At 57.6% G+C, this 67,178-nt stretch overlaps 5 protein-coding genes across 9 annotated transcripts in view; 3 read left to right on the top strand and 2 right to left on the bottom strand.

The window, feature by feature from the left end:
* The window catches only part of CTSD (cathepsin D), a 5,681-nt gene extending 4,022 nt beyond the window's left edge, over window positions 1–1,659 (bottom strand). Inside the window, exon 1 of the mRNA XM_051967270.1 lies at window positions 1,456–1,659. Within this exon, the coding sequence (XP_051823230.1) occupies window positions 1,456–1,541 (86 nt within the window). The 5' untranslated portion in view covers window positions 1,542–1,659. The remainder of the gene's footprint in view (window positions 1–1,455) is intronic.
* Window positions 1,660–33,542: 31,883 nt separating this feature from the next.
* Window positions 33,543–38,887, bottom strand: LOC127541933 (cytosolic 5'-nucleotidase 1A-like). Of its 5 annotated transcripts, none has more exons than XM_051967278.1 (7): window positions 38,789–38,887; window positions 37,820–37,945; window positions 36,986–37,153; window positions 36,565–36,694; window positions 35,837–35,959; window positions 34,222–34,400; window positions 33,543–34,119 (listed from the first exon to the last, which is right to left on the bottom strand). In XM_051967278.1, exons 2-7 carry the CDS (start codon window positions 37,862–37,864, stop codon window positions 33,817–33,819), a joined length of 948 nt encoding a protein of 315 aa, XP_051823238.1. In that variant the 5' UTR covers window positions 37,865–37,945; window positions 38,789–38,887; the 3' UTR covers window positions 33,543–33,816. The 5 variants fall into 5 exon arrangements, with proteins under 5 accessions (XP_051823238.1, XP_051823240.1, XP_051823239.1 ...); XM_051967280.1 differs by lacking the exon at window positions 38,789–38,887 and adding an exon at window positions 38,404–38,556 and having other exon boundaries at window positions 37,820–37,935; XM_051967279.1 differs by lacking the exon at window positions 38,789–38,887 and adding an exon at window positions 38,265–38,281.
* Window positions 38,090–46,086, top strand: SYT8 (synaptotagmin 8). Its single transcript, XM_051966949.1, has 9 exons — window positions 38,090–38,271; window positions 38,792–39,216; window positions 43,052–43,218; window positions 44,139–44,234; window positions 44,389–44,556; window positions 44,671–44,838; window positions 45,434–45,539; window positions 45,610–45,743; window positions 45,820–46,086. The coding sequence occupies exons 1-9, from the start codon at window positions 38,090–38,092 to the stop codon at window positions 46,030–46,032; spliced, it is 1,659 nt and encodes a 552-aa protein (XP_051822909.1). The 3' UTR covers window positions 46,033–46,086.
* Window positions 46,087–52,544: 6,458 nt separating this feature from the next.
* Window positions 52,545–54,859, top strand: TNNI2 (troponin I2, fast skeletal type). Its single transcript, XM_051967312.1, has 5 exons — window positions 52,545–52,661; window positions 53,096–53,224; window positions 53,382–53,471; window positions 53,640–53,816; window positions 54,443–54,859. The coding sequence occupies exons 2-5, from the start codon at window positions 53,102–53,104 to the stop codon at window positions 54,536–54,538; spliced, it is 486 nt and encodes a 161-aa protein (XP_051823272.1). The 5' UTR covers window positions 52,545–52,661; window positions 53,096–53,101; the 3' UTR covers window positions 54,539–54,859.
* Window positions 54,860–63,130: 8,271 nt separating this feature from the next.
* The window catches only part of LSP1 (lymphocyte specific protein 1), a 35,416-nt gene continuing 31,368 nt past the window's right edge, over window positions 63,131–67,178 (top strand). Inside the window, exon 1 of the mRNA XM_051967276.1 lies at window positions 63,131–63,284. Within this exon, the coding sequence (XP_051823236.1) occupies window positions 63,208–63,284 (77 nt within the window). The 5' untranslated portion in view covers window positions 63,131–63,207. The remainder of the gene's footprint in view (window positions 63,285–67,178) is intronic.

Genomic DNA, 67,178 nt, shown 5'->3' with positions numbered 1-67,178 from the left:
GGGAGAGAAGAGAGGGAAGGCCTGCTCAGTCCTGGGGGTCCCCACTCCTCCCCTCCCCCCATCCTGTACCTCCTAGAGGCCTGACCCGGCCTTCAAGGCCCCGTTTGGGCCCAACCATGATCCCTGCCCCCCCCCCCCCCATGAACCTCAGCCCCGTGACCTTGGCAGCTCCTGGGGCTCGGAGAGGAACTGATTGGAGGGGAGGGGCTGCGGCCCCGGAGGGCCCATTCAGGCTGCCAGGGGCGCCTGCTCAAGGTCACCCGGTCTGGGAGGAAGGCCAAGGAAGGCTCTGGCCTCCACCCCAGCCTTTCCAGAAGTCGGCTCAGGAGGAAGCTCATAGGGGCAGAGCAGCCTCCCTCTCCTGCCCCCCCCCCCCAGGGACAGAGCAGCCTCCCCCCCCCCCCCCCCCACAGAGCAGCCTCCCTCCCTCCCTCCCCCCCCCCCCCAGGCCCAGGGACAGAGCAGCCTCCCTCCCTCTCCCCCCCCCAGGGACAGAGCAGCCTCCCTCCCTCCCCCCCCCCAGGGGCAGAGCAGCCTCCCTCCCTCTCCTGCCTCAGCTGCTGCAGGGGCCTCAGGACAAGGAGGCTGGGTCCAGCCCCACCTGCCCCAGGACCTGGGCTCCCTCCCGGGGGTGAACCCCTCTTCCAACCTGGGGGGGGCATTGCAGCCTCCCCCCTTCCTCCGGGCTCAGTTTCCCCAGGCCCCGCCCAGCCTGGAGCAGCCTTTCCAGGGCACCGTGGGCAGTGCCAGCCGAGAGCGGCCCGGGACACGGGCAGGGCGCCGGCTCCCCGTTTTCCAGGGGAAGAGGAGGAGGTTCTGCAGGGCAGCGGGAGCCCGGGGGCACCCGGAGGATCAGCGCGGGGCGGCCCGCCCCCTTTCCCAGGAGACATGGCCAAGGCGGGGCCCGACCTGGAGAAGCCAGAGGGGACCCGCACTCGTTAGGCGCCCCCAGGGCGGGCACTAGGCTAGGAGGGCCCTCGGGGGCGCCCAGCCGGCTGCGGAGGGAGTGAAGACGGGGCGTCCTGCCGCCGGGCGGTGCCCAAGGCGTGGATGAGGACCCGCCGGGCAGAGGCCCAGGCCCACGGGAAGGGGGGATTCTGGGAATGGCGGGGGGCCTTCGGGGTCATGGGGGGCAAATGGCGCAGGGCGCGGCTGCGAGTGGGGGCGCAGCCGCCTCCCCTGGGCTCCGGGCCCGGGCCCGAGTTCGAGGGAAGGAGCAGAACCGCGCGGGTCCGAGGGCAGAGCCGAGGGGGCGAACACAGCCGCCCCTCCCTCCGTCTCCAAGCCCAGATCCCAGGGTGTGCGCAGAGCGGCCCCGCCGCCCCTCCCCGTCTCCAAGGCCGGGTCCGAGGGGGCACAACCGCCCCTTCCCCGAATCCAAGCGCGGGCCCGAGGGTGCGCGCACACCCGCCCTCCGCCGGCTGCAAGGCTGAGTCTGGGCCCGAGGGGGCTCACCTGAGGAGGGCGCTGGCGGGCGCCAGAAGGGCGGCGGCCCAGCAGAGCAGGAAGGCGCGCCAAAGGCACAGCCTGGAGGGCTGCATGGCGGCGGCGGCGGGGCTGGGGGCGCTGGAGCTGCGACTGGGCCCGGAGCTGGCCGGCAATGACGGAGCAGTCCGGGTCTGGCGGCTGGGTCAGCTGACGCTCGGGTAAGTTTCGGCGGTCACGTGCCCGCCGAGCCTGCCTTAATCCTAGCGCGCAGGGCGGGGGGAGCGGAGAGGCGGGGCCGGAGGCGGGGCCGGAGAGAGCCAAACACGCGCACGCGCGCCCGGCACACGCAGACTCATTGGCCGGGCACACACAGGTGCACACGCAGGTGCGCGTACACACACACACACACACGCGTGCACACTCGGACGCCGCTCGCCCACCCACACTCTCGGGAACGACGCCCCCGTAGGGCCCCGCCCAGGTTCCCCCAAGACCCCCAGCCGGGCACTTGGCCCAAGTCTGCGGGGCCGAGCCTTTTCGGGTCCCTGGAGCCCCCACCCAGGGCAGGAGGCGCCCCTCATCTGGGCGCTCCGGGGGGCGTCTCCAGGAGGAAGCTCTGAGCCGGGGCCGGGGGGGGGGGGGAGGCCGCAGCCTCTCCTTTGTGGGGGGTGGGCTGTCACCCTGGGGGCCAGAGCCCGCTTCCTGGTCAGCTGCACCCCAACCTCGGGCACCCCCACTCCCTCCCCCGAGGCAAGGAGCCGCAGCGGGGGCGGCAGGGAGGGGGCGGGCCGGGAGCCACATTCCGGGGCCGCTGAGTCAGCGCCCTCGCGGAACTGAGGAGGGACAACAATGACGTCTGGGCCGGAGGAGGCGCAGGGGGGAAACCGAGGCTCGGGAAGCCCGGAAGCCGGGATCCGCCCCGTCCGAGGCGGACAGAGCATCAGCAGGCGCGAGCCCGGCCCCCCGTGGGCGCCCCGTAAATGTCGGCTCTCCTCGTTCCCCAGCCTCTCTGGAGAGTCTGCGCCGCGTGGGGATGCAGCGTGTGCGGAGAGCGGGAGAGAGCCCAGAGAGGGGCCTCCCCGAGTCCCTGTGCTTTTTCAAATAGAAACTAAGGGCCCCCAAAGTGAGAACCGGCCCGGGGCAGTGGCCGAGGCTCGGGGCTCGGTCCTCGGCCTTCCCGCTCTCAAGGACATTATTCATTGTCCGGAAGCTCCGAGACTCTTGCTTCGCGGCTTCTCTCGGCCTAGCGCCCATGTTGGCCCTGGAAACTGACGCATTTTCAAAATATTGTTCTTTTAAAAATAATAATAATAAATGACTGCATTTCAAAACATTTATGTATCGATTCTTTTTGTTTATTATAACTTTTTATTTACAAAACACGCCTGGGTCATTTTTCAGCATTGACAGTTGCAAAACTTTTTGTTCCAACTTCTCCCCTCCTTCCCCCACCCCCTCCCCTAGATGGCAGGGTGACCGATACACGTTAAATATGTTCAATACAACATATGTGTATTGATTCTTTAAAAAAATCCTAATAACATCTAAAATATTTATTCTTTGAAAGATAATAATATTGGATACATTTTGAAGATATTTTTTAAAATAATAAGGAACTGATACATTGAAAAGTATTTCAAAATAACAAATGGATACAGTTAAAGCTATTTATCTTTTGAAAATAATAAGGAATTGATACATTTTCCATTATTCATTTCAAAGTAATAAGCAGAAAGATCTAAAATAATCATCTTTTTGAAATTATAAAATGGGTACATTTTTAAAGATATTTGTTAATTTTTTAAAATATACTATAAGGAACTCATACATTTTAAAATATCCATTTCAAAATAATGACAATAAGCTGATATATTTTAAGGATGTTTATTCAGTCTTTTAAATAGCAATTAATACATTTAAATATTTCTTATTAATAATTATAATTCATTTTTAAAAGTTCTTTAAAAACAATAATAAGCCGATGTCATGCTAACATGCGAGCATCATTTTATGAAAAATAAGCCCAAAGCACCGTGAAAAGGGGGCCAAGTTTCTCTCTCTTATCAGTCACTTTGGGGCTGTGCTCAGTAGGAGACAGTTGGATGCTCCCATCTGCTCTGCAGTCAGTCTAATCTATCGGGACAGGTCATTCTGGATGGAATCTAGTGTAATGATTGATCTTGTGCAGATGGAAGGTGGGAAAAGGGAGGAACATCTTCAGCACATATAGGGTCATGGGATTCTTACTTTTTTTTTTTTTATGTGAAGTCTGGAGTTCCAGATTCTATCCCTTCCTTCCTTCCCTTCACTCTCCCCCTTGAGACGGTAAGCGATCGGACTTCGATCATACACGGGCAATTACGTCCACCATTTCCACATGGGTCATTTTGGACAAGAAGGCTGGACTGTAAGAAAAAGAAATGAAGTAAAAAAGCAGCATGCGTCAGGCTTTCCCCGGGAGCAGAGAGCGGGCGCGCTTTATCCTTAGTCCTTTGGAAATGTCTTGGATCACTGCATTGCTGAGAAAAAGAGTCAAGCCATTCACAGTGTTCCTCGGGCAATGCTACCCTTCCTGTGTATCTGCAATTTTCTCCTGGTTCTATTTACCTTACTTTGCATCAGTTCATGAAAGTCCATCGAGATTTTTCTGAAATCGTCCTGATTATAATCACAACTTGTTTAACCATTTCCCCATTGATGAGCATCTCTTCAATTTTCAGTTGTGAGCCATCATCAAAATACTTTTGTATAAATAATTCTCTGTCTCTCTTTCTCTCTCTCTGTCTCTCTGTCTCTGTCTCTCTTTTTCTTGGGTATAGACCTAGTAGTAGTACTGCGGTATTGCTGGATCAAAAGCTAGATGCCCTTTGGCATCCCCTTCAACATCCAACGTTTTCCTTTAATGTCATGTGAGCCCATCTGCTAGGTATGAGGGGGTAAGATCATGGTATGATTATAAAACGTTTGAGCTCAAAGAGCCCTAGAAAGTGTCCCGGGGATCATGCTCGGCGAGCCTCTGGCCCAGACAGTCTTCAGGGTTCTGTTCAGCTCTGGGGCTGTGACCACCAACCCACCCCAGTGCCCGCCGCTGTGCCAGGATAGGAGACACCAGGAGGCTTCTGCCCTCCTAGACTTTACAATCGGCTGGGCCCGGGGACGACTTCCTTTGAACATATATGTGCCAGCCTAATCAGTGGCTGCCTTCTGAGCAGCCCTAGGAGGAGCTGGGAGGGCCACTGGACAGATAAGAAAAGCGGCATTGAAGAGCCCTGCCCGGGGTCAGGCAGCCAGCGGGTGAGGGTGGAGCCGCCGCCTCGCTCTCCAGGATGGGGGACGATGGCCGAAGGATTTCCAGGGGGTCCGGCTGTACAGATGCCCCGCCCCAGCCACTGAGGACCCACAGACTCGGAAGAGCAGCTTTGGAGAAAGTTCCGCTGATGCTGAGTGAAATGAGCAGGACCAGGAGATCATTACCTACTTCAGCAACAATATTATATGATGATCAGTTCTGACATGGCTCTCTTCACAATGAGATGAACCAAATCAGCTCCAATGGAGCAGGAATGAACTGAAGCAGCGACGCCCAGGGAAAGAACTCTGGGAGATGACTAGGAACCTACATAGAATTCCCAATCCCTCTATGTTTGCCCGCCTGCGTTTTGGATTTCCTTCACAGGCTAATTGGACACTATTTCAGAGTCCGATTCTTTCTGTACAGCAAAATAACTGTATGGACATGTATACGTATGTTGTATTTAATTTATACTTTTACATTTAACATGTATCGGTCAACCTGCCAATCGGGGGGGAGGGAATGGGGGGAAGGAGGGGAAAAAGTGGAACAAAAGATTTGGCAATTGTCCATGCTGTAAAATTACCCAGGCATATAACTAGTAAATAAATTAAATAAAAAAGAAAGAAAGTTCCGGGAAGCCGCTCCTGGCCGGGGAGAACCAGGGCAAAGCGGATGAGCCTGGCTCGGGCATCCAGGAAAAGGGGAGAAGGGGAGAGGCCCCGGATCACCCAGCACCAAGGTCTGCAGTCCTCTGCGGGCTTCCCGAAGAGGCTCAGGGAAAGAAGAAGCCTGCCAGGAAGAGATGGCAGGAGCTAGAGCCCGAGCCAAGCTCTCCTTCACAGGCCTGGCTCCCTGCCCGGCCCACCCGGTGCCCGCCGGCGCTGTGGGACACAATGAAGCGGCCCCAGGCTTGCCTGGACGGGCTGGGAGGTCCAAAGGTCCTGCTGGGCAGGAGTCCCAGGGGCTCCCTGGCTGCCCAAACTGGAAGAGACAGCCCCCAGCCTCTCTCGTACCTCTAGCAGAGCTACAGCTAGGCCACTGTGGGCTCTCTGAGGGCAAGACCAGGCCCCAGTTTAAACCAGGTGCCCCCTTCCCACAATTAGCACTCGTAGCTTCCAGAGGCTTAGCACTTGCTGGGTGAATCCAGCTGGAAAACGCTGACCTTGCACACACCAGAGGTGGGGCTCGCTTTGGCTCTCTCAGCCTGGGGGAGGGGTGGTGAGCAGTCACTGTAAACTGAGGCAGATGCTCTCTAGGGAATGCAGATCTCTCCCCCAAAGGGGAAGATGCCCAGAGAACACAAAGGCCGGCTCTTAAGCTTTAAATCCCCTTCCCCAAAGCAGAGGAAACCAGAAAATGATACCTGTGGAATTAAAGGTTTTATTAAGCAGGAAAATACAAAATATAAAAAGCAAAACCATCGGCACTGCAGCCTGCGCAGCGCAGAGCAGAGCACCGACGACGGATGGGGAGAGTTTATATGCCTTTTAAACAAAGGAAGATGAGGAGGGTTTGTGGGGGGAGGAGGGGTGGAAGGTAGACCTAGAAGGAAAGGGGTCCGTGAGTCCCATTCCCGAGGGATGGGAAGAATAAGGAATTGCAGGTGTCTGAACTATGACCCTTTGATCTCCAAATCAGGAGGCACTCTGGGTGATAAGCAGTCCGGGCTCCAGGGCCTGAGCACAGACAATTAGATAACGAGATGCGTCCAAAAACGAGACTTTGGAAGGGCCTCTAAGACAAAGTTAGGGGAGTCTCTGAGATAAAGTTGTCCCCAAACCCATCAAACAGGATGTGTCCAAAAGCTTCCTAAATCTGTCAGGAAAGTCGTTGACATTAAGGATGTCTCTTGAAAGGCTTAAGTCACCAAGTGGCTCAGCTTCAGACCTGTCTGACTTTTCAGCTGGGTCTATTCTGGTCATTGCAAAGGATTGTTGGTATGACAAGACACTCTGGGTCTTAGTTAATAGTCGGTTCTCACACGGCTCTTCTCGGTCACCTGCATAATTGGCGAGCTCAAGCAAGTCAGAGTGGTTCGTAAGCTCATTTACAGACACACTCATCCCCAGCCGGTGATCCCTGCCGGCTCCTGACCCGCTGACCCTCAGGCCACTGGCCCCATGAGGAAGCTGGCTGAAATGGCTTTGGCCAAGTCCATTTCCCTCTTTGGACGTTAATTTGCTCATCTATAAGACGAGAAGACAAGTAGCAAAGTGATTAATGCTAGGCCTGGGTCAGTAAGATCGGAGCTCAAACGTGGGTGGTCTCAGACACTTCCTAGCTGTATGACCCTGGGCAAGTCTGCCTCAGTTTCCTCATCTGTAAAAGGAGCTGGAGAAGGACAAAGCCAACATTCCAGCACCTTTGCCAAGAAAACCCCAGATGGGGCCATGAAGAGTCAGCCAGGACTGAAAAGCAAATGAACAACAAGATGGGTGCAGGGGGCACCCGTGTGTCATACATAGGAATGAAAAAGCATTACATGCACACTGGTGGATCTGGGTAACACAGGAGAAGCAATTTGGAACTGGGCTCCAAAAGCCATTAACCACATAAGCCTGAACCCAGCCACCCCAACACTGGCCACTGTCCCCCCAAAGATCAGGGAAGTGTTGAGAGCCTCTTGGTCTTGAGAGTGCCCAGCACTGAGGCCGTTACAGCACAAGGAGGCGGCTGGGCCATAAAAGGTGAGTCAGAGAAGCCCGGGACACCTGCCCAGCCGCAATGCCCCGGGGACAGTCCTGCACACAACAGTGAAGAGAACTGGAGGCTGCCGCCTGACCCGATCAAGAGTCCCAGGGAGCACGGCAGGAGCCCTCGGGCCCCTCCTTCCGGAGCTACTGGGCTCCGAGGCTTGAAGGTGGATGAGGGCAGGAATTGATTGGGCTTGATGTAAATTTATAACAAGGATTTCTTTTTCCATTTTCAATGGGCAGGGAGAGATTGGAGAAAAGAGAAAATCCATGTTTGTTCATTGAAAAAAGTACAAGTAAGGAAAAACATTGAGGAGGCACTCTATGCCCTCAACCAGGCTAAGTACCAGCTTTACAAACACCAAAGCAAGGTTCTTGCCCTTAGTCTAGCTGAAGAAGGCCTAGGGCCCGTGGGGGCCCACAGGGACGCTGGGTTCAGGAGGAGTGGCTGGGGGCAATCTGCGAGCAAAAGGCCCCTCTCTTCTGGAAACAACGGCCGAGCGTCTGGGATCCTGGCTAGAAGAACGAGCCTCGTTTGGGAGAAGAGGCTGGAGAGCACTTACGCCAGGAGCACTCGGCTCCTTGCTCCATCTAGGCTCTAGCCAGCCCGGAAAACCTGCACCCGGCCCATTTGGTAAGAGTACAGAGTGCAGGCCAGGTGAGAGTCTCCGGCTCCCTCAGCGGAAAGCTCAGGACGCCCCGGTACTCATTGAGGAGGAGAGCGATGGTGACATGGTCACTATTCTCCCAGGACGGCTGCAAGGAGAGGCTTTGGGGAACCACCCGACGAGCGTTACAAAGAGTCGGCCTGAGCAGCCATCAAAACCACTGGGGACGGGCTAAGAAACCAGCGGTCGATCCGGGGAATGGGTTAAGATCACAGGACAAAATAGTCACTGACTAGAGCGATCTAGTGTTTGACGAACCCCGAGACCCCAGCTTTGGGGATAAAAACTCACTATTTGGCAAAAACTGCTGGGAAAATTGGACACTAGTATGGCAGAAACTAGGCACTGACCCACACCTCCCACCCTGTACCAAGATAAGGTCAAAGTGGGTTCATGATCTAGACAACAAGAGTGAGATTACAAGCAAATTAGAAGAACATAGGACAGGTTACCTCTCAGATCTATGGAGGAGGAAGGAATCTGTGACCAAAGAAGAACTGGAGATTATTACTGATCACAAAAGAGAGAGTTTTCATTATATTAAGTTGAAGAGCTTTTGTACAAACAAAACTAATGCAGACAAGATTAGAAGGGAAGCAATAAACTGGGAAAACACTTTTACCTTCAAAGGTTCTGATAAAGGCCCCATTTCCAAAATATAGAGAGAATTGACTCCAATTTATAAGAATTCAAGCCATTCTCCAGTTGATAAATGGTCACATCAATAGGAATGGACAATTTTCAGATGAAGACATTGAAAGCATTTCTAGTCCTATGAAAAGGTGCTCCAAGTCACTATTGATCAGAGAAATGCAAATTAAGACAACTCTGAGGTATCCTACATACCCCTCAGATGGACTAAGATGACAGGAAATGATAATGACAAATGTTGGAGAGATGTGGGAAAACTGGGACACTGGTACATTGTTAGTGGAACTGTGAACAGATCCAGTCATTCTGGAGAACGATTTGGAACTATGTTCAAAGGGCTATCACACTGCGTATCCCCTTTGATCCAGTAGTGTTTCTTCTGGGCCTGTATCCCAAAGAGATCATGGACCCACATGTGCACAACGGTTTGTGGCAGCCCTTTTTGTGGAGTCCAGAAACTGGAAACTGAGTAGATGCCCATCAGCTGGAGAACGGCTGAATAAATTATGGGATATAAATGTTACGGAATATTATTGTTCTGTAAGAAACGACCAGCGGGAGGATTTCAGAAAGGCCTGGAGAGATTTACATGAACTGATGCTGAGTGAAATGAGCAGGACCAGGAGATCATCGGCCACGGCCACAACTAGATGATGTGATGATTAATTCTGACAGACGTGGCTCTCTTCAACAATGAGATGATTGAGGCCAGTTCCAATGATCTTGTGAAGGAGAGAGCCATCTGCAGCCAGAGAGAGGATTGTGGGAACTGAGTGTGATTCACAAATAACATTCTCACTCTCTTTGTTGTTTGCTCGCATTTTATTTTCTTTCTCTCATTTTTTCCGTTTGATTTGATTTTTCTTGTGCGGCGAGAGAATGTATGAATGTTTATGTCTGTATTGGATTTAGGATCTATTTTTACCATGTTTACCACAAATTGGATTACATGCCAATGTAATCTAGGGGAGGAGGTGGAGGGAAGGGGAGCAGAAATTGGAGCACCAAGTTTTGCAAGGGTCAGTGTTGAAAAATTATCCTTGGATATGTGTTGAAAAAAATATTTAGTAAAATCAAACAAACAAACAAACAAAAGCAAAGAGTCTGGCTGGTGCCAGGTCCTCTGCTGGGCCTGTGGGTTTACTTCTAGGTGGGTGGGTCAGGAACCATTAATAAAAATAGACTGGAGAGATCTCTAGAAGCAAAAGAAAGTTTATCATGCGTTCTCCAAGAATCAGCGTCCCCCACCCATCAAGCAGACAATGGAAGGGAGGAAGCACCGTAGGGGGCAGGATCAACGCTTTTAATCCCTAAGCAAATTCCCCCTCCCACCACTGACCCTCATCCTTTTTGGCTGAGAATCTTACATTCTAAACTTGCGAACTACCCAAGAAATTGAACTTGACCAATAAGTACATAGTTGCCCATATTTGGTTGAAATAGGGAGGATAACAAGGGGGCTTAAGTATGCCCTTAGGGGGATAACAGGGAGGGGGCTTTAAGTATGTCCTTAGGAGGATGGCAGGGAGGAGACACTTTAAGTATGCCCTTGACTTAATGCTTTAAAGTCCTTCAGGCCTACTCAAACTTTGAAATAGATGAAGCCTTACTCGATTTTCACAACTGTCTTGAAAGATCTCATCTTATCTCGTTCATAGGGATCATAGCATAAGGCTTCCTAGGTGAGAACAATGTGGACATGGTGCAGTGGGAAGAGCACCGGCTCTGGAGACAGGAAGATGGGAGTTCAAATCCAGCCTCAGACACTTAGCATTTGTTATCTGGGTGACCCTGGAGAAGTCACTTAGCTCCAACTGCCTTGCAAAAAAAAAATTTTTAAATGATGTGAACTCTGAAACTAGCCCATCCATCAGCCATAATCGAGTCCCAGACCGGCCTGTTTGGACAGCCACGGTTTAGAGCTCTAGACGTCCTAGACCGACTCGCTAGCATCTTTAAACAACTTTTGAGCTCTTGGTTAGTATATCTTCAGGTTGGTCCGAGACCTGGTCTGCGCGATGGAGACCCCATCCCTCCTTCCTGGTTCTTCCCCTCCTTCCCTAGACCCTGCCCTCCACCTGATCCATGTCTCTGAGCACTAATAGACTGTTTCCCAAACCTGCTGCTCATTCAGTATTGAAGAGGGTGTGGAATTGAGTCCCCTTTTGTTCTGTCACTCAGAAACCGGCTTCCCGACTGATCTTGGAGTCTCAGGCCCTCCTGGGAAGCACATCTCCCGGACGAGCTGAGTGTCGTTACTCAGTTAGAAATCTCGGTCCGAAAGCGCCCGCTGATCTCGTGGGGATGCCAGAGCCTTTCCGGGAATTCCAACTGGCCTCGGGGCCGGATACCCATAAGCATCTAGGCCGGGACTTGGGCTTTCTTTTCAACCTGAAACCTGAGCCTCAAGGTTCCTTTTGAAAGGGCAATTTCTGAACTCCCTCTTTGCAGAATGTCCGAAGTAGGAGCTTGCCCGCCGGGAAGGCACTCCCTTCTCCATTTCCCTCGCAGAGGCCGGGGCAGCTTGCTGGGGCCCTGCCCGCCGGGTTCCCTTCTCGGGCCAGCCTCCCTTTCCCTAACAGGACTTTGCCACTGCAGAAGTCAGTCTCTTAGCAGACCTGGCTTCCTCTCCCACAATAAACCTTCACTTTGGCCGATTACCATTCCGGGATTGGGAATTCTTTCACAAGAGCCTGCGCCTCCGACCCAAAGGGGATTTCCAGGACTCCCTGCCCCCACTAAGCCCCTCAGTGGGACTGCCTCGCTCGTGCCCTGAGGCAGCACAAAGGAACAGACCTTGGGCCGGGCTTCCGAGACTGCTGCTTTTTGCCGGAGGCCGAAAGTTCCCATTAGTTTGGCAGCCGCTGTTCTCCCAGAGGGAAATCCTCTGACCCCCTCAGGGTCCGTTTGACCCCTGCAGAGGATTATCTGGAAGAAGCTGAGCCTGGCAGTGTTGAGGTCTAGATTTGGGCTACCTAAATGAAATTAGGGTTTCGGCGCAAGGATACGGCGGTAAATGGGATCTAGTAGCAGTGCGAGTTCCCAATAAAAGCATTTATTGGCCCGAGAGCTAAATTGATAAAAGAAGTTTATTATTAGGTAAGCAAAGTTAAAATATAGGCGAAGGGAGAGATAAGGAGGGCGGCGGACAGAGGGGCCAGTGGGCAGAGGGTCCTCACATGGTAGCCATGTTTGGAATCTCTGCCAAGAGGGGTTCTCAGCGTGGCCTTTTTATGATAGGAGATTTGGCTCGAGGGGCTTTGGGTGTCGCCCCAAAGTTGGCTCAGATCGGGGTGGGGCCGGGACACTTCCGGATCTTCTATTGGAATTCAAAGGGACCAGGATTTGTGAGTTAAAGGGCCATTTACATTATTAACTAGGAGAGGCTGGGAATCTAGAAAGGAATCTTTCCCAGTCAGCAGGGGCCGGGACCTGGGGGCTAGGGCCCTGCTGCTGGAGGCAAGGGCCTGGGTGTCTGCCTGCGGGACCGCCCGCCGAAGCTGGGATCAAGAAGGGTTAAGAAGGACTTTCTGTACAAGGTGAAAATTTAGTTGAGACTGAAGGAAGTCATGGAACTTCCCTGGCTTCAGTTCCCTCCCGGTATCACCGGGACAGAACTGGAACTAGAAGGAAGAGCTCACAAACCCTCCACCTAATCCTGCTCTCGTATGAATCTGTAAAATGGGCTAGATGTGGGGAAGATTCCTTTCTTTGTGATTTCCCAACCCCCTCCAGTTCATGTAATTACCCTTTGACTCACAAATCCTGGTCCCTTTGAATTCCAATAGAAGATCCGGAAGTGTCCCGGCCCCACCCCAGCTGAGCCAACTTTGGGGCAACACCCAAAAGCCCCTCGAGCTAAATCTCCTATCATAAAAGGGACTCGCGGGAACCCCCTCTTGGCAGAGATCCCAAACATGCCAGCCACGTGAGGACCCTCTGTCCCCGGACCCTCTGTCCCCCCCGGACCCTCTGTCCTATGCCCTCCTTATCTCTTCCTTCCCCTAGCTCCTTACTTCCAAACCCAATAATAAACCTCTTTTATCAATCTAGCTCTCGGCCGAGAAATGTCTTTATTGGGGACTCACTAGCCCTCGTTTCCCGCCGTATCCTTGCGCCGTATCCAAGGCGGGTGCGGGGAGCTCTGTTTGACTCCCTGGACCCGAACCTGCCACTAGACCTTAACTAAACCCTAATCTCATTGAGGTCTCCCCAGTCCAGACCTCTGCAGGCTGAGCGAGCCTTACGTGGATTAAGGGAAGGGAGGGAGTGGGAAACTGGGGCAGAAATTCAATCCAACAGCATTTGTGAAGATTGTTTTGCAGGAAAGGCGCACTAGCCTGCCCCTCCCCCCTTCGGCTAAGGAAATAGCCCCCAGGCACCCAGAGGGTGTGAAAACGGAGTCTGGGGAACAAGTGAGCGCTGGCCCTCGGAGGAGTGAGGGAGAGCGGAGGGGTGAGGGAGAGCTTCCTGCACCAGCTTCAGGAGGGAGGTCAGGGCTGTGGAAGCAAAGGAAGGAGGGAGCGAGGGAGGAGGGAGGGAAGGAAAACTAAGGGAGGGGGAGGGAAGGAAGGAAAGAAGGAGAGAGGGAGAGGGAGGGAGGGAGGAAAAAGACAGGAAGGAAAGAAGGAAGAGGAGGAAGGAAAGAGGGAGGGAGGGAGGAAAAAGACAGGAAGGAAAGAAGGAAGAGGAGGAAGGAATGAGGGAGGGAGGGAGGAAGAGCATGAAGGAGGAAGAAAGCCAGCACTTATTAAACACTTGCTCTGTGCCAGGTCCTATGCTAGAGGCTACACAAAACCAAGCTAAAATAAGGACAATCCCTCTCCGCAAGGGGCGTCTATTCTGAAGTCCGGAAACACTGCCCAGGGGCCTGGGGGGGGGGTGGCCACCTGGGGGGGTCTGTCCACAAAAGGGTCGCGGGCTGGGCTCCCTGGCAGAGGGAAGGTCTTGGCTGAGGCAGCGACAAGAGGAGGCCCCAGAGGGAGGGAGGAGTAGAAGCCAGGGCTGGAGGTCCCAGAGGGAGGGAGGAGTAGAGGCCAGGGCTGGAGGTCCCAGAGGGAGGGAGGAGTAGAGGCCTGAGCTGGAGGTCCCAGAGGGAGGGAGTAATCAGTCATTCCCGGGGGGAAGCGGCTCCTCAGAGCATCTGCGTTTTCTCTGGAGCTGGCAGAGACCGAGGCAGCCGGGAGCCAGCGAGGCAGGCCCTCCTTCATCCCTCTTGGGTGACAGCTGAGGAAACCGAGGTCCAGGGGCTCCCTGGCGGCCTCAGGCCACGGCTCTCTGCAGACCCTGAGCCAGACCCCTTTGTGCTCGGAATCGGCTCGGCCTGGGAAAGTGCTGACTGCCAGTGGGGCCCGGCGAGAGGCTGACCTTCCCGGGCCCGCGTGCTTCCTGGCACGGGGATGCTGAGTCACAGGCGGCCTCGTGCCAGTCTCCTGCCTTTCTCTGCTGACTCATGCTGGCTAAGTGGCCGGGACAAAAGTCAGCGGGGCAGGCCCTCTCGGAAGGGTGGGGTCCTCTCCCGAGAGCTGCTCATTCTGCTTCCCGGCGTTGGAGGAGAATTCCCAGGCTAGGAAATCCTGGAGCGGCCGTGCTAGTCCCGAGGGCTCTGTCACCGGTCCCCAGGGTCTCTGTCACGGCCTCTAAGGCTTCCCGGGAGGTCCTCAGAACTGTCAGGGAGCTTGTGGGGAGAGGGGGAAGGGATAAGCCTGGTCTCGTGGGAATTATTGTTCCCCTCTTACAGATGTGGAAACTGAGGCTCAGAATAGCTTCCTGGTCTCTCAGCTAATGGATATAATGATTCCGAGGCCATCGGCTTCCTCCTCTCAGGGGAAGGTGGATGGGAGAGATGGGAGTTACGGGACTAGATGCCAGACGCTCACCTCCAGCTGTGTGAGCCTGGGCAAGTCACTTCACACCGTTGCCTCATCTGTGTCCCCTCCCCCCAACACGTACCCGCCACATGGTGGGCTATTTCCTGTGGATTGCTGGGAGCCAAAGCCTGAACGGGGAAACGGAGGCTCAGAAAGTGGGGGCGCTTCCCTCCTTCCCCCTCATTTCCTCTTTGTTTTAGGGCAGCTGCCACACCCACACCCCACAGAGTTGGGCAATCCTGAGGGCAGCCAGGGGTGAAAAGGAGAGTGGAGGAGGGGTGAGGGGCCCTAATACTGAGCCCCAGCCACGGACACGAGAGGGAGGGGGCGTCCCTGCGGCCCCAGCCTGCCGAGGGCTTCCTCCAGGTCTTTGGGTCTCTTTCAGATGAGATCGGCCGCCTCATAACAGAAGGGGCAGCTGAGGTGCACAGGGGAAGGGGCTTGTCCTAGAGCAGCCGGGGAGTGCGCTGATGTCCCAGGTTCGGGGAGCTGGCGGGGGAGGGCGGGGGCGCTCGGGCAGGACGGAGCTGGGCACAGAACCCGGGTGCTTTCCGGGAGGGGTAGCAGCAAGTGCCAAGGAAGGGGGAGGGGAGAAGGGCCCTTTTGGCCCTTCTCTGCCAGGATCTCGGAACTGGATGGGAGCAAGTCCTGGGGTGAGTGGGTGGAGGTGGGAGGGAGTGGTTAGGCAAGCTCCAGATTCCCCTCTCTCCACCCAGCCTGTCCCAGTCCCTCAGGGTCCGAGGGGGAGGGGAGCGTTCCCATGGGGCCTTCTCCGCCCCCCTTCCCATGGGGTCCGGGCTCGAGTTCACCCCGGAGGGCTCAGGCTGCCACAGGAACAAAGTGCCATTCACCCCGGCGGCCCAGGCCCTCAGACGGATCCCATCCCTGCAGCTGGCGAGCCGGCAGACATGGGGGGCTCCTCGCCCAAGTGTGGGCCCCAAGACCCAGCCCATGTTCTAGGCTTGCCTTGGCCCTCACCAGGATTAGGCCCATGTTCTAGGCTTGCCTTGGCCCTCGCCAGGATTAGGCCCATGTTCTAGGCTTGCCTTGGCCCTCGCCAGGATTAGGCCCATGTTCTAGGCTTGCCTTGACCCTCGCCAGACTTAGGAACATCCCACTCCCCTCCCCCGGCCCCACTCCTGCACTCTGGGGCCAGTCTGTGCACTGGAGATAAAAGGATGGCAGGGCCCCAGAGAATCCGGGCAAGTGGGTGGCAAGCGCCTGGCAGCACCTGCCCCTCGAGGTGCCAGCTCTGAGGAAATCGCAGCCCCTCCCCAGGAGGAGGAAAACCGAAGGCAGCGCTCCCCACTTTTGGGGCGGGGTGACTCAGCAGAGCCGGGTGGGGCCCGGGGGTGAGGGGCAGGGAGGGGTTGGGCAGGTGGCCCCAACAGCCCCTCGCAGGGGCTGGAAACAATGGTCCTTTGACGCCAGGAGACCAGCCCAAGTGGGGGTGGTGAGGGAGCCGGACTCTCAGGTCCATCCGGTGGGGTATGTGGTGGGAAGAGCCGGGGGCACCTCCCCTGGGGGGGGCGGAGGGGCTGCGGGTCTGGGCGAGCAACCCCAAAGAGAGCCGGGGCAGAGCTGCGGTAGGGGGAGCCTCCCCGCGACCCTTATCACCCCGCCCGGGGCGTGTCACCGTCCTGGGAGACTGCTTTCCCAGAGCTGGGACCCAGCAAGCCCACAGCGAGCCTTTGCGCTCCGATGATCTCACCCCTGGCAAAACCACGTGCTCCCCCAGGGACCGAGGGCTTTCAGATGCTCCCTAACTGTTCCCATTTGTCGGAGCTCCCCCCATTCTCAGGGACCTGCCACAGCCTCAAGTCACCCCTCCCCTCCCCCCCCAGGCCTGGCCGTGTGTAACTGAACCGGGTTCCACTCTCCTGTTCCTGCCCCGCTAACTCTGGCCCTGCTGGAAGACGAGCAACTGACTGTTGCTGCAGGGCCCGGAGAGCCTGCTTTGTCCCGGCTGAGCCCACCCTGGGGCTGTTGCTGCAGGGCCCAGGAGAGCCTGCTTTGCCCCCACCCTGGGGCTGTTGCTGCAGGGCCCAGGAGAGCCTGCTTTGCCCCCACCCTGGGGCTGTTGCTGCAGGCCTGAGTGAGGGTGTCCGGCAGGCCAGCAGCCCGGGCCCTGAGCCGGACGCAACAAGAGTCCTTAGAGCTCCCGATCTGGGCCACGGCCAAGTCCCAGCGTCAGCTCCGGGGCCGAGCGCCCGCTGAGTCCCTGCTGCGGTCGGACGCCGGGCGGGGCTCGGCTCCGTCACATTGTTGCAACATCCCTCCCGGACTGCTCGCCCGCCATAGGTGGAGCCCGCCCTGGCCCCTCCCACCGGGGGCGGGGCTCTGGCCCCGTTTCTTTGCTCGCCGGCCTTTCTCCTCCCTTTGAAACTGAGCATCCCACTAAGTGAAATGAGCAGAACCAGGAGATCATTATACACTTCGACAACGATATTGTATGAGGACATATTTTGATGGAAGTGGATTTCTTTGACAAAGAGACCTAACTGAGTTTCAATGGATAAATGACGGACAAAAGCAGCTAAACCAAAAGAAGGAACACTGGGAAACGAATGTGAACTATCTGCATTTTGGTTTTCCTTCCCGGGTTATTTTTACCTTCTGAATCCAATTCTCCCTATGCAACAAGAGAACTGTTCGGTTCTGCAAACATAGATTGTATCTAGGATATACTGCAACATATCCAACATATAAAGGACTGCTTGCCATCTAGGGGAGGGGGTGGAGGGAGGGAGGGGAAAAAAATTGGAACAGAAACGAGTGCAAAGGATAATGTTGTAAAAAAAAAAAAATTACCCTGGCATGGATTCTGTCAATATAAAGTAATTATTAAATAAAATAAAATAAAAAAGAAAGAAAAAGAAAAGAAACTGAGCATCCCAGCAGCTTGATCCAGGCTAGACCCCTAGAGGTCGTGGACCCTTAGCCCTTAGGCTTCCTCCCCAGGGAGGAAAGCTGGCTTCTGGGCCCTGAGTGGAGGGCCTGAGGTGCAGTTCTCGGGCTCCCAGGGCAGGATGTTGGGACTGGCTCTGTAATTCCGGCGAAGATTGCGCTCGGCTACCCGGGCGTCCCGGCCCCTTCCCCGTGACCCCGCCCTCTCCCGTTTGCATTCATTTCTTCGGGCTGGCCCTGAGGCGTCTTCACCCCGGCACCCACTTCATTCAGAGGACTCCCTCCACACCCTCCTCACTCCTGGATGGGTCTCTGAGCTGCCCCTTCAACTGGTCACTAACAAGCAGTTATTAGGCTCCAACTGTATACCAGGTGCCAGAGACCCCAAACGAAGAAACCCGTTGGCATTCTTCAGAAGCTCCACGTGCAATGTTGGCAAGAACTCATGGCTTTGGCTTTCACACACCCTGATTTTCAAACATCCCCACGCTCTCCCACCCTTGGAACAAAGAATTCAAAAACAAATTCAAAGAAAGAGCCCACAGGCCCTTCAAGAGGGATGCTCTGGGCCATGCCCCATACCCACAATCCCCAGCTCTCCACAGGAGGGGGCAAGGCATTTTGGTATCAAGGAGATCCAGGTTACTGGAGGAGGAGCCGGCACTGGTCCCTGGGGGAGGGGATCAGGAAGTGGAAAGGGGCCCTGGGGAAACTGAGGCTCCCGGAGAGGGTGGGGATGAAGAGGGCATGGAGCCCAGAAATGAAGGAGAGTTCTGACAAGGTACAAGGATGGTGTGCCAGTGTCGCCTCCTCCTGGTCAACTCTCAGCTCCCTGAGGACCAGCTCGGGGTCCAGGTCAGGGTCTCCAAGGCTTAGAACAGAATACACACTTCCTTCCATTCTTCCAGCGAATCTCTCTCTCTGCGACCCCTTTGGGGCTTTTCTGGAGACAGGTGCTGGAGTGTCTTGCCATTTCCTTCTCCAGTTCATTTTACAGATGAGGAAACTGAGGCAAACAGGGTGAAAAGACCTCCCAGATGGTGTCTGAGGTGACATCTGAAGCCATGATGAGGAGTCTTCCTGATTCCAAGCCAGGTCTCTGTGGATACACCTCTTAGCTGCCTTATGTTTCAATTCGACAAGCATTTGTTAAGCACCTACTGAATTCTAAGTCTGGGGAATATAAAGGCAAGAAAGAAAGTCCAACCCTCAAGACACAATCTCTTTTTTTCTATATAATAGCTTTTTATTTTTCAAAATACTTGCGAAGCCTTATGTTCCAAATTTGTCTCCCTCCCCTAGACATGGGCTCTTTGTCTTTGCAAAGTTGTTGGGACTTCGAGCCAGGGTGGTCCTCCCTCCCTCTGCGGAAGCTTGGGCTCCCTGCTTCTCTGGAGCCCCCTCTTCCCTCACTTCTCAGCTCGCGCCAGGACTCATCAGCGCTGGGGCTACCACCCAGCCTACGGTCAGCAGCAGTTGCCGGGTCTGCCTCTTATCGGGAAGAACCCGTCAGGAGTTTTTGCACCTGTGGCTCTTTCTCCTCCCTTGGAACTCTCAGGGGCGGGAGGTAGCGGGAGCCGGAAAAAGGCCCGGAGCGCTTGGGGACTGGGGAGGTGGAAGGTCCTTTCCGGGGTCAGGCCCACAGCCAACCCACCCATGGAGGAGCCGGGCTCTGTGGGGCCCCCAGGACTGGCCAGCTTGGATCACCTGAGGAGTTTGGGGGCTCAGTGAGAACGTTTGGAAGGGTTGGGGACCCGGCATTTGAACAGGGAAAGTGGAAAGGTCCGCCCTGAATTCCATGGAGGTGTCCGGCACAAGTTAGCAGAGAACTACCAGGAACCTCCTGGGACACACTGAGGAGCCCCGCCCCCCGGAATCACCTTCCAATCAGCAGCTGGGCAGCAGCAGCATCTCCGCCCCCTCCCTGAGTGTCCTACCCAGCTCCCCAGCTCCACTGCCAGCCCCTCCTGGGGACCAGGGGGAGGGGAAAGAGCCGGGAGTCCCCCCCAGCCACCAGGGCAGCCACCAGGGCTCAGGGGACCCTCAAGGTCATTCCATCCATGCTCCTGCCTCCAAGTTCAAAAGTGATCTTTGGGGCCATAAAGAGCTGCCAGCTTTCATCCGCGGCCCCTCCCCAGGGGGAAGCAGCAGGGGGAGACCAAGATGGGGGGCGGGCAGGCCAGAGGCAGAAACGGGAAACAGGCTGGGGGAGAGACCGAGGCAGAGACAGAGAGACATGAGAGGGAGGGGGAGACACCGAGTCAGAGACAAAGGCAAAGAGAGAGACAGAGACAAAGGCAAAAAGACAGAGATAGAGACAGACAAAGAGACAGAGACAAAGACAGAGAGACAGAGAGAAGCAGAGGCAGAGGCAGACCGGGTCGGAGCTGGGCAGCTGGAGAGAGACAGAAACAATGAGCTGGGGGACATGGCTCGGCTACCCCCGCAATGCTGCCCCCCCAGCCGGGCAGGACCAGCCCCACTTCCCAGCCTGCCTCCATCCCGGGTCCCTGCCAAGAGTGGTTCTTTAATGCGGGAGAGTTGGGGGAGGGGGAGGGGAGAGATCCTGGCGCTCAGCTCTCTCTGCAGGGTATGGGGGCCCCCCTCCCTTTGTGGCCAGACCAGAGTGTCCGGAGGCCTGGTCCCGTGACAGTCTCCTGACCCCAAGAAGTCCCATGTGACTTCCTCCACCCCATCCCCCTTCTCTCCCCTCCCGTGGGTGAAGCAAGCTCTCGCTCCTTCCTCTTTCTCAGTCCAAGAGAAAGGGGGTTTGGGTGGGGAGTCAGTTTCCTTCCTGCCCCCCCACCCAGTCCCAGAATCCTCGAGGGGAGCCCATATTATCATGCCCACTTTTTCAGATGGGGTAACAGTCTCGGGTGGTCAAATGCCCAGAGCCCCGCGCCGCTCTCCGCCCACAGTCACTGGGGGCTGTGGAGTCGCCGGAGGCCCCCCTAGGGCAGCAGCTCAGAGTTCCAGGAGGAGCTGAGGGGCTCCGGGGCCAGACTCCCAAGGACCCTCCCCCTGACCCGGCAGCCATTCCTCCGGCCTTTGAGCACCTCCGGGGAGGAGGCCTCCTCCTGCGACTTCCCACCCCTGCACAAGCCCCCCAGCCCTTCAGAGCCTTGAAGGAGCCCGAGCTCCCAAATCTGCTTCTCCAGGACAGGCGTCCTCAGCCCGGCCCAGTCTTCCAGCTACTGATGAGCAAGACTTCTGTACAGGTTCACAATCAAACAAAAGCAATTATTAAGCGCTTACTGTGTGCCAGCCCTAGGGCAGCTAGGTGGCGCCATAGTGCAGAAAGCCCAGGCTGAGTATGGAGGAGTGGATTCAAATGTGTCCCCAGACACCTGAGCTACAGGATGCTGGCCAAGTCTCTGGTCTGCCTGCCTCTGTTTCCTCATCTGCCAAGTGAGGAGAAAAGGCAACGCCCCCCAGTGTCTGTGCCAGGAAAGCCCCGAGGGGGTCTGGAAGAGTGGGGCCCCTGAAAGTGTCCGAGCCTGCAGGGGGGTGAGCCCCACCCCCACAGGCTTCCGATGGGGGGGAAGGAGATCACAGGACATGTATAAAAAGAGATTGTGGAGCCTGAGACAGAAAGTGGGCCTGTGCAAGACAGCTGGGGAGGAGGGCTTGAGCACTATGGAGTGCCAAGTGAGAGCCAGACACTGGGCTGAGCGCTTCCTAGATATCATCTCCCTGGGCGGCAGAAGCTATGATCACCCCCATTTTACAGCCAAAGAAACTGAGGTCCATAATGTTCAGGGATTCATGAAGGGCTCTGCAGTGAGTGAGTCCAGACTCGGATCCTCCTGATTCCCGCAAGAGCCCCTCTGCCCACCAGCCGAGGGCACTGGCAAAGTGGGAGGGACCATTTAGGCTGGGGTGGGGCTCAGGGTGATAGTTAAGTCTGAGCAAACCTTCAGGGCTCGTGCCCGAAGAGCTCCCTGCCTCCCGCTGGTCCCAGAGGACTCCCCAGGCAGCGCTATCTCAGGACAACCTCCCCTGGAGTGCCAGCCATGCTGATCCCCGTGCCCTTTCACCCAGCAACCTCCCCCCAGCACCCCAGCCAGTGACCTATAAACATTTATTAAGCACCTGCTGTATGCAGGCCCGTTCTTCCCCTGAAGGGGTAGCTTTCCTTCTAGTTCATTGCCTGCCCCCCCCCCCCATAGCTGACATGGCCACAAAAAGCCTGGGAAGGAGCCCCAAGCATGACTCCTGGGGGGAGGGGGAGAGGGAACCCAAGGAGCACGGAGAGGCGGCTCGTCCCCACGCGGCCATTGGAGGCTCTGCTGGCCTCTAACTGGACCCTTCCAGAGTGGAAGTCTTCGGTCTGCCGGGAACAGTGGAAGTCCCAGAAATAGGAAAGGCAAAAGCTGCCCCCAGCCCCAGAGCAGCCGGGCCTTTGGTGGGGCAAGCAGTGGAGGGGGGTGAGGGGAGGGGCAAAGCCCAAGAAATCAGGAGAAATAGGAAAGCCTGGAGAAAGGAGCCAAAGTAGGAGGGCTGGCCGCCAGATGGCGCTGTGGGGGACAAAGCACCCAGGCAGCAGTCGGGAAGACCCCAGACACTTAGCAGCTGGGTGACCCTGGACAAGTCACTTAGCCAAGTGCTCCTTCTCTTCCCCCAAAGAAGCACTGACATATCAGGTCATGGAGCCAACATCCATGTAGCACGCATGACCTGCATGTGTCCTCCCAGTCTGCCTGCATGGTGTGCATGGGTCCCATTGTCCTCCCTGCCAAGCCAAATCCTCTTGCACACGTCCCCAGGGCAGCACCCGCTCTAACCTCTGACTCATGGGCAGCTCATCCCCTTCCCACGCCCCGGGAGCCAACGGGGCAGAATCTCGGCCTCCGCACCCACCCCCCAAGGTCAGCTTCCACTCCCTCAGTCTCTGGCCTCAGACTCCCCCCAGCCACCAGGGGCACCTTCCTGAGCTGCTGGCCCCTTGTCACAAGCCAGCAAGGGCTCCCCATTCTCCAGAGGGGTATCTGCCCAGCCCCTCCCCCTCCCTTGGCACCCATTGGGCGTCGGTCTCTCGGCGCTGCCCCTCCTGGGGCCACATGAACGGGGCCATCCCTGTGGCCTCGAAGGTCGCCCTGCAAGTCCTGCCTCCTCCAGGAAGCCTTCCCTTTGTACCAATCGCCGGCAGGGCGCCCCCCCCCACCTTTCCCCAGTGCCCAGAGTGAATCGGAGAACGGCAGCTCCTCCAGAACCGGCTCTTCGTTCGTGTTTGGGCTCCAAGGCCTGGGCCCCAGGATGCAAAGCTGTGGCTGAGCTGTAGCCAGTCCCCTCCCGGCTGGGCAGAAGCTCCAGAGCCTCCAAGCCTCGGCCCAGAACTGGGGCTCCTACCCTTACTCCTCCTGGGGTCAGAGGCTCCAAACGGAAGCTGCCCTTGCGGTTTTCTGGGCTGTCTGATGGATGGAATTAGTAGGAAGGGTCCCACTCTGACAGAGATGGAGGCCCTGGTCCTCTCAGGCTCCTAGTTCGCCTCCTGCCAAAATGGGGTCCCAGAGGCTGCTCTTTGGGGGGACCCTCCCAGGTCCAGGCCCTTTGCTGGGATAGCTCCACGGTCCTGCTGGAACCTCCTTCCCCTCCCAGCTCCTTGTGGGTCTCCCAGGCTGATCGTCCCCCCACTTCCTGCTCCTGAACCCTCCCATGGGGGGTGGAGACCCATGGCTCCTTTTGAGAAGATGGAAGTGGGGCTCTCCAGCACCCCCGGTCTCCCCTACCTTCCCCCCCCACCATGAACCCAGCTTGGCTGGCCCCTTGGAGCAGGGAATGGCCTACAGCTCACCCCCAACGTCCTGGGGGAGGACTGCCTCCTAGCCAAAGACTGCCTCCTCCCAGCTCTCCTTTTGCTTCAGCTCTCATCTTCTTTAGAGGAAGAGGAGTTGGTGTCTACTGATCTAGCAGTGTCCACATTAAATGATCGAAAGGCCTGGAATATGATATTCCGAAAGGCTAAGGAACTCGGTATGCAACCAAAAATAACTTACCCAGCTAGAATGAGCATCTTTTTCCAAGGAAGAAGATGGACATTCAACAAAATAAGCAAATTTCATCTATTTTTGATGAAAAAAACAGAACTTAGCAAAAAGTTTGATCTATAAATATAGAACTCAAGAGAAACCTAAAAAGGCAAAAAGAAATCTTGGGAAGTATATTTCTATATTTAAAGAATACATGTATACCTTGTTCTAGAAACCAAAGGTGGAAAGGAAATTGTACCAGAAAAAGGGTAAAGTGGGGGTACCACATCTCATGAAGAGGCAAAGGAAACCTATTATATCTGAGAGAAAGAATGGAGGGGGATGAATATAGTGGGTATTTTACTGCCATCAGAATTGGCTTAAAGAGAAAAATTTTAGACAAATTCAATTTATGGTAAACTTTCTCCCTCACTGAAAAGTGGGAAGGAAAAAGTGAAAAGGGAAGGGAATACAGAAACTTTGAGGAAAAGGAGTAAGACAGGAGGAGGAACTCTAAGGGGGAGGGGAGGAGGAGGGATACTAAAAAGGGAGGGCTGTGACTAGCAAGTGGTGCTCACAAGTTTAATACTGGGGAGGGGGATAAGGGGTAAGGAAGAGAGAAAAGCATAAACAGGGGTTAACAAGATGGCAAGTAATATAGAATTGGTAATTTTAACAATAAATGTTAATTTATTGACATGGGGGTAAACTCCCCCATAAAGAGGAAGCGGTTAGCAGAATGGATTAAAAGCCAGAATCCTACAATATATTGTTTACAGGAAACATACCTGAATCAGGGAACTACATACAGAGTAAAGATAAAAGATTGGAACAGAATCTACTATGCTTCAGGTGAAGTCAAAAAACCAGGGGTAGCCATCTTGATCTCAGATCAAGCAAAAGCAAAAATTGATCTAATTAAAAGAGATAAGGAAGGGCACTATATCTTGCTAAAGGGAAGCATAGATAATGAAGCAATATCAATATTAAACACATATGTACCAAGTGATGTAGCATCTAAATTCTTAAAAGAGAAATTAAGAGAGCTGCAAGAAGAAATAGACAGCAAAACTATAATAGTGGGAGATCTCAACCTTGCACTCTCAGATTTAGATAAATCAAATCACAAAATAAATAAGAAAGAAGTCAAAAAGGTAAATAGAATACTAGAAAAGTTAGATATGGTAGATCTCTGGAGAAAACTAAATGGAGACAGAAAGGAGTACACTTTCTTCTAGGCAGTTCATAGAATCTATACAAAAATTGACCATATATTAGGATGTAAAAACCTCAAATTCAAATGCAGTAAGGCAGAAATAGTAAATGCATCCTTTTCAGACCACGATGCAATGAAAATTACATTTAACAATAAGCCAGGGGAAAATAGACCAAAAAATAATTGGAAACTAAATAATCTCATACTAAAGAATGATTGGGTGAAACAGCAAATCATCGACATAATTAATAACTTCACCCAAGAAAATGAAAATAATGAGATGTCATACCATAATGTGTGGGATGCAGCCAAAGTAGTAGTAAGAGGAAATTTCATATCTCTAGAGGCCTACTTGCATAAAATAGAGGAAGAGAAGGTCAGTGAATTGGACTTGCAACTAAAAATGCTAGAAAAGGAACAAATTAAAACCCCCCAGTCAAACACTAAACTTGAAATTCTAAAAATAAAAGGAGAGATCAATAAAATTGAAAGTAAAAAACTATTGAATTAATTAATAAAACTAAGAGTTGAAATCTGATTTGAAAGAGGAAAATCAAATTGTTAGTCTTAAAAACGAAAAGGGAGAACTTGCCACTAATGAAGAGGAAATTAGAGCAATAATTAGGAGTTACTTTGCCCAACTTTATGCCAATAAATTCGACAACTTATATGAAATGGAAGAATACCTTCAAAAATATAGCTTGCCCAGATTAACAGAGGAAGAAGTAAATAGACTAAACAGTCCCATTTTAGAAAAAGAAATAGAACAAGCTATTAACCAACTCCCTAAGAAAAAATCCCCAGGACAAAATGGATTTACATGTGAATTCTACCAAACATTTAAAAAACAATTAACTCCAATGCTATATAAACTATTTGAAAAAATAGGGAATGAAGGAGTCGTAGTAAATTCCTTTTATGACACAGACATGGTACTGATACCTAGACTAGGTAGGCTGAAAACAGAGAAAGAAAATTATAGACCAATCTCCCTAATGAATATTGATGCTAAAATCTTAAATAAAACATTAGCAAAAAGATTACAGAAAATCATCCCCAGGATAATACACTATGACCAAGTAGGATTTATACCAGGAATGCAGGGCTGGTTCAATATTAGGAAAACTATTAGCATAATTGACTATATCAATAACCACACTAACAAAAGCCATATGATCATCTCAATAGATGCAGAAAAAACATCTGATAAAATCCAACATCCGTTCCTAATAAAAACCCTTGAGAGTATAGGAATAAATGGACTTTTCCTTAAAATAGTCATGAGCATATGTTTGAAACCGTCAATAAGCATCATATTCAATGGGGAAAAACAGGAACCTTTCCCAGTAAGATCTGGAGTGAAGCAAGGTTGCCCACTATCACCTTATTATTCAATATTGTATTAGAAACGCTAGCCTTGCAATAAGCAGAGAGATTAAAGGAATTAGAATAGGCAATGAGGAAACCAAACTATCACTCTTTGCAGATGATATGATGATATACTTAGAGAACCCCAGAGATTCTATTAAAAAGCTATTAGAAATAGTTCATAACTTTAGCAAAGTTGCAGGATACAAAATAAATCCCCATAAATCCTCAGCATTTTTATACATCACCAACAAAATCCAACAGCAAGAGATACAAAGAGAAATTCCATTCAAAATTACTGTCGATAGCATAAAATATTTGGGGATCTATCTACCAAAGGAAAGTTAGGCATTATATGAGCAAAATTACAAAAAACTTTGCACACAAATAAAGTCAGATTTAAATAATTGGAAAATATAAAATGCTCTTGGATAGGCTGAGTGAATATAATAAAGATGACAATACTCCCTAAACTAATCTATTTATTTAGTGCTATACCAATCAGACTTCCAAGAAAATATTTTAATGATCTAGAAAAAATAACAACAAAATTCATATGGAAGAACAAAAGGTTGAGAATCTCAAGGGAATTAATGAAAAAAAATCAAATGAAGGCGGCCTAGCTGTGCCTGATCTAAAACTATATTATAAAGCAGCAGTCACCAAAACCATGTGGTATTGGCTAAGAAATAGATTAATTGATCAGTGGAATAGGTTAGGTTCACAAGTCAACTATAACAATCTAGTGTCTGACAAACCCAAAGTTCCTAACTATTGGGATAAGAATTCATTATTTGACAAAAACTGCTGGGATAACTGGAAATTTGTATGGCAGAAATTAGGCATTGACTCACACTTAACACCATATACCAAGATAAGATCAAAATGGATCCATGATTTAAGCATAAAGAACGAGATTAAAAATAAATTAGAGGAACATAGGATAGTTTATCTCTCAGACTTGTGGAGGGGAAAGAAATTTGTGACCAAAGATGAACTAGAGACCATTACTGATCACAAAATAGAAAATTTTGATTACATCAAATTAAAAAGCCTTTGTACAAACAAAACTAATGCAAACAAGATTTGAAGGGAAGCCACAAACTGGGAAAACATCTTCACAGTTAAAGGTTCTGATAAAGGCCTCATTTCCAAAATATATAGAGAATTGACTCTAATTTTTAAGAAATCAAGCCATTCTCCAATTGATAAATGGTCAAAGGATATGAACAATTTTCAGATGATGAGATTGAAATTATTTCCACTCATATGAAAGAGTGTTCCAAATCACTATTGATCAGAGAAATGCAAATTAAGACAACTCTGAGATACCACTACACACCTGTCAGATTGGCTAAGATGACAGGAAAAAATAATGATGAATGTTGGAGGGGATGTGGGAAAACTGGGACGCTGGTGCATTGTTGGTTAAGTTGTGAACGAATCCAACCATTCTGGAGAACAATCTGGAATTATGCCCCAAAAGTTATCAAACTGTGCATACCCTTTGATCCAGCACTGTTTCTATTGGGCTTATATCCCAAAGAGATACTAAAGAAGGGAAAGGGACCTGTATGTGCCAAAATGTTTGTGGCAGCCCTGTTTGTAGTGGCTAGAAGCTGGAAAATGAATGGATGCCCATCAATTGGAGAATGGTTGAGTAAATTGTGGTATATGAATGTTATGGAATATTATTGTTCTGTAAGGAACGACCAGCAGGAGGAATCCAGAGAGGCTGGAGAGACTGACAGGAACTGATGCTGAGGGAAGGGAGCAGAACCGGGAGATCGTTATATATCTCACCAACGATACTGTTTGAGGACGTATTCTGATGGAAGTGGATCTCTTCGGTAAAGAGAGCCTTAATTGATCAAAGATGGACAGAAGCAGCTACACCCAGAGAAAGAACACTGGGAGATGAATATAAACTGCTTGCATTTTTGTTTTTCTTCCAGGTTATTTATACCTTTTGAATCCAATTCTCCCTGTGCAACAAGAGAACTGTTCGGTTCTGCACACATAGATTGTATCTAGGATATACTGTAACCTATTCAACATGTAAAGGACTGCTTGCCATCTGGGGGAGGGGGTGGAGGGGAAAAATCGGAACAGAAACGAGTGCAATGGATAATGCTGTAAAAATTACCCTAGTATGGGTTCTGTCAACAAAAAGTTATAATTATAAAAAAGAAAGAAAGAAAGAAAGAAAGAAAGAAAGAAAGAAAGAAAGAAAAGCATTCACTAAGTTACAGATAGGGAAACTGAGGTTAGCGGGAAGAAGTGACTTGCCCAGTGCCACACAGGTAAGAAGTGTCTGAGGCTGGATTCGTACTCAGGACCACGAGTCTTTCTGATCCCAAGCACAAACGTGCCTCGTGGCGCCCCCTAGCGCCTAGATTACAACACAAGGGTACTCTATTAGGAGATTACGTTGGTCTCAAGTCCCTGGTTCCTCCCAGAGAGAGACTTCAGGACTACTCAGTCAGACTTCCCCAAACCAGTGCCTGCGCCCATTACTAAAGGTCTGCCCTCCGTCCTTGAGGAAGCGGGGTGTTGGGGTCCCGGCAGTCCCCGGGGAGCCGGGGTGCGCCGCCGGGCGGGGTCCCCGGGCCCCTATGTCCCGAAGCTTTAAGCAGCTTAGCCCGATGATCCCTGAGGCGGGAAGCCGGCTCGTCACTCAGCAGCAGCTCCTCCCGGTGGCGGGGAGCGGTCCCTGCGGCGGAGGGGAGGGGGAGGGGGTTCCGACAGGGCTGACTCGGGAGGGTCTGGGGCGTCTCCCCTCTTCCTGCTGCTCCAGTTTGATCTTATCTGGGGGAGGCGGCGGCGGAGAGGGCGGAGGGGGCAGGCAGGTGTGAGTGGGCGGAGAGGGCGTGAGTGGGAGATTTCCAGAACCCCGAGCTGGGCCTTTTGTCTCCCTAAGCCCCGGGCCTTTGCCTGGCCTTGAACGAGGCTCTTAAATGAACCAGACTGGCAGCCTCACACTGGGAACCAATCAGATGGCAAGTTGGAAAAGGCCTTTTGCAAACCTCCCTCGGGGACCCCAGGTTACCCCGCCCCCTACACACACCTCCTGGAGGTCTGGGCGCTCCCGCAGGCCCACGAGGGGGAAAGCTTTTTAAAAATCTGTGTCCCGGCACTGGGCGAGGCCCCCGAGGTGAGGAGTGCCGAGTCAAGGTTCTGACGGCCCTCATCCGTCCATTATCAGGATGGCGCAAGCCGGCCTCCCGGGACCCGCCTTTGAGCGATGACAGATTGGAGGCTGAAGACCGGTTGGAGGGGGTTGCAATAGTGGGGAGGTGCCTTTGGGAGTGGAGGCCCCGGAGGATGAACCGACTTTGCCCGATGGGTGGGAGGGAAGTGAAGAATGGGACGGCCGGGCCTTCTGGCTCTGAGAGGGGCAGGAGCATCCCCTCAAGGACCGGCCCGGTCCGGAGGCCGGCAGGAGGCAGAGGACGGGCCTAAGGCTGAGCCCCGACGAGGGCCCCGTGGGGCAGGGAAGGAGGTCACCAAGGAGGAGTGTGCGAAGGAGGGGGCTGGGGAGCCCTGGTGGCCAGGGGTGGCTGGCAAGATGGAGGTGCTCCCGAGCTGGAGGCTCCACGAGAGGCCACGGGCAATGAGGATGAGCGTGGCCGGGAGCCACAGAGGTGACCGGAGCGGGTCACAGGATGGAGGGGAGAGCAGGAGCGGCTGAGTGGGGGCATTTGGAGAGGGGGGCAGCCGGCAGAGACGATTTCCTGACGCCTTTCTCCCATCCTCTTGCCGCTCCGCTGACCTGCGAATGCAAATCCCCCCCCCCCCAGTCTTCCCCAGCCAGCCCTCCCTCCGTGACCTCCTCTCTCCTGTCTGGCCCCGCTCGGTACAGATTTGTTTGCACGCTGGCACTCCCCCTTCCCCCTCCCCCGGTCGTAAATTCTCCCAGGGCAGGGACCTCCTTTCCGTCTCCAGATCCTGGCACACAGCAGGAACTCAACAAATTTGATCTGGGGAGGGAGGAATTCTAGGTCTGGCCGCCAGGTGGCGCCACAGTTCACAGAGATCCGGTTCTGGAGTCCAGAAGACGCCCACACAATCTCGGAAAGTGGCCTGTGTGATCCTGGGCCAGTCACTTCACCCTGTTTGCCCCAGTTTCCTCCTCTGGAAATGGATCCGGAGAAGGAGATGGCAAAGCCCCGCCGGGATCTGTCAGGAAAACCCGAATGGGTCCCGGAGGGGGGGACGTGGCTGCTCAACCAAAGGCCGGGTCCCCACAAGGGGCCAGACCAGGTTAAAACGCGACAGGGAAACTTAACCGGGAGCCGAGAAAAGTGGCAGCTAACACTGCCTGGCGATGGCGGTCTCACGGAGGCCCATCCTCCGGAGGCAGTCCCTGCACCCAGACTTTGCCCTCAAAGAGGCTGAGGGGAGGAGCAGCCTCGAGTGCTGGTTCCCAAATAGGCCCAAGTGGAGGACTCGGGGTGGTCTGGTCGCCTTGGGGAGGGGGAGGCAGCAAGGGCTCGAGCCTCGGAGGTCAGGATGGAGGCCGGGGGTCGGCCTCCACCTCCCTCCCCAAGGGACCACTCGGGCTTGGTTCTGCTGCTGCTTGGGCACCGGGCCAGAGTGGGAGCCGCTGCGGCTCCATTTGCTTCCCTGCAGCTCTGAGGAGCCCGGCCCCCTCCCCCTCGCCTCCCCCAGACAAAAGGGATTGCTGAGTCCCCAGTCTCACCAGCTTGTCCTTTATTCGGTGGCGGGGGTGGGGGTGGGGAGCTTCGAAGGGAGCCATTCCCCAGCACCAGGGATGAGTGGTGACCTTGACCAGCCTCAGCACCCCCATTTCAGTTTGAGGGGCGGGTAAAGGGGTCCCTGGGGGGGGCTGGAGCCCCAAGAAGGAGCCCTGCCAGGACCTGGCTTCCAGGCTTCCCCAGAGGCAGCTCAGGGCACAAAATCAGGGGGACGAGCTGAACTCCAGCCTCAGGACGCCCTGGCTGAGTGACCTCGGGCAGGCCACTTCATCGCTGCCTGTCCGCTTCCTCAACTGTAAGAATAATCCTAGTAGCGCCCACCATCTCCAGGTTGCCATCATCTGTGTGGCAGCCAGCGCTGTGCCTGGTACACAGTAGACACTTAATAAAAGCCTCTCTCCCTCCTTTCCCCCACACTGTTTCTGGCACACAGCAGACACTTAATAAAAGCTCTCCCTCCTTTCCCCCGACACTGTTTCTGGCACACAGCAGACACTTAATAAAAGCTCTCCCTCCTTTCCCCCCACACTGTTTCTGGCACACAGCAGACACTTAATAAAAGCCTCTCTCCCTCCTTTCCCCCACACTGTTTCTGGCACACAGCAGACACTTAATAAAAGCCTCTCTCCCTCCTTTCCCCCACACTGTTTCTGGCACACAGTAGACACTTAATAAAAGCCTCTCTCCCTCCTTTCCCCCACACTGTTTCTGGCACACAGCAGACACTTAATAAAAGCCTCTCTCCCTCCTTTCCCCCACACTGTTTCTGGCACACAGCAGACACTTAATAAAAGCCTCTCTCCCTCCTTTCCCCCACACTGTTTCTGGCACACAGTAGACACTTAATAAAAGCCTCTCTCCCTCCTTTCCCCCACACTGTTTCTGGCACACAGCAGACACTTAATAAAAGCCTCTCTCCCTCCTTTCCCCCACACTGTTTCTGGCACACAGCAGACACTTAATAAAAGCCTCTCTCCTCCTTTCCCCCACACTGTTTCTGGCACACAGCAGACACTTAATAAAAGCCTCTCTCCCTCCTTTCCCCCACACTGTCTCTGGCACACAGTAGACACTTAATAAAAGCCTCTCTCCCTCCTTTCCCCCACACTGTTTCTGGCACACAGCAGACACTTAATAAAAGCCTCTCTCCCTCCTTTCCCCCACACTGTTTCTGGCACACAGCAGACACTTAATAAAAGCCTCTCTCCCTCCTTTCCCCCACACTGTTTCTGGCACACAGTAGACACTTAATAAAAGCCTCTCTCCCTCCTTTCCCCCACACTGTTTCTGGCACACAGCAGACACTTAATAAAAGCCTCTCTCCCTCCTTTCCCCCACACTGTTTCTGGCACACAGCAGACACTTAATAAAAGCCTCTCTCCCTCCTTTCCCCCACACTGTTTCTGGCACACAGTAGACACTTAATAAAAGCCTCTCTCCCTCCTTTCCCCCACACTGTTTCTGGCACACAGCAGACACTTAATAAAAGCCTCTCTCCCTCCTTTCCCCCACACTGTTTCTGGCACACAGCAGACACTTAATAAAAGCCTCTCTCCCTCCTTTCCCCCACACTGTTTCTGGCACACAGCAGACACTTAATAAAAGCCTCTCTCCTCCTTTCCCCCACACTGTCTCTGGCACACAGTAGACACTTAATAAAAGCCTCTCTCCCTCCTTTCCCCCACACTGTTTCTGGCACACAGCAGACACTTAATAAAAGCCTCTCTCCCTCCTTTCCCCCACACTGTTTCTGGCACACAGCAGACACTTAATAAAAGCCTCTCTCCCTCCTTTCCCCCACCCTGTTTCTGGCACACAGTAGACACTTAATAAAAGCCTCTCTCCCTCCTTTCCCCCACACTGTTTCTGGCACACAGCAGACACTTAATAAAAGCCTCTCTCCCTCCTTTCCCCCACACTGTTTCTGGCACACAGCAGACACTTAATAAAAGCCTCTCTCCCTCCTTTCCCCCACACTGTTTCTGGCACACAGCAGACACTTAATAAAAGCCTCTCTCCCTCCTTTCCCCCACACTGTCTCTGGCACACAGTAGACACTTAATAAAAGCCTCTCTCCCTCCTTTCCCCCACACTGTTTCTGGCACACAGCAGACACTTAATAAAAGCCTCTCTCCCTCCTTTCCCCCACACTGTTTCTGGCACACAGCAGACACTTAATAAAAGCCTCTCTCCCTCCTTTCCCCCACACTGTTTCTGGCACACAGTAGACACTTAATAAAAGCCTCTCTCCCTCCTTTCCCCCACACTGTTTCTGGCACACAGCAGACACTTAATAAAAGCCTCTCTCCTCCTTTCCCCCACACTGTTTCTGGCACACAGCAGACACTTAATAAAAGCCTCTCTCCCTCCTTTCCCCCACACTGTTTCTGGCACACAGTAGACACTTAATAAAAGCCTCTCTCCCTCCTTTCCCCCACACTGTTTCTGGCACACAGCAGACACTTAATAAAAGCCTCTCTCCCTCCTTTCCCCCACACTGTTTCTGGCACACAGCAGACACTTAATAAAAGCCTCTCTCCCTCCTTTCCCCCCACTGTTTCTGGCACACAGCAGACACTTAATAAAAGCCTCTCTCCCTCCTTTCCCCCACACTGTCTCTGGCACACAGTAGACACTTAATAAAAGCCTCTCTCCCTCCTTTCCCCCACACTGTTTCTGGCACACAGCAGACACTTAATAAAAGCCTCTCTCCCTCCTTTCCCCCACACTGTTTCTGGCACACAGCAGACACTTAATAAAAGCCTCTCTCCCTCCTTTCCCCCACCCCTTGCTCGGCCAGGGTATGTTCTGGGGGTTTCACTGCTCGGGGCTGGGGGGCTGGGTGGCCCTGGATCCTCTCTCCTGGGCTTTCAAAGGAAAGGCTCCCTGCCCGGAGACAGGGGGATGGACGGCATGACTGAGGGCGCTGAGAGACACAGCAGGAGGGAGGACGTAGGGAGGGGGGGAGGGGGAAGGAGAGAGGGGGAGGGGAAGGAGTTCAGGGGGAGGGGAGGGGGCTGGGGGGCATCTCCCTCAGCAGTCACAGGGCACCAGGGCGGAGGGGACGCCGGCGTCCTGAGCCCCCCGGATGTTGGACATGGAGTCATCAAAGAAGATGTGGGGGCGGACGCGGGCCAGCGTGGGTCCCTTGGGGGCGCCGTCCATGAAGAAGACCTCGTCGAGCCGCAGCCCCCAGGCCCGCAGGGTGTTCAGCGCGCGCACGCTCATGTCCCCGCGGCTGCGCGCCGTGACCAGGTAGGTGCGCACCGGGGAGTCCTCGGGCCCGAACTTGTCGCGCAGCCGCCCCAGCCGCAGGGCGAAGGCTTTCAGCGGCCCCTGGAGGCGGAGACAGGGATGAGGGCGTGGCCTCGGGGTCCTCCGGACCCTCCCCCCTCCCAGGGGGCGCGGAGCTTCGGCCCGGGCGGGGCCGCCACCTACGTCTCCGATGGGCACGGCCTCCAGGGCCTTCTCATACTCCGCGGCCCCCTGTAGCCCCCGCTCCCGGAAGACCCGGTCCGTCTCGTCCGAGAAGAGCACGGCGTCCCCGTCGAAGGCCAAGCGCAGCTGGGTGCTGGGCGCCTGGACCTCCTGCTGGAAAAGGAGGGCGGCGGGGACCCCTGGGGACACAGAGGTTGTGGGTGTGAGGAGGCCGCGGGCTGGGGAGGCCAGAGGCTGGGGAGGCCGCGGGCGTGAGGAGGCCGGGGGCTGGGGAGGCCGGGGGCTGGGGAGGCCGGAGGCTGAGGAGGCCGCGGGCTGGGGAGGCCGGAGGCTGGGGAGGCCGGGGGCTGGGGAGGCCGGAGGCTGAGGAGGCCGCGGGCTGGGGAGGCCGGAGGCTGGGGAGGCCGGGGGCTGGGGAGGCCGGAGGCTGAGGAGGCCGCGGGCGTGAGGAGGCCGGGGGCTGGGGAGGCCAGAGGCTGGGGAGGCCGCGAGCATGAGGAGGCCGGGGGCTGGGGAGGCCAGAGGCTGGGGAGGCCGCGAGCATGAGGAGGCCGGGGGCTGAGAGGGCCGCGGGCGTGAGGAGGCCGGGGGCTGGGGGGCTGGGGAGGCCGGGGGCTGGGGGGCTGGGGAGGCCGCGGGCGTGAGGAGGCCGGGGGCTGGGGAGGCCGGAGGCTGAGGAGGCCGGGGGCTGGGGAGGCTCGGGGCTGGGGAGCCGCGGGCTGGCCCAGCGCCTCACATCCGCCGGCTCCCTGGCCTTCGCCACAGTCTCGGCGCGGAGAGGATGCCATCTGACGGATGAGGAAACTGAGGCCAGCAGGCAAAGAGACTGTCAGGGGGTCGGAGCTGGAGTGCGAACTCCCGAGGCTAAGGCTGGCTCTCTGCGCCCCGTGGCGCCCCCTGGCGGCTCTGCCTCCCCTCCTCACTCAGCATCCGGTGCCTGGCACCGCCGGCTGCACGGACCCCAGCAGCCACAAGATGGCGCTGTCGGGCAGCGCACAAGCGGGGCGGCCCATGGAGGCCGGGCCCAAGGACTTGGTCCGAGGACTGCGCAAGCCCTGGTCCCCCACAGCCCTCGCCCCAGCCAGATCCCCCCTTTCTCGGAGCTGGGGGTTCCCCGGTTGCAGATCCTCCGGGACGGCCGAGATTTGCCTCCTCTGTACCACCCCCCAAAGCCCTAGAAAAGCCAGAGCACCCACTGGGAGACCCCAGGGCCGGCCCCAGGGAGCAGAGGGAGAGGCTTCCTGTCGCAGCCCCCCCCCTCCGGCCGTTCTCCCGAGTCTCTGGGATCCTCCAGGGCCCCTTCGGCCACAGCCAGCTTTGGGGCACCCCTCTTCCTCCCCCATCACACGGCAGTCCCCTCGGTCCCCCGGCACACAGGAGGTGCTTAATAAATGCTTGTTGCCATGAGGTGTGGGAAAAAGCCCCGGATTTGGAGACCAAGACTCCCATTGAAGTCCAGCCTTGGGGCCCCTCGGTCTGTGCCCCCTCCTCCCTCCCCCGGGGCCCACAGCAGTTTCCTGTCACAGGAAGGAAGGCAGCGGAGGGGAGGCCGGCCCAGGAGCCTCCGGGAGCGGGCAGACCTGGGCGGGGGGGTCCGGCGCGGGGAAGGGCTCACCCCTCTTCAGGGCGTTGCAGACGTCGGTCCTGTCTGCGGACAGAAAGAGCCCCACGTTGTGCTCCCGGAGGTACTGGGTGGAGTCCTCGGCGCTGACGAAGCAGAACTTGGAGATCTCCAGGCCTGGGAGGAAGGCGGCCATTTTGGAGGGCTCCCCCCTCCCCCAGGCAGGGAGCGCCCCCCACATGCCCCGGCTCTGTCAGGGCCGGCCCGGAGCAGGAGGTCAAAGGGAACTGCCGGGGCAAGTGCTCCTGGGCAAGCCCCGCCTCTCTAGGACTCAGTTTCCTCCTCTGTAAAGGGAAGGCGTGATAGTCCGGCCAGTTTCTGGCAACCTGGACCAAAGCCCTGAGCGGAGCCTGAGCGAGGCTTCCTGCCTCTGTGCCCCCCCGCCCCCCCATTCCCCTGAGCCAGCGGGCCGGGAGTCTGGGGCCGAAGCTCTGGCTCGGGGTCCCCGGCCCCCCGCTCTCCGGAGCCCTGCCCTGGCTGGGGCCCGGCCCCCTTCATTCCAGGGGCAGAGGCTTGGTCCCCGAGGGAGGCCGGGTCTGGGCTGAAGGCCGCAGGGAGGCAGGACCAAGGCTGGCTGAAGCCTCCTGGGATCTGCCTGGGCCCGGAGCTCTGGGGAAGGGCCGGGTGCAAGGCCTTGGGGGCTGTGTTAGGTGGAGGGGGGTCCTCCCCATCAGCCCCCCCCGGGATCCTCCCCATTGGCCTCCCCCGGGCTTTCCTCTCACCCGCCTGCCTGGCGCAGTGGACGATCCTCCTGCCGGCCTCCGGGCTGTTGTTGGAGAGGACCATGACGTCCAGGAGACCTCGCTCCTGCGGGTCCCGCTCCAGCAGCCTCTGATTGACCAGCTGCACCGCCTAGTGCCGGCGAGAGCGGGGTGAGCTCTGGGCCGGGCCCGCCAGCTCCTCGGCCTCCCCAGGCCCACAGGCCTCTCCATCCTCCCTGGGGGGCTGGGGGAGCTGGGGCAGGAAAGGCCAGCCCAGGGCCTGCCAGAGGAGGGGGCGGGGGGGCGCCAGAGGCCCCCTGCTGTGAGGGTGATGGGAAGAGAGGGGCAGGGAGGGGGCAGGGAGGGGGGCTTTCCCGGCGCTCCATGTCCTGCCAGAGCCGAGGGCCGGCCCGGGCTCCTCCCCCCCCAGCCCCGCCAGCACCTGGATGAAGGGGAAGGCTGTGCCCGGGGGCAGCGGCTCCGTGGCGTGCTCCCTCTGGTACTTGGTGTACTCCTCCGGGCCCTGGGCCAGGAACAGCTGGTGCTCCGCCTCCAGGTCGAAGGTGGCTCTGGCAGTGACCGCCACGACCAGCGCTTCCCGAGGGTCCTTCTGCAGGGGCCCAGAGGCGGCGCACCCGGCTCGGCCCAGGCTTCCCGAGAGCCCTGCTCCCCCCCCGCCTCCCGGGCGCCCCGCAAGGCTATGGGGGTCCTGGCAGACTGAGGCCCCGGCTCCCCTTCAGACTAAGAGCCCCGAGGTCAGGGCCCATCTCCCCTTCAGACTAAGAGCCCCAAGATCAGGGCCCATCTCCCCTTCAGACTAAGAGCCCCGAGGTCAGGGCCCATCTCCCCTTCAGACTAAGAGCCTCGAGGTCAGGGCCCATCTCCTCTTCAGACTAAGAACCTCGAGGTCAGGGCCCGTCTCCCCTTCAGGTTAAGAGCCCCAAGGTCAGGGCTGCCTCAGGACAGTCTCCTCCCTCTGGCCCTTTCGTGGCCCCGGACCATGGCTCGGACCCGGAGCCGCTGGGCGATGCTGCCTGACTGCCCAGCCCTCCCCTCTGCCTGGCTGGGGCTGAAACAGCCTCTCCACCCGGGAAACGCCTTGTCCGAATGGGGCGGATTCCCTTGGCCCCCAAGGACTGTTTTACGTATTAAGCCCCTCATTGGGGAAGGGCCCGGGGGCTCCGCCCTCCCTCCTGCCCCTCTCCGGGCCTCCAGCAGCACCTCGTCTTCCTCCGAGGGCCCGGGTGATCTGGGGGGGGGGAGCGCCCCCACTCACCTGGGCCACGTCAGGGTTGAGGATCACGGCCTCCGGAGCTGCCATGGCCCCGAGGGAGGGAGAAGAGGAGTCTGGGGGCACAGAGGGGCCCTGAGGGGATGCCGGGACGCTCCTTTCTGGGGAGGACTCAACAGAGAGAGCCCAAGTCAGTCCTGGGCTCTCCCTCACTCACTCACTCGTGCCCACACGGCCTCCCAGACACACTCCCGGGCTGGGCAGACCCCGGCGGGGCTTCGGGGGGGGGGGCCCGGCCGGGAGGGGAGGCCCAGGATGGGAGCCGGGGGAGGCCGGAGTCCCCGAGGGCTGGGGACGGGAGGCTGTGGCCCCGCCCGAGCAGCCGCACTAACTTTGGCCTTGGAGCCCGCGAGCCCCGCTCTCCCTCCCACGCTGAGCGGCCGCGGGACCCCTGAGCGAGCTAGTAAAAGGCTGCCTCAGTTTCCCTCACGTGTAAAGTGGGTCTGGGACCAGTCCCTCAGCCTGGAGTGTCAGACACTTAGCAAACCCGGAAGGGGCCGGGCGGGGCCGGTTCTGCAGGGGGAGGGGCGGGTGCTGCGGGGGGGAGGGGGGCGGGCTCGGGGCTTCACCTCAGAGACCCCTTGTTCTGGCCCCGGGGGGAGAGGGCCCAGAGAGAGAGGCCCCCTCCCCAGGGAAGCGGCAGACCCAGAACTTAGCCTCAGCTTCTCCCGCCCGCCCTAAAGTGAAAGTGCACCCCCAGCCTCCCCTTTCCGGCCCTGGGAGCCAGGCCCAGCAGGACGCAGAGGTTCCCCCGCCCCCCTCCCTCAGCCCCCACCCGCCCCCGGGCTCGGGGCCCCTTTTCCCGCCCACCACCCACGGCCCTGGCTGAGGTGACGTGGGGAGTAAAGCTGCTCTTGGGGGGGGGGCTCGGGGCCACAGGGTTAGTTGGGGAGGGGCCCCCCGGGGGCTGGATTGGAGGGAAAAGACCCTCTGGGGGCCCCGGCCGGGACTCACCAGGCCACAGGCGGGGGCTCCCTCCTACCGCCAACTGCAGGAGCCGAAAGGTGCCCCTCCCACGCCGGCTTCCAGGAAGCAGGTGGGGGTGGGGCGGCCGGGGGGGGGGGGCAGTCCCGTCCCTCCCCAGGCACGCCGAGCCTGCAGTCTGGGAGTCGCGGTGGGCGCCGGGCCCGCCCGCTGCGGTCGGGGCCGGACAGACGGGCTCGGGGCCGGGCCGGGACGGAGCCGGGCCCGGTGCCTAATCACCGCTTATGAAAAGGTGGCTTTGAGCGCAGGGCTCGCCGCCCCTTCCTGCCCCTGCCCATCCCTGCACCGCGGGCCCCCCACCCGCCGCGGGGGCTTCCGCAGAGGCGGCCACCGGGGGTTTGCTTTGGCTCGCGCCCAAGCCCAGGAATGTGCCTCCGGGACGCGGCGAGATGGATGGGGTACGGGCTGTCCCCGAGCCAGGGGGAGGGGGCTGGGAACGGGCAGAGGGACGGCCGGGGGCACGGGCTGGTGGAGACGGACAGAGGGATGGCCGGGGGCGTGGGACGGACAGATGGATGGCCGGGGGCACGGGCTGGAGAGGATGGACAGAGGGACAGCCGGGGGCGTGGGACGGACAGACAGATGGCCAGGGCGCAGGGTTGGGGGGGCCGGGAACAGGCAGATGGCCGGGGTCACGGGCTGGTGGGGACAGACAGACAGATCCGGCTCCAGAGCTTTGCTCACAGACAGATGCTCATGACCAGGAGCAGACAGAAAAATAGGCTTCAGCTTCCCAGGGACAGACGGACCGATGGACAAATGGACCCTTCCAGGGGCAGAGAGCTGGAGCAGCAAATGGAATCCAGCCGGTCCCGGGAGCAGACACACGGACAGACTGGGCCGGTCTCTCACCGAGTCCAACTGGGCGGACAAAGAGACAACCTGATCAGCCCGGGGGCTTCTCGGGGACACATGGACAAAGGGGATAGTCCCGGGCACAGATGGTTGACGGACAAACGGAATCCAGAGAGCTGGACGGGCGGACTCAGTGTCTCTCCGGGCCTGGCTGAATGGCCAGAGAAAGACGTGCAGTTGAGGGCAGAAGCAGGAAACTGGACAGAAGGAAGTAGGCAGATGGACAGACAGAGGGAGCTCCAGTCTGCGTCAGGAACAGTCAGATAAACAAAGGGGATCCGGGCTGTCCCAGAGACGGACAAATGAGGAACAGACCAACTGACAAAGGGGCCGGGAACAGACGGACAAACTGACAAAGGGGCCCGTGTCTCCCGGGACAGACGGACAAACCGACCAAGGGGGCCGTGTGTCCCGGGAACAGACGGACAAACTGACAAAGGGGCCCGTGTCTCCCGGGAACAGACGGACAAACTGACAAAGGGGCCCGTGTCTCCTAGGAACAGACAAACTGACAAATGGGGTCCAGTCTCTCCCAGGAACAAACGACAAATGGGACAGTGTCTCCCAGGAACAGACAAAAGGACAAATGGAGTCTGTTCTGTCCCAGGGACCGTCCCAGGGCGTCCCCGGTCCCCAGGCTAGCTGAGTGCAGGGCAGGGGGCCGGCCGTCCCCAGGAGCAGAGGCTGCTGGGGGTTCGGGTCGGGCCAGTGATTGGCAGATGGACAGACAAGGGTCCGGTCTGTGCCGGCTGGATGGGGGGGGTCTCCCGAGAAGACTGCTTCCTTGTCCTGCAGCCCACTCGGCCCACCCACCGGGCTGGGACGTGGCAGCCCAGCCAGAGCTCCCCACTCTCCTGGGGCCCGGGGCAGGGCCTTGGCTGCCAAGACCCCCCCCTCCCCCAGCCCCAGCTGTGCAGCCCCCCAGGTGACCACATATCTCCTGCCTCCCCCCCCCCAGCCAGCAGGGTGTCTCCCGGCCAGGCCGCAGGCACAGCCGTAGATCATCCCCCCGGCCTCCCGCCCGCCTCCGCCGCCATGTCTGCCCGCACGGCCATCCGTCTCCCCCTCCCCCGGCCCAGCCTGTGTCACAGGGCGGTCACCCCCAGAGCCAGAGGAAGAAAACGGGAGGGCCGGAGGTGCCTGGGGCCCGGCAGTGCCCACCCACCCACACGCCTGCGCCCCCGCGTCCAGTGCGAGAAAACCGTCCCGCTCCACAAACTAGGGCCCCTGGGCAGGAGCCGCTGCCGGGCTCCGAGGGCAGGGGGAGGGAGGCGTGGGAGAAGCGGCTCAGTGTGGATCACCCACTGGGGCCGGGCAGAAATGGGCATCGGGCAGGGAGACGCGGGCATCGGGCCTGGGGCTGGAGCTGGAGCTGGGGAGGGAAGAGAAAATCCTCTCTACCTGAGAAGTCTGGGACCCCCAAGAACCTCAGCCACTGGGAGACAGAGGGGGACCCCTCCTTCCAGACAGCCCCACCCGCTGCTCCCCACATTGACCCAGGCTTCAGGGCCCACAGATTTGAAGCTAAGATGTTCAGAAATGTCTTCCCACCCCCTTTTCCCTTGTCCGGGTCCTGGAAGGGACCCCAGAACCCGCCCCCTTGGACCCCTGCAGGGCCTGCTAGTCCAGGGAGTTCCCCGGCTCCCAAGGGTTCAGGACTTCCGGGCCTTGAGGTGGGGCCCCTCCAGGACCTTCCCCATCCCCCTTCCAGAGAAGAATTTCCAGTTTGGCCGGAGGCCGGGGAAGGGCAGCCTGGGGCCCCCAGCTCCAGCCATGCAGCTCCTCAGGGCAGCCCAGGAGGCCAAGGGAGCTCTGAGCCCTGAGCCTTCCCTGAGCCTGGAGTCCTCCCCGAGCCCTGAGCCCTCCCTGAGCCCGGAGCTCTCCTTGAGCCTGGAGTCCTCCCTGAGCCCGGAGTCCTCCCTGAGCTTGGAGTCCTCCCTGAGCCCTGAGCCCTCCCTGAGCCCTGAGCCTTCCCTGAGCCCTGAGCCTGGAGTCCTCCCCGAGCCCTGAGCCCTCCCTGACCCCTGAGTCCTCCCTGAGCTTGGAGTCCTCCCTGAGCTTGGAGTCCTCCCTGAGCCCGGAGTCCTCCCTGAGCTTGGAGTCCTCCCTGAGCCCGGAGTCCTCCCTGAGTCCTCCCTGACCCCTGAGTCCTCCCTGAGCCCACCTCTACCAGCCGGAGCAGCCCAGCTGAGCGCCCCCCCCAGCCCCTTCCCCCGCCCCTGAGCCCCCCTGGCAGAGGCCGCCCTGAGGCTTCCTCTGGAGGCACCAAAGGCTGCAATAAACCGACCAGGAGGGAGAGGAAGGGTGGCCATCGGGTGTCCCGGGTGCTCGCCCTGGAGTCTGCTGGGAGGAAGGGGAGAGCCCCGGCCTTGGATTCCCAGGGCGGGGTGGGGACGCCCGGCAGACAGGATCCCCGGGGCAGCGGGCGGGAGACCCTCACGCTAGGGAGGGGGCAGGGGGGGAGGCAGGGAACAAGCAAGGCCGGGGAGGTGGGTCCGGGCCCCGTGGATGCTGGGAGTCGCCCCCAAATCGTCCGGCCCCGAGGAGGCTCGGCCCCCGCTGCCCGCCCCCGGGCCCCCCAGCCCTCTGTCCCGCACGGCGGGAGGTGCCATTCGCGAAGGCCGGGAGCCGCCCGCCCGGCAAACACCGGGGGCCGATAGGGAGCGCAGGGGGACGGGGGAAGGAGGGCAAAGTTCCCACGGCCGGGCCTCGGGGCTCTGATCTGGGCCCTGCCCTGCGGGGGACGGCGCCCGGGACCTTTCTCCTGCTTTGTGGGGCTGGGACCATTTGCCCCCCCCCCCTGGCCCCGGGCTGCGAGGGCGGGGCGCCTGACTCAGCCACCAGGAACGCTCCAGGGGAGCCTCCTCCCCCACGCCTGCTGCCCCCGCCCGGGGACATGGGCCTCCCTGCCGGGTGCCCGGACGGGTCGCGCCATCTCCTGTGACCAGTGCCCGGGGCCCGGCTGGCAGGGACAGCGCCGTCCCTGCCCTTTGCCCTCCTCCTTGCTCGCCTCCTGGGGTCCCTGGCTCTGCCGCCGGCCCCTGCTGACCCTCCCCCAGGGGGCGCTGGCTCAGGGCCGCTCCAGGACCGTGTGTCCCCCCGGGAGGCCCAGGACCATGACTCTGGTCAATCAGACCAGCCCCGGCCCTCCTGCTGCGTCCCCCTCCCCTGCTCAGAGCCGGGCCACACCCGGACCCTCCCCCGACGTCTGGGACAAGACTCCCCGTGAGTTCTCGGGCCGGTGCTGGGGGGGGCCCTGCCCTGGGCGCTGTGACCGTGGCTGAGCCCCCCTGCTTTCCAAACCTGTTTCCCCCCGTGCGGGGCCCTGAGTGTGGAGGTGGAGCCGGCTCGGGGGCCCAGCTCTCTCCCCCCCAACAGTGCCCTGGTGGCTGCTCGTCACTGTCCTCGGGGGAGCTGCCTTCCTGCTGGCCTCCTGCCTGCTCTGCGCGGTCTGCTGCTGGCGCCGGCGGCGGCGAAGGAAGAAGGGTGTGAAGAAGGAGACGGTGGGCCTGGCCACGGCCTCCAGCGCCACCAGCGCCCACCTGGTGAGTGCCCGCAGGAGTGAATGCCCGTGGGAGCGAGTGCCCACCTGGTGAGTGCCCGCGGGAGTGAATGCCCGTGGGAGCAAGTGCCCGCGGGAGCGAGTGCCCACCTGGTGAGTGCCCGTGGGAGTGAGTGCCCACCTGGTGAGTGCCCGCAGGAGTGAATGCCCATGGGAGCGAGTGCCCACCTGGTGAGTGCCCATGGGAGCGAGTGCCTGTGGGAGTGAGTGCCCACCTGGTGAGTGCCCGCGGGAGTGAGTGCCCACCTGGTGAGTACCCGTGGGAGTGAGTGCCCACCTGGTGAGTGCCCGTGGGAGTGAGTGCCCACCTGGTGAGTGCCCGCGGGAGCGAGTGCCTGCCTGGTGAGTGCCCATGGGAGTGAGTGCCCACCTGGTGAGTGCCCATGGGAGCGAGTGCCTGTGGGAGTGAATGCCCACCTGGTGAGTGCCCGCGGGAGTGAGTGCCTGTGGGAGTGAGTGCCCACCTGGTGAGTGCCCACAGGAGAGAGTGCCCACCTGGTGAGTGCCCACGGGAGTGAGTGCCCACCTGGTGAGTGCCCGCGGGAGTGAGTGCCCACCTGGTGAGTGCCCACCTGGTGAGTGCCCGTGGGAGTGAGTGCCCGCCTGGTGAGTGCCCGCGGGAGCGAGTGCCCGCCTGGTGAGTGCCCACAGGAGAGAGTGCCCACCTGGTGAGTGCCCGCAGGAGTGAATGCCCGTGGGAGCAAGTGCCCATGGGAGTGAGTGCCCACCTGGTGAGTGCCCGTGGGAGCAAGTGCCCGCAGGAGTGAATGCCCATGGGAGTGAGTGCCCATCTGGTGAGTGCCTGTGGGAGCGAGTGCCCCACATTGGTGCTCTCGGTCCCCAGACTGGGGGCTTCTCCCGGAGCCAGAAGGGGGATCGATCCTCGGGCTTCCTCCGGCGCAGGTGCAGCCCGAGCTGGACGACGTGGCGCTGGGGCTGGAGGAGCCCAGGAGGGGGCGGCTGCAGGTCTCCCTAGAATACAACTTCCGGAGCCAGGAGGTGGGTGACGGCGACCCCGGGAGGACTCTTCTCTGTGAAGAAGCGGGCGGGGACCTTCCTCCTCTGGCTGCTGGAGGCCGGAGGGACCCAGGAGAGGGCTGCGAGGACACGGGGTCCCCCCCTCCTCGGGTCTGAGGGTCCTCCTCTCCCCCAGCTGAGGGTCGGCCTGAAGCAGGCGGCCGATCTGAGGGCCCTGCAGGCCACGGGCCTGGCCGACCCCTACGCCAGGATCTACCTGAGGTCGGACCCCCGGAGGGTCCACGAGACCAAGGTGCACCGGCAGACCCTGGGCCCCGTCTTCAACGAGAGCTGCGTCTTCCAGGTAGAGCTCGGGGGGTGGGGAGGCGGCGGTGCCCAGAGCCGGGGGGCTGGTGTGGGGGCACTGGCAGACTGGGGCCGGGAGGCGAATTCTGGGGCTCCCCCCGCTTCCCCTCAGGTACCCCAGGCGGAGCTCCCCGAGGCCCTGCTGGTGATCCAGGTCCTGGATTTCCACCGCTTCTCCTGCCAGCCGCCCCTCGGGGAGCTGCTGATCCCCCTGGGCACGAGCGACCTTCAGCACGTCCTGGAGCAGTGGTATGAGCTGGGGCCGCCCGGCGGGGCCCAGGTGAGACTCGGGGTCACATTCTGAGGCCCCCGGGCCCCCCGCTCCCCCCTGGCTCACTCCCCCCCGGACCCCCGGACTCGGCTTTGGGAAAAGCCGCCCTGGGAGCCGCGTGAAGCCCAGCAGCCCATGGGAGGGAGCGCGTCCTCCACGGTCCCAGCATCCGCGGCATAAAGGGAAGGCCAGTGAGAAGCTGAGCCCACCTGGGATTGGCCAGGACCCCTCAGGGCCTTCCCCCTCTGCACCTCAGTAGGACGTCACCAGATAGAAGAGGGGCCAGATGGGGGTTTCTCCGGGGGAGCTTGTGGTCCTGGGGGCCAGAGAAGGCTCCAGGGAGGAGCCGGAGCCAGGACGTGAGGGGCCCCCGGGGGCAGGAGGGGACGCCCCCACAAAAAGGGGGGCAGGGGGGGAGCGGGGTCACCGGCAAGGCCTGAGAGAGGCCCCGAGATGGCAGGAGCAGCGGGGACTCCCCCGGTCTGGCCCCAGGAGGATCGGCCCGATGGCGGCACAGGGAGCACAGGCTACTTCCACCCGGTTCACGGAGCGGGAAGACGGGGGCCCCGGGAGGCGGCGCTGACCCGCTTCTGTCCCCCCGCAGCAGGAGCAGACGGGGGAGCTTTGCTTCTCCCTCCGCTACGTGCCCAGCACCGGGAGGCTGACGGTGGTGATCCTGGAGGCTCGAGGCCTGCGGCAGGGGCTGTCAGGTGGGGGGTCCGGCCGGGCCGGGGGGGGGCCGGGAAGGGGCCCAGGGCTCAGCAGCTTCCCCCCCCCCAGATTCCTATGTGAAGGTTCAGCTCCTCCTGAACGGGAAGAAATGGAAGAAGAAGAAAACCGGGGTGAAAAGCAGCTTGGGCAGCCCCTACTTTAACGAAGCCTTCGCCTTCCCCGTGCCCTTCAGCCAGATCCAGGTGGGCTCCCGGGCAGAGGCGGCCCCGGGCCGGGGCTCCCGAGGGCGGGGCTGAGCCTGGTCTGTCTCCTCCCCAGAACGTGGACCTGCTGGTGTCCGTGTGGGGCCGCGGCCGCGCGTCCAGGGCCCGGCCCCTGGGGAAGCTCCTGCTGGGCGGCCGGGCCGCGGGGCAGCAGCTGCACCACTGGTCGGACATGCTGGCCCAGGCCCGGCGGCCCGTGGCCCAGTGGCACAGACTGCGGCCCCCCGAGGAGGTGGACCAGGCCCTGACGCTGAAAAGGGGCCCCTAGGAGGAGGGGCCCCCACGGAGACCCTCCCCCAATAAACAGGCAGTGCTGACCGCGTCCAGGCCCTGTCCCGACTCTTGGTTCTCGCCCGGTCAGAGCTTCCCCAAGGCTGGGACAGGCGGAGCCTTCGGGGGGTGCTGCTGGGGAGCCCCGGGGAGGGGGCCCCGGGGTCGGGGGGGGCCGCCACCTTTCCCAGTCCTCTGTGGCCTAAGGAGCCACTTCCCTTCCCCCCCCGTGCGCCCTGGGGACGCCGGCTGCGATGCCCAGGAGGAGCAAGGACAGGGTGGGGAGCACAGCCGGGCTCCCCGGAGCCTCCCTGGGACTCCCTGCTACGGGCCCAGCATCAGCCGCTTCCTCTGCCCATTCTTGTTCTGGCCACGAGGGGGAGCCAGAGAGGGGGAAAATGCAGCTCCCTCCTTCCCTCCCTCACGGCCCCCCCAGGAGTCGGCTGGGAGGGGGCAGCTGCGCTCTCACAAGCCGGCAGGGAACCCCGGCTCTCAGCGCCCCCCCTTCCCTGCAGCCTCCGCGGTAGCCTCCCTGGTGCATCCTTCCGGGGCAGAGGAACTCGTCCCCCTCGGCTCCCGGCCGCTGTCCCGTCCCGAGGAGTCTGGATGCTTGGGAAGGTCTGAGGACAGGCCGGGCCCCCGGGATGGAGCTTCTGCTCCCGCAGGGGGGAAGAGCCCGGCCGTCCCGGCACTGCCCGGGGCCCTTTCGGGGTCAGCGGGCTCGGGGACCAGGGGCCGGCCCTTTCTCTTCTCCAGCCCCTTGTGTCCCACGCTTCCACACCGTCCTGTGATAAAGGGGCCCCTGGGCCAGGGTCCGGCCGGCCTGTGATGGGGGGCAGGGGGCGCCCTTTGCTCCCACAGCCCAACACTCCTCCGGGCTGTTATTGGCCCGGGTTCCATCCTACAGAAAACGCCCGTCCCGGCATCCGGGCAGTGGGCGGTTGTGATTTCTTGCCTTGGCCGTTTCCCAAGGTTTAAGGCTCAGTTCTCCAGAGCTGACCGGGGCCCGCGGTTTCTGACGCCCCCCCCCCATTCTGCCCCCAGCGGGAGTTCCTGAGCCCCCTGTTGTCTGGAGCCCCTGTGGTCCCCCTGCCCCCGCTGCCCCTCCCGTCCCTTCTGCGCTTCCCCAACGACCTCGGGCCGCTCCAGGGTCATTCTGAGAAGCCGCGCACATGGGAGAGCTGCTCGTCAAGATTTCCCCTCCACCCCTCGGCCGAACCTCCCGGGGGGAGAATGAGGCACCAGGGACATTGGGGTCCGTTTGCCTGATGGGAAAACTGAGGCCCGGAGTGGGCAGGGATTTGCCCGAGGTCACCCAGATCCTAAGCTCCAGAGCCGCTGGATTTGGGGCCGGGGACATTTAGGTCCCGAGCCCTTCTACCCATGGGGAATTGGGAGTTTTAAAATATTTTCCTCGCGCTGTTTTTTGCTTATTCCCCTTTCCTTTGGAGGATTAGGAGGGGGGAGGAAGCTCAGAAAGGGAGAGAATAGAAGGGGTATGTGGATGTGTGGGGGCACCTGGGTCCTCATTTCCCTGCCGGCTAAACAGGGATGACAGAGAAAAAAGCATTTCCTCATTCCCTTCTAAGGCGGCCTCTGTGAAGAATCCCAGCCTGCGTTTCCCTGACTGGCCAGAGTGTGGCAGCAAGTGAACGTTAACTAAATGTGCGGGTTCATATGTAGAGGGACTACATTGTGAGCCCCGAAAAGGCTCTGACTGCTCGCACAGAGGGGAAGCTGGAGGCCAGAATCTTCCTTCAAGATTTTCCATGGAGTGGAAGGGTGTCCGTCTCCTAGCCCTAGGCCGGGGCCCCAGAGCCCAGAATGGGAGGCATCAAAGATGGCCAAGAGGACTCCCTGCAGCGTGAGGGGGGATGCTCCGTCAGGGCAGTGGTGGGCTCCTTTCCCCTTCCACCATCAAGACCTGGATCGCCACCATCAAAGCTGCGAATCTTTGGTTTAAGCATTGGCTATTTCAGGATCCTTTTCAGCTCCACAGCTGCCCTGGAACAGGCAGGCAGAGAAAGGGCTGAATAAAGAAATGGGGGTCTGTGAAGACTGGTTTTAAAAGCTGCCTTGGAGCCTTTCTCTTTCCCCTTCATTTTTTAGGGTTTGCAAAGTCATTGTCAAATCCAATGACCTTTTCTCATTCCCCCTCCTCCTTTACCTTTTCCAGAATACTTTTCTCTCTTAGGTTTTCCAGGCAACTCCCATCAGATTAGTTCTCCTTCTCCTTAGTTAGATCCTTATCCAAGTCAGGCTGATAAGATGAGGTGTTCCTCAGGGTTAGTCCTAGAGCCTCTTCCCTCCCTCTAGATCATCTTCCTGGGTTATCTCATCAACTTCCAGGGATTTAATTACCATCTCTGGGCTGATGATTCTCAAATTTACTTATCTAAGCCGCCTAACCTCTCTCAATCTCATGTCGTCTAAGCCTTTCAGGCATTTCAAATTGGATATCCCCGAGCCATCTTAAATAATATGGCCCAAGCTGAAGCCCCAGGTTCCGCTGAAGCCCCTTTTCTTCCTAACTTTCAAGTTACTGTCCAGGGCATTAGCGTCTTCCCAATCCGTCAGAATCTCAACTTAAGAGTTATCTTGGACTCCTCATTACTCTCACCCCACTTACCCCCTATCCCCCATATCCAATGTGGTGCTAAGGCCTGTTGATTTCACCTCTGGAACATCTCTGGTTGATTTCAGAACATCTCTGGTCAATTTTACCTCTTCTGCATTTCTGGTTGATTTCATCTTTGGACCATATCTTGTAGATTTCATTTCTCTAATATCTCTGATCAAATTAAACTCTGCTGCATCTCTGGTTGATTTCACCTTTGTAACGTTTCTAGTCCATTGGAACATCTTTGGTAAATTTCACTTCTGCAGTATCTCTGGTCAAATTCGCCTCTGGAACCCCTTTGGTCAATTTGTATCTCTTTTAAGCATTTCTGGTCGATTTCACCTCTGGAGTATATCCAGTCGATTTCACTTCTAGAACATGTCTGGTCAATTTCATCTCTGCAACATCTGGAATATTTGAGTCCCCTTCTCTCTTTTAATTCTCTTCTCCACTCTGACACAGGACTTCATTCCCTCTCCCCTGAATTATTGCACAGGCTGCGGGTGGAGTGGAGAGGATATTTCTGCTTCCAGTCTCTCCCCCTCCAGTCTATGATCAGTTACCAAAGTAATCTATTAGACCATGTCACACGGTCTCCACCCCATCCCTCTGTTACCTCCAGAATCAAAAATAAATTCCTCTAGTGCTTAAGGCCCTGCCTTTCTAGTCTTCTCTCTACCCACTCTATGATCCAGCCCTACTGGTCACTACTTCATCTCCCAACTCCGTGATCTTTGTATTGGCCGTTTTCTGTGCCTGGAATGCCCTCCCTCTTCACTTCTACCTCCCGACTTTCCTCCAGCAGGAGGCCTTTCCAGGCCTCTCCCACTGCTGGGACCTTTTTTGAAGATGACCTTCGAAGTTCTGTGGATTGATTGCTCTTCATTGTACCTAGTTCTTCACCTGTTGTCTTCCCCTGTGATCTCCTTGATGGAAGGGAATGCGTGTTTGCCTTTCTTTGTATCCCCAGCATTTAGTAGTCAGTGCTTGATAAAGACTCATTGACTGTCAGTAGCCCCACGAGGAGGCTCTCCTATCCCATAGGGGAAAAACAAAGCTAAAACCCCGAGTTGTCTCAGGTCCTACAGATAGCAAGAGTCGGAGGTCAGACTGACCGCAGGTTTTCCTGACTGGTTTGCTGTGTTTCGGGACACTGCTGTGGAGCCAGACAGAGCGATGACTCTCTGAGCCTTGGCTTTCTGCGGCCTGCAGGAGGTCTGGGCTGGACTAGGCAGGGCAGACTTGGTGTCTATAGCTCCTCAGAAGCTCAAGGTATCTTGGGCTTGTCACAAAACCCTAAATAGACTTGCCCTTGTCCAGCCCTCCCCCCCTTCTCTCTCTCCTCCCTCTCCCTGGATGGATCCTCTTCTTTCCTGCCCCCCCCCCCATCTCCAGGACTCCCTAGGGAGGTCTTTGAGTCTCTGTCCCTCATTGGTCTGAGAAAGCTGCATGCCCTTACAGAGCTTGGGCCCCCGCCCTGGACGCCCATTTATACCCCCTCCCACCGGACCCAGCTGCTGGATCTGCGTCTTGCGTCCTGACCTCTTCCCGTAAATCTGCGGCCGTGCACTTCTCGGGGAAGCTAGGTGAGCGCGGGGGGCCCTGAGGGCTGGGGAGGCTGCCAGGGAGGAGGCAGAGGAACCCAAGGTGGAGGCTCTGTCCCGGGGACAAGGCCTCTCTGGCAGCACTGGTCCTGGCTGACTTACGGGGGTTTCCATGGTGGCCCCCAGGTCCCTTTGGCTGCTTCCAGAGGCTCAAATAAAGATGAGTATTGGGCCTTATTTGGAGAAGTGCTTCCTGGGAGTCTAGGGCTCCTGAAGAAGTCGAGGTGGAGGGGGTCGTACTCTTCCGCCCATCACCAAGGCCCGCGGAGAGCCCCACCAAGGACATGGCTGAAGGGTGGAGCCGTTCTCTTCCCCCTTGGGCAAGGGGCTGAAGGGGGCCGGAGCTATAAATATCTCCTCTGGCCCCAGAGGCCACCTGTGCTGGCCTGTCCCTTTAGTGAAGACTCAGCCTCCCAGTCCCTCCAGGCCCAGTTGGGGGGGAAGGAATTGCTCAAGGAAACAGCTGCTCAGGAGATCTGTAATCCAGCCTCCCCTCCCCCCCAACTCGCAAATATTGTCCCATTTTTAGAAACACTTTCCCTGACTCTTGGGCATTTTCCCAGCTAAGGTTGGTCAGGAAGGAAAGTGCCCTTGGGGGTCCCAGGGATCCCTCGACCCCTTTGGGAGGGGGAAGGGGGGAGAGGCCCCATTCATCTTGGATCTTGCTCTTTCCACAGGTGCTGCCACCAAGCCCTCAGGATGGGAGAGTGAGTATCCCGGCCCAGCCCCTCCCCCCAGCTCGGTCCCCCCTGGTTTTCTAGCCCTTCTTCTCTGGAACCACCTCTAACTTCTCTTCTCTCTTTTTCTCTCCTTCTTTCCCCCTCCCCAACCAGTGAAGAGGTAAGTACCCCGGGGGCCGGGACTGGGAGAAGCTCTTCATTTCCTCCCCGGGGAGGGGATTCTCTTCTCGCTGCCCAAATCCACCCTCCCCAGGCTAAATGTGTTCCCAGGGGCTCTCAGGCAACGCGGCCCCGACCCCTCGCCGGCCTGGGCTCAGGAATGACTGGGGAATAGAAGGTCTCACTGGCTGAGTGGGGGAAATGGGTACGAGTGGGAGGGGCAGAGGCCTGAGGAGGGTGGCCCAGCGCTGTCTGCTCCAGGAGGAGCCTCAGGCCTTTCAGGGATTGGGGGTGTGGCTAGAAAGCCCCTCCCACCTGCGGCTCACTGGGGGGCCTCTCTCCTGGGAACAGCCCCGCCCCCACAGAAGCCCTCCGCCCACTGGCCTGGCGCCCACGCCCGAAGCCCCAGCCGGTGCCAGTTGACCCTCCCCTCCTCTCAGGTCCTGACCTTTGCCCATCTGCCCTCCTCGCCTATTCGGGTCTCCTCTGGCCTGGGTCCCACCTCCCCCCCATCCCAGGAGCCCACCCGCCCTGGGCCAGGTCTGCTCACTGATCATCCCTCCCTGACCCTGCTTCCTTGCACCCTCCCCCACCCCCCAACGCACACCCCGTCGCTGGTGAAACTGAGGAAGTGGTCAGCTGTGAGGAGGAGGAGGGGAAGTGAAGAAAGGGCCTCCCCTCCCCCACCGTCTCCACATCCACACTCTCAGCTTCTCCCCAAAGTCCTCCAGACCCCTCCCCCACCCCCAGGAGTCCTCCCGAAGAGAAGAGGAGGAGAGCCGGGGCCTGGGGGAGGGGCAGAGCCCGGAGGCCAGTTTAGGCTCCACTCCCTGCCCCCCACTTCCTTCATAGCCATAAAGAATGATAACATGTATCCACGGAAACCAGAGCCTTACCTCTGAGGCAGGGAGAGCTGGGAGCCCAATTTACAGATGCGGAAACTGAGGCTGAGAGGGCCCAGCAGCCCTTGGCCTCTGGATCTAAGAGGGAGGCAAAGAGGCTTGTTGCGGTTCCCCCGTAGCCTCCCTGAACGCCCTGGAGGCCGGGGATCCCCTGGGGCCCCCCTAGAAGCTCAAAGGAGACAAAGGGGTTCAGCAGGGAGGGGGCTCCTCGGCTCCCTGCAGGCTGCGGGCTCAGCCCCCCCCCCCATAGCATTATTTACCTTTCCTGGTGTTTTTACCAATTCTGTTCTATGTTTCCCAGTTACATTTTAAGCTGCTCCTCCCCCCTCCCCCCCAAAAAGCTTCGAGCCGCCTCAGTGAGAATCAGGGAGACTCTGCTAAGGGCTCAGCCTTGCCGGTTCCCTTCTGCAAAATGGGAGAGAAGGGGCGGCTCTCCCTGGCGGAGGCGGATCACTGAGGAGAAGCGGCCGTGAGGGGTAACGGGGGTCCCCGCTCCCCGCTCCCCGCGGCTTCCCTCCTACCGGAGCCCGGAGCGGCCGGCCCGAAGGGGTCCGAGCGAGGAAGGGGGGATGGGCGGGGTGGGCGCTGCCCAAAGCTAACCCACGTCTCTGCCCTCGCAGAAAAGGAACCGGGCCATCACCGCCCGCAGGCAGCACCTGAAGGTAGGCCCGGCCCCTCCCCCTCTCCCCCTCCCCCTCTTCCCTCTCCCTTGGGCTCCTCTCCCCCGGGACCCCCGGACGGGGTTTCCTCCCAGGCTCCCTCCCTTCGCCCTCCCCGCCCAACAGCGGCTGCTCCTACGGGAGGGGGGGGGGGTCCCTGTCCTGGAGCCATTCGGTTCCGTGCAACAAGTCCCGAGACCCTCCGCGGCCCAGGGCTGATTGGGGCTTGGGGGAGGGGAGGGTGCTGTGCGTCTGAAGTCTGGGGCAGGGAGAGAAGGGCCCCAGAGGATAGAATGGGGGCCGGGTTCTAGCTGAGCTTCCAAATGGAGGGGCTGGGGGGGAGGGGAGGCTCCCAGAAGGGGGTGGGGTCTCTGGGGGGATTTGGGGGCCAGGGGTCCCCCACTCACCCCGTCTTTCTTGGGGCCTGTTCCTCCCAGAGCGTCATGCTCCAGATAGCGGCCACTGAGCTGGAGAAAGAAGAGAGCCGCCGGGAGTCCGAGAAAGCCAACTACCTGGCTGAGCACTGCCCGCCCCTGCACCTGCCAGGGTCCATGTCGGAGGTGCAGGTGAGAGGGGCCCCCTATGCCCAGGACCCGGCAGCGGGCACCCAGGGGCTCCGCCGGTCCGGCCCCCCAGGGCTGACTCCTCAGCCGGCCCCAGCACCCCCCCCCATGGACAGCTCCCGCCTGGCCCTTAATGGACCTTCTGCCCCCTCCCCCCCAGGACCTCTGCAGGCAGCTCCACGCCAAGGTCGATGCAGCTGAAGAGGAGAAATATGACATGGAAGTGAAGGTTCAGAAAAGCACAAAGGAGGTTCGTGGTGCCCGGGCTGCTCTGCCCCTGCTGGGGGGTGGGGGGCCCTCCAGGGAGGAGAATCTCGGGGAACCAGGGAGGCGGGGGAGCCAGGTCCCTTCCCCTCCCGGCCCCTTCCCCTCCCTCTCCCCGGCCCCTCCCACCCCAGGCATCCTCATCTCCCTGCAGCTGGAAGACATGAACCAGAAGCTCTTTGACCTTCGAGGCAAGTTCAAGAGGCCTCCTCTGAGGAGGGTGAGGATGTCGGCTGACGCCATGCTGAAGGCGCTGCTGGGCTCCAAGCACAAGGTGTGTATGGACCTGAGAGCCAACCTGAAGCAGGTGAAGAAGGAGGACACCGAGAAGGTAAGGGGGGGGTAGCCCTCCTCCCCTACTCAGCCCTTAGCCCTCCCCTTTCCTTCCTCTATCCTTCACCCTCCTCCCTCCATCCTCTCCCCTCCCTCCTCCATCCTTCACCCTCCTCCCTCCATCCTCTCCCTCCCTCCTCCCTCCATCCTCTCCCCTCCCTCCTCCCTCCATCCTCTCCCCTCCCTCCTCCATCCTTTGCCCTCCTCCTCCAACCTTCCTCCTGGTGGGAGCTCATCCCTTCTCCCAGCTCTGGACACCAGCAGAGCTTCAGGCCCCCCTGCCCTGAGAGAGAAAGGGGGGATGGTGACCCTTGCTGACCTTTCAGATGATTTCCGGGGACCCCCACTTTCAGGCCCCGAATTCTGTGGCTGCCTCACTCCCCCAAGGTCTGACCAGGATTTCCCTCCCCCACCTCCCCAACTTTGGAAAGTGTTTCTGCTGTGGGCAGAGGACGGGGATTCCCTCCTCCCTTCCCAGAGGGGAGCCTGAGGGCCGGGGAGACCAAGCTCTGGCTGACCGCCTGCCATCCCTCCCGTGGAGCCTCGGGGTGTCCCAAGCGTGGCCGCCTGGGGGGCTGGGGCCGGGGCAGGGGGCACAGCTGAGCCTCTCTCGTCACCCCCCAGGAAAGGGACCTTCGTGACGTGGGTGACTGGAGGAAGAACATTGAAGAAAAGTCTGGAATGGAGGGCAGAAAGAAGATGTTTGAGACCGAGTCCTAGGCCCGCCCGCCCGCCTGCCCAGCTGCCCGCCCACCCACTCGCCCGCCTGTCCCCCTCCGGCCCCCCCCCCCGCCTGCCCACCAGGCTTCCCCGCTCCCAGATCCTATTTATTCCAGGTCCATTTCTCCCGCCCCTTTGCCAAGGCCAGCCCCTCCGAAGCCGCGCCCCCAGTGCCCCCCACAGGCTCCCCAAGGGGCCCCAGAGAGTGGGCGGTGGAGAGAGAAGCCCCAGGGCTCTGCCCAGCAGCAGCCCCGCCCCCGTGTGCAGGGGGCCGTCCTCCCGCAGAAACGTTAGCCATGTAAATAAAGCTTTGGAAGTCCAGCCGCGCTGTCCATCCCTTCCCTCCTCCTGGTCACTCCAGGAGCCTCCGGCCTTGGGGCCGCCGCGGTGTCCTGCGCCCAGGCAATGGTCACGTGGAATTACATGTGGGGAAACTGAGTCCCAGAAGAGCAGGGTCCCCAAGTCACATTCTAAGGGACACTCAGAGTCTGGCAGCAGGACGCCAGGCCCTCCCCACTGCTGATTGCTCACATCTTTTCAGACTCAGATGCTCTGGATGGGGGTAGAGGCGGGTCTAGAGCCCCCTGGTGCTGATGCCCACTGCTGGGCTGGTGGCCGGGCGCACGAGAGCCCGTCCGCTCCTTCCCGGGGCACCAGCCAGAGCGCCAAGAGCGTGAGGGCAACACTGGGCATTCTGGCCCTTTTGGGAAAAGAGACAAAGATCTGAGATCAGCATGTTCCACTCTTTCTGCCCAAGGATGCCAGGCAGGATGCCCTGCACTGGCACAGCTCTGCCACCTTGGGCGGGAGGGCGTGGCATCCAGGGTGGAGAAGGGGCATCATCCCAGGTGGGGGGAGCATCATTCAGGGTGGAGGAGGGGCGTCATCCAGGCCGGTTGTCTCAAAGGAGAGGGGCTTCCTCACCACCCACCCCCCTGCCCTGGTCCCATGACAAGCACACGCAGTACTTGGGTACTGGCCCCCTGGCCCCAGGTGCCCATGCCCCACGGGAGCCCCAGGGCGGGGAGGGTGGTCTTGCAGGTGTGCCTCAGCCCTTTGGGGAGCCCTCTCTCAGTTAACTGACTCCGCCCCCCTTTCCCCATCTTCTGTCACAGAGTCCGCTCCCAAGAGCTCCTGCGTGTGCCCCCTTCTCTCCTGTGACCCTGCCCCCAGACCTGGCTCTGCCTGCCTCAGTCTCCCCCCTTGTCATCTGTCTCCCAAAAGTGACTTTGCAAAGCTCCCATCACTCCCCTCACTAAGCCCCTGTGGCTCCCTGTCACCCCAGCAGCAAACGAGCCACCTGCCCCCTCCTGCCTCCAGCCCCGGCCGACACCCCTGCTGTACAGCCCTCCTCCTGGGCTGGGGCATCCTCTGGGCCGGCCTCCGGGCTCTCCCCCTTTCACCCCGTGCCCCGTCTGCAATCGTGGCCACTCTTCCCCCTCAGACTGGGAGCCCGCCCCCTTCGTGTTCCCCCCCGCGGGAAAGACCCCACCCGGAGCTCGCTGCCTCTGGGCTTCAGAGGCCGCAGCGAGGACACAATCATGGCAGACAAACCCCCAAACCGACTCTCTGGCTTGGGCTTTTAGCCTTTCCAGGTAGAAGAATTTACCCTGAGCCGAGTGGCTCCTCGCGGGCGCTCACTGAAGGTGTCTGACACGGCTGAAAACTTCAGGCTAAGAAAGCACCGAGCCCGGCCTCCCTCCCTGGAAAAGCTCGGGGCACTGTCCGTGGTCCAGGAGCCGGCAAGCGCTGCCAGCAAACCCACCAAGTACCCCGATGAGCTCCTCTGGGCAACTGAATGGTTTAAAATAAGTTTTAAAATTTTCTTTGTTCTGATTAAAGCTTTTTATTTTCAAAATCCATGCGTCGTTTTCAACATTCACCCTCCCCAAACCTGGGGTTTCAGTTTTTTTCTCCCTTCCTTCCCCCACCTCCTCCCCTAGCGGCAAGTGATCCAATACGTGTTAAACACGTGCAATTCTTCTATACATATTTCCATCCTTGCTGCACAAGAAGAATCAGATCAGAAAGGGATAAAAATGAGAAAGAAAACAAAAAGCAGGCAAAGAACAAAAAAGAGTGAGAATGCAGTGCTGTGGACCACACTCGGTCCCCACAGCCTCTCTCCGAGGGCAGATGACTCTTCATCACAAGATCATTGGAAATGTATGTATATGTATGTATACATGGATGAGCTATGTATATATCTCATATCATCTCATTGCTGAAGAGAGCCACGTCCATCAGAATTGATCATTGTACAGTCTTGTTGCTGCCGTGTACAATGATCTCCTGCTTCTGCTCATTTCCCTCAGCATCAGTTCATGTAAGTCTCGCCAGTCCTCTCTGTATTTATCCTGCTGGTCATTTCTTATAGAACAATAATATTCCATAACATTCATATACCACAATTTACTCAGCCATTCTCCCATTGATGAGCATCCATTCATTTTCCAGCTTCTAGCCACTACAAACAGGGCTGCCACAAACATTTTGGCACATACAGGTCCCTTTCCCTTCTTTAGTATCTCTTTGGGGTATAAGCCCAGTCATAGCACTGCTGGATCAAAGGGGATGCACAGTGTGATAGCCCTTTGGGCATAGTTCCAGATTGCTCTCCAGAATGGTTGGATCTGCTCTCAACTCCACCGACAATGTATCAGTGTCCCTGTTTTCCCGCATCCCCTCCAACATTCTGCATTATTTTTTCCGGTCATCTCAGCCAATCTGACAGGTGTGTCCTGGTATCTCAGAGTTGTCCTAATTTGCATTTCTCTGACCAATAGTGATTTAGAGCATTTTTTTCATATGACTAGATATGGTTTTAATTTCTTCATCTGAAAATTGTCTGTTCGTATCCTTTGACTATTTATCAATTGGAAAATGGCTTGATTTCTTATAAATTAGAGTCAATTCTCTATATATTTTGGAAATGAGGCCTTTATTTGAACCCTTGGATATAAAATTTCCCCCCCAGTTTTCTGCTTCTCTTCTAATCTTATCTGCATTGATTTTGTTTGTACAAAACCTTTTTAACTTAAAATAAACAAAATGATTCTTTTTGCATTTCATAGTGTATTTTGGTTCTTCTTTGGCCACAAATTCCATCCTTCTCCACTCATCTGAGAGATGAACTATCCTTTGTTCTTTTAATCTGCTCATAGTATCACTCTTTTATGTTTAAATCATGAACCCACTTCGACCTTTGGTACAGGGTATTAGGTGTGGGTCAATGCCTAGTTTCTGTCATACTGTTTTCCAATTTTCCCAGAAATTTTTATCAAATAATGAGTTCTTATCCTAGAAACTGGGGTCTTTAGGCTATCAAACACTAGATTGCTATAATCACTGACTACTCTGTCTTGTATAGAAATAAATATATATTATCTATATATTCTTATATATTATGTATATAGTCTTATATATTATATAGGAATACATATATATTATGTATATATAGGAATACATATATTATGTGTATATAAGAATACATGTTATACATATTCTTATATATTATGTATATATTCATATATTATATATTCTTATATATTATGTATATATTTTTATATATTATGTATATATTCTTATATATTATGTGTATATATATTCTTACATATTATGTATATATTCTTATATATTATGCATATATCGTTATATATTATACATATTCTTATATATTATGTATATATATTCGTATATATTATGTGTATATATATTCTTACATATTATATATATATTCTTATATACTATGTATGTATATTCTTATATACTATGTATGTATATTCTTTTATATATTATATATATCCTTACATATTATATATATTCTTATATACGATGTATATATATTCTTATATATTATGTATATGTATATTCTTACATATTATATATATTCTTATATATATTATGTATATATTCTTATGTATGTTATGTATATATTCTTATATACTATGTATATATATTCTTGTATATTATGTATATATATTCTTATATATATATATTATGTACATATTCTTATGTATATTATGTATATATTCTTATATACAATGTATATATATTCTTATATATATTATGTACATATTCTTATATACTATGTATATATATTCTTACATATTATATATTCTTATATATATTATGTATATATTCTTATATACAATGTATAAATATTCTTACATATTATATATATTCTTATATATATTATGTACATATTCTTATATACTATGTATATATATTCTTACATATTATATATATTCTTATATATATTATGTACATATTCTTATATACTATGTATATATATTCTTATATATTAGTATATATATTTTTATGTATTATATATCTATTCTTACATATTATATGTATACTTATATTATGTACATATTCTTATATACTATATATATATTCTTATATCTATTCTTACATATTATATATATTCTTATATATATTATGTACATATTCTTATATATATTATGTATATATTCTTATATATTATGCGTATATATTCTTTTATATATTATATATATTTTTACATATTATATATATTCTTATATAGATTATGTACATATTCTTATATACTATGTATATATATTTTAATATATTCTTACATATTATATATATTCTTATATATATTATGTACATATTCTTATATACTATATATATATATATATTCTTATATATTATATGTGTGTGTGTGTGTATATATATATATATATATTCTTATATATATATTCTCATATATAGGAATGGCCTATTCCACTGATCCATCCTCCGCTTCTCAGTCTGTTCCCTGTGGTTTTGATGACCGCTGCTCTATAATATAGTTTTAGGCCAGGTACAGTGAGGTCACCTTCATTTTGGGCACCCTAATTTTTGCAGACTTTCCCATAAGCCCTCATGACTGACCGCATCAGAAGCCCACAGATGCTACGTACAGACTTCGCTCCTGCTCCCGGCATCTCTCCTGGAGTGGTTGGGAAGTCCACCCCCAGCCCCTTCTGCAGCCACACTGGCTCTCCAGCAGCTGACCTCCCTCCAGATGTAGGGTCCGCCTGTTAAGGAGGACTCCGCAAGGGTCTTGCCAGCAGTGACGGAGAGCGCGCCTCCTGTGGTGGTCACAGGACAATCTATTCCCCTTAGTTTTATGGAGCTCTTGGGCCTCTGCTTCCTTTTTCCGGGCACTCTGGACGTTTCCAGTCAGCTTTCAGATGAACAGTGGCCCGTCCACCTTGTGAACCTCAACCGGAAAGCGGTGCTTTCTCCCAGGAGAGCAGCCTGATGACATTGAGAAGCTCTTCTTCAGCTGAACGTGGGCCGGGTGTTGGAATCTTTACAAACTGCTGACTCATTAGAGTTGATGTTTTGGGCCAGAACCTGAAACAAGGTACTAAGTAGAACTAGTTGACTCAATGCTTCTGTTCACACCTTTACTCATGGGAATTCACAAGTATGGGAGACTCACACAGTAAACTTTGTTACTTTGTGAATTCACACCTCCCTTGAAGCTCTTAGGGCCAGAGAGCACTATGGGAGAAAACCCATAATCCCTCTCTCTGGTGTATGAGAAGAAAGCAGAGGCCCAGTGAGGAGAATTCAGCCAAATTACATGGAGAGGGGAGCGTCAAGTCAGAAGAGCCAGAGTCGGAATTGAGCTAGAGCCAGGAGAGAATGACTTCGGAAGGCAAGAGAGACAGATTCATCTTTGTGCTGGCTGGAGGCTGAAGGGAGCAGAGGCAAAGAACAAAGCTGCAGGAGCTCTCGGAACCGAGCAGAGAGATCGGCCTCTAAGCTAACTGGGCTATACTGGAGACAATAAAAGATCTGAACTTTTAGCACCTGGCTGCTTTTGGGGTAATTATTGATCTGAACTGATCCTAAGGCTGCCTCCAGAAAACCTCCCCGAGAAACCTGCTCTCCCAGAGAGAACCATTCTCATATTATTATTATAAAGGAGACAAGAACACCACAGCCGCGACCATTTCCACATCAGTGGCTCCAGCGCTGATTGCTGGTCTGGCAGGAACAGTGTCGGGCGTCCTCTCCGGGAGCGTCCTGGACCCTAAGGCGCGCGGCTCCGTGGGCACTGAGGAGCTGAGGGGGACCTGCGGTCTTTGGCCTTCAGGGGGTCATGAGAATGCTTTGGATGGTTCCTCTCAGTGTAAAGCCGGGCTTCGTGGGCCTTTTTGCTGAGGCTAGAATCCTCTATCTCCCCGAGTATTTTACCTCTGATGGAGTTGAATTGATGCAGGTGTGGAGCCAGCAGTCCCTTGGTGGTTTTGAAGGCCCCGGATCCTCGCTCTCCCCAGGGACGTCCGCCTTGAGGCTGAGATCGGGGCTGGCTGGAGCTGGCTCAGGGTCCAGGAGGCTCTGAAGGAGAGTGTGGGAGAGTGACAGCCAGAGGGAAGGGCTGTGGAGCTCTTGTGCTGACCACTGCTGTACGCAGTGAGCCCGGGCAGCTTATCGGCGCTGCGTCGGGGAAGCGACTCGCTGCCGTTGGGATTGTCTCAGGAGTTCTGCAGCTCCCCCGGCACGGTGGGACCCGGGACGCCCAGGCCTTTTCCAAACCACGCTGCCCAGCCTCTGACCCCACGGCAGAGGGCACGGGTCTGCTGCTCAGATGCCAACATCTGCTTGCAAGAGGGAGTATTTCTGGAGAGCTCACACACAGCAAGCACTGGGGGGGAGGAGGCAGAAAAAGCCATTCCAGGACTCGCTCAGGTCTCTCTGAAGAACTTTGGAATTAACTGGATCACACGGATCCACCAGCCCAGGATAATCCAGTGTGGCAACCCCCCCTTCCTCCCCCCCTCCCTCCCCCCGGGCTCTAGCAGCAAACCAGGACTGAGTTAGCCCAGAGGAAACATGAGGCCCAAAGTTAGGGAAGCCCCTGAAATGTTCAGAGGGTCTTGTGCTGACCTACAGGAAGATACTCTGAGCCGGAGCTGGCCTGGTTAGCCAGGCGGACACCAGTGACTCCACTGCAATACAATGACATCATTTTGGCCCTCTTCCAGAAGGAAGGACAAATCCCACAGAACCTGGCACAGAGGTGCCTAATAAAGTACACAGTAGGTGCTTAGTAAAGCACACAGAGTAGGTGCTTAGTAAAGGACACAGAGTAGGTGCTTAGTAAAGGACACAGAGTAGGTGCTTAGTAAAGAACACAGGGTAGGTGCTTAATAAATGCTCCTGGTCTGGCTGGCAGAGGAGTCAGCCCATGCCCTCGGCTCCTTTTGGCCTTCCGAGGTCTGTAGGCCCAGTGGCTAATATGAGTCTGAGCTAGAGGGACCAATCTCCCATCTGTCCTCAGTCATTCCTGAATCATTGCCTTATCACTGCCCCCACTCCCCCACGCTCTCCCCACCATCCCCCCACCATCCCCTCCTGGGCCCTAGTCCAGGGCTGGGCTCTCTCTCCCCCTCCTTCCCTGCCATTGCTCTCACGCCCCTCTAGGAGCGATCGAGGAACAACTAGATCAGTTGAGGCCCTTTGTTCTGGCCACAGGGTCCAAACCACTGGGCTTCCCATGGCCCGCTCATTCACCCCCACGAGGCTCTCCTCGGGACAGGCTCTGGGGACAGAGCTTGGATTTCAGGCTGGATGGATCTGGAATTCCAAGGGGGTTTCTGTCTCTCTCCCTTTTTTTTTTCCTGAGGTAATTGGGGTTAAGTGACTTGCCCAGGGTCCCACAGCTAGGAAGTCTCAAGTGTTTGAGACCAGATTTGAACTCAAGTCCTGATTTTAGGCGGGTGCTCTATTGACTGCACCAACTAACTGCCCCCTGTCTCTTTCTGTAAGTGGAGGCTGGAGGCTGGGGCCGGGGGCCGGGCACCCCAAGCCCACCTGGCCGGGACGCTGGGGAGAGGATGAATGAGTTGGATCCCAAGTGGGTGAAACCACATTTGAGTAGGAAGGAGGATCCTCAATGTGTCCAGCAGGGCCACACCAGGCCCCGGGGAAGTAGGAGGGGGAATGGGAGATGGAGGCTCCCAAATGGGGCCCCCTGAACAGAGCCCCTGCTGGCCCCCCCTGAAGCTGCCTTCTGGGGCTCTCCAGAAACAGGGAGCTCACTCCCCAGAGGCAGCCGTCGGTCCCCGGGAAGCTTTCCTCCTGACAGCCGCCCAAAGCTGCTTCTCTGCCCCCTGGGCCCTGGCTCTGCCCTGTGGGCCCACTGAGCAAAGCTGTCCCCCACGTACAGCCGGAGTGCAGCAGCAGCCCCCCTTCGCCCTTCAAAGGAGCAGCTTCCGGAAGGTCTCCCCTAGGCCCCAGGATCCCTGGGACTCCGGCCCCCACGGCCCCTCCCTGGCCCCCATAGCCTCCATGGCTCTCCCCGGCCCCCAGTCCCCCCGTTCCAGCTCTGCTCACAGGCTGAGCTCCCGGGGCCCGGAAGGTCCAGGCCTGAGCTGGGACGGCCTTGGGTGGGCTGCCCCGTCCAGTGGGACCCCGGCCCTCCTCCCGCCAGGCCCCGGCACCGCCACCGGCTTGCTTAACGCTTCCTGGAGACTTTGAGGTTTTCCTCTTCACAAAATGAGTCTCTCTTTTAAAAGCCCAAGGGCCCCCTCCCCCAAACCTCAGCCTGTGCGGCGGAAGGAGGAAGTGGGCCGAGTGACGCCCTCCGGGCCGGTCCCACAGGCCCGCGCACCTGCCCCCGCACACCTGCTCCCGGCCGGCCAGGGCCCATGGCGGAGGCAGAGATGGAGCGGGACCCCGCAGACGGAGGCCCCGAGGAGGAGCAGCCGCTGGTGGAGACGGCTGGGTAAGGAAGGGCCCCGGCCCCGGCCCCGGCTCTGCCACCTGAGCCTCGGGTGACCCTTCTCCGTCCCTCCGAGATTGTTTCCTCTTCTGCAAAGCGAGCGGGCTGGGGCGGGGCCCGCTTCCCGGAGGCCCGTCTCTGAGGGGGACCGGGGAAGGCCGGCCCGGCCACCCCCGCCAAGCGCCGGCTTCTCTGGCCACTCAGGGCCGGGCCCGTCTGACCCGGAAAGGCGGACACGGTCGGGGGCTCCCGCTTGGGGCCCAGCAGCCTCGTGGCCCTTGGAGAGTTCTGGAACTTTCTGCGGGGGCCGCTGGCCAGGCCGAGGGGCTCGGGCCGGGGGGGAGGGGACGGCTTCTCTTGGCCCCGCCGGTGTCTGGGCCCCTGCCCGCCCTGTCTGTCGGGAGCTTCTGTGATGACTCGTTAGGGGAAGGGGTGGGAGGGGGCCAGGTGGGCAGGGGCATCCGGCTCCCAGAGCTGGGCCTCCGGGGACAGGCCAGTCTCACTGAGGGGGAAGACAGAGACCCCCGAGGCAGAGCGGCCGAGGGCTTCAGGGCAAGGCCCGGGGGCCAGGCCGCCCCACCCTGCCGGGGCCCAGGTGGTGGAGGACGTCCCCGGGAAGGGAAGGGAAGTGCCGGCTTCAGGCCGGGCTGGGGCTGGGGAGGGGGTTAGTTCCTCCTGCTGGGTCCCCCCCAGCCCTACCCCAAGCCCGGCCCGGGCCTCCCCTCCCTCCCTCTGCCGCCTCCTCTGTTCTCCCAGGCCCAGGATGCCCAGGGCCCGGCCAGGCTGCGGGAGGCCAGACCTGCCCCCTTCTGCCTCGGCATCCGGCACAGGGGCTGCTTGTGGGGATTCCGGGGCCTCTGTTTCCCCACTGGGGGTCAGCCCCGAGCCCCCGGGAGCCTGAGCCGTGGGGGCCCAGCCAAGGTCCCAAACCCCGCCCCGCTGCGGCTCAGGGAGCTGAATGGGGGGGGGGGAGGAGGCCCCCAGCCACGTGGGACGTGTCTCTCGGGGGGACCCTGGGGTCCCGTGGGGCACTTGGGGGGGCACGGGTTCTAGAGTGAACTTCCGAGGGGTCGTGAAGGGGGTAGAACGAGCCTGGATGGAGCATGGGGGGCAAAGGGGGGAAAAGGGGGGCCGGGCCATGGCCAGGGTGCTCCAGGAGAAGGAAGGCTGAGGCCCCCGGACCCGCTCTTGGGCACTGACCCAGTGGCCGGTCTGAAGGGCTCGGGGGTCCGAGCGATTCCCCCTCCGCGGGCGTCGGCCCAGGCTCTGTTGTGGCCTGCAGGGGGCTCCAGCTCCAGACACCAGGGAAGGAAGCAAGGGGCTCTGACCCCTAACCCCGGAGGGCTGAGATGGACATTCGCAGTCCCAGAGGCTCCCAGAGGGCGAGGGAGAGCCCCCTGTCCCCACTTAACTTGGGCTGAGCAGAATGGAAAGGTGCGGGGGGGGGGGGCGCAGGGAGCCCGGGCTGGGGACGTCCCGGTCGTGACGGGAGTCATGGTGGAGTTCCTGCCGTGGGGAGGCAGGACCGGGTGTTCTGAGTGCTCAGAAGTCGTGCTCGGGCCGGGGACAGCACGCAGGCCGGCGACAGGTGCTCCCGGGACAGCTGCCCCGGCCCCCCCTCCCGGCCCCCGGCCCTTCCCCAAGATGGAGCTTGCGTCACCGGGGCGCAGTCAGGGCCAGCTGCCGTCCCCGCGTCCTCGCCCTCCTCGTCCCCACGTCCTCACCCCCTCCTCCCTGCGTCCTCGCCCCCCTCCTCCCCACATCCTCGCCCTCCTCAGCCTGCGCCTTGACCATGAATGGACATGGGATCAAGCCGGAGGCCCGGCCCCTCCCCAACCCCCCCCCAAGCCCCACCAGGCCCTTCCTCCTTGGCCTCCTCCTTAACCCCCCCCCCCACCTTTCAGCTGTTGTGCATTCCCCAGATCCCCTGGCGCTGGGGGGGCCCAGAAGGCCCCGGGCGGACACCGATCCCTCTGCCCGGCCCCGGGCGGCTTTGGAGCCGATGCCGGGACGCGGGGGGATGGCACCGGGGCACCTGTGAGCCTTCCATCGGGAGGGCGGGCTCCGGGCAGGGGCCGGGGCAGGGCCGGGGCAGGGGCTAGGATGTGAGCTCACTGGACACAGATTTCTCCCAGGACCCCCCCCCCCAAATAAAAGGGAGAGAAAAGGCAAGACAGACAGACAGAGACAGAGACAGAGACAGACAGAGACAGAGACAGAGACAGAGACAGAGACAGAGACAGAGGGGGAGGGAGGGGAGAGCCTCCTGGGGGCAAGAACTGAGGCCAGCCTGGACCCCCACCCTCAGATGTTGATGTCACCCCCCTTCCCCCTCCCTCCAAATGCAGAACTGAGACGAGGCTTTCAGAATGAAACTGAGCTTTAGACACGAACCTAAAAATCGGGATTTTTCAGCCGCGGCCAAAGGGAGTTTTCAGGGCCTCCTGAGTGGCCGCTCCCTGTCCCCGTGGGGGGGGGCGCCCAGAGCCCCCAGAGCCGGGCAGGAGCTGTCCGAGCACGGGGTCCTCTCTGCGCCCCGGCCTGGCCCACGGGCCCTGGTACAGGGAATCTCACGGTTTTTACTGAAGATCAGAGATGGGGGGAATTCTGGGAGAATCAGGGTGACTCCGGCTTCCCCCCCGGGGGGCCGGGGCTCTAAGAGGGGCCGCTCCCACGCAGCCCCCCCGCAGCTGGCCCCCGGCACTGGGCAGGCTCACGGAGGGACCCGGGCCCCGCCCCCGCCCCATTGTCCCCCAGGGGATCCGGGGCTGCCCTTTCCACCGCCAGGGGGCTCCCTCCCCCGTCCCTGGTTCTCTGGAATGGCCGGAACTGGCAGTCCCGGGTCCCAGGGACTTTCTCGGTCTCAGGGTCATGATGGGCAACGCTCCGCCCTTCCACAGTCGGGGGGTCCCCCAGGCCGCGGGGGGGGGGGGGGAGGACTGAGCCCGAGGGGGCCTTTCAATCTTCCCCCTTCAAGCCCTGGTCTCTTGCCTCCCCCGCAGGAGGGAAATTGGGGGCTGGTCTCCTGCGCAGCCCCCTCCCTTTGTGTCTGTGTTTTCCTTGGGGCTGGGGGTCCCCGGGGCCCAGGACAAGTCCTCAGAGTGAGCGAATTCTTCCCGCCTCCAGCCAGGAGCTCTGCCCTGGGCTTGGTCCGGCCCCCAGAAGGGGTCAACTGACCCACCCAGGGAATGACTGGACGCAAAGAGGGGTCAGCAGGGTCCTGAGGGGGTCAGGGCGGTTCCTGGGGGGCCAAGCGTGGGCTGGGGTCCTTGGGCTCTCGGGCGCCCCCTCTGGGCTCCAGATTTCTGTGGGGTGCGAGGGGCGCCCCTGCCCCGCCTGTGGTGGAGACCACCCCGTGGGCAGGGACAGGACTCTTATCCAGGGCTGAGTGGTTGGGGGGCCTCCCAAGGCCGGGGTCTGGGGTTCTGCGTTTCCGGGTCTCTGGCTCCCCATCTGTCTGAGGGGCCCAGGCCGGCGGCTGCTCAGGGAGCTCCCTCTGGCTTTGGGGGGCTCTGGAGCCTGGGGGGAGGGGGAGTATCGGGCCTGAAGGGGGGGCTGGGCAGTGGAGAGACTCAGCGGAGACCCGAGACCTCCCAGGAAGTTCTGGACTCTTCTTGGGGAGAGATAAGCCCTGGGGCTGGAGAGGAGGCAAACAGGAACCTGGATGGGAGGGACAAAGCCCCAGGAAACCCCCGGGCCCCCGGAACTCCCCAGGGGCCTGGCCGGCCGCCCTCCCCTCGGCCTCAGGCTGTCAGCAGCCTCTGTCCGGGAAGGAGCTGGGAAATGGGCTGATAACCTCTGGACAGGGAGGAGTGAGAACCTGGCCCTGGGGCAGAGAGGGACGGCTCTGGCTGGAGGAGCCCGAGGAGGAGCCCGGAGCCACAGGGTGCGGCTTTC

This window comes from Antechinus flavipes, chromosome 6 (assembly GCF_016432865.1).
Source record: "Antechinus flavipes isolate AdamAnt ecotype Samford, QLD, Australia chromosome 6, AdamAnt_v2, whole genome shotgun sequence".
NCBI classification, from domain to species: Eukaryota; Metazoa; Chordata; class Mammalia; order Dasyuromorphia; family Dasyuridae; genus Antechinus; species Antechinus flavipes.
This window is presented reverse-complemented; position numbering and strand designations above follow the sequence as displayed.

Coding starts and splice junctions, on each gene's coding strand:
- SYT8 (XM_051966949.1), top strand. CDS start 38,090: ATGGGAGCCGGGGGAGGCCGGAGTCCCCGAGGGCTGGGGACGGGAGGC. Junction 44,557..44,670: donor ACGAGAGCTGCGTCTTCCAG/GTAGAGCTCGGG, acceptor GCTTCCCCTCAG/GTACCCCAGGCGGAGCTCCC. Junction 45,744..45,819: donor TGCCCTTCAGCCAGATCCAG/GTGGGCTCCCGG, acceptor TCTCCTCCCCAG/AACGTGGACCTGCTGGTGTC.
- TNNI2 (XM_051967312.1), top strand. CDS start 53,102: ATGCTCCAGATAGCGGCCACTGAGCTGGAGAAAGAAGAGAGCCGCCGG. Junction 53,225..53,381: donor GGTCCATGTCGGAGGTGCAG/GTGAGAGGGGCC, acceptor CCTCCCCCCCAG/GACCTCTGCAGGCAGCTCCA. Junction 53,817..54,442: donor AGAAGGAGGACACCGAGAAG/GTAAGGGGGGGG, acceptor GTCACCCCCCAG/GAAAGGGACCTTCGTGACGT.
- LOC127541933 (XM_051967278.1), bottom strand. CDS start 37,864: ATGGCAGCTCCGGAGGCCGTGATCCTCAACCCTGACGTGGCCCAG. Junction 36,695..36,985: donor CAGCCTTCCCCTTCATCCAG/GTGCTGGCGGGG, acceptor CGCCGGCACTAG/GCGGTGCAGCTGGTCAATCA. Junction 35,960..36,564: donor CCACTGCGCCAGGCAGGCGG/GTGAGAGGAAAG, acceptor CCTTCCTCCCAG/GCCTGGAGATCTCCAAGTTC.